The 62,747-nt window shown below is 42.8% G+C and overlaps 2 protein-coding genes and 1 long non-coding RNA gene across 3 annotated transcripts in view; 1 reads left to right on the forward strand and 2 right to left on the reverse strand.

Moving 5' to 3' along the window:
* Positions 1 to 18,319, reverse strand: part of LOC121571010 (sodium/hydrogen exchanger 9B2-like) — a 148,332-nt gene extending 130,013 nt beyond the window's left edge. The window contains exons 1-3 of the mRNA XM_045221716.1: positions 18,257 to 18,319; positions 8,901 to 9,043; positions 7,904 to 8,031 (exon numbers count right to left, since the gene is read on the reverse strand). Coding sequence (XP_045077651.1) covers positions 7,904 to 8,031; positions 8,901 to 9,041 — 269 coding nt within the window. The 5' untranslated portion in view covers positions 9,042 to 9,043; positions 18,257 to 18,319. The remainder of the gene's footprint in view (positions 1 to 7,903; positions 8,032 to 8,900; positions 9,044 to 18,256) is intronic.
* Positions 18,320 to 44,128: 25,809 nt separating this feature from the next.
* LOC121572690 lies at positions 44,129 to 44,753 on the forward strand. Its single transcript, XR_006661341.1, has 3 exons — positions 44,129 to 44,150; positions 44,503 to 44,694; positions 44,727 to 44,753. It is a non-coding gene; the product is annotated as an uncharacterized LOC121572690 (long non-coding RNA).
* Positions 44,754 to 49,125: 4,372 nt separating this feature from the next.
* On the reverse strand, positions 49,126 to 60,491 carry LOC121572691 (neuromedin-K receptor-like). The gene is made up of 7 exons (XM_045222309.1): positions 60,106 to 60,491; positions 55,538 to 55,726; positions 55,169 to 55,319; positions 54,939 to 55,058; positions 51,421 to 51,497; positions 49,426 to 49,599; positions 49,126 to 49,283 (listed from the first exon to the last, which is right to left on the reverse strand). Exons 1-7 carry the CDS (start codon positions 60,489 to 60,491, stop codon positions 49,196 to 49,198), a joined length of 1,185 nt encoding a protein of 394 aa, XP_045078244.1. The 3' UTR covers positions 49,126 to 49,195.
* Between the last annotated feature and the right edge of the window lie 2,256 nt (positions 60,492 to 62,747).

Below are 62,747 nucleotides of genomic sequence, written 5' to 3' on the forward strand. Positions count from 1 at the left end.
TGTATATATAGTCTAGTGAGTGTGTATATAGTGTGTATATATAGTCTAGTGAGTGTGTATATAGTGTGTATATATAGTCTAGTGAGTGTGTATATATAGTCTAGTGAGTGTGTATATAGTGTGTATATATAATCTAGTGAGTGTGTATATAGTGTGTATATATAGTCTAGTGAGTGTGTATATAGTGTGTATATATAGTCTAGTGAGTGTGTATATAGTGTATATATAGTCTAGTGAGTGTGTATATATAGTCTAGTGAGTGTGTATATATAGTCTAGTGAGTGTGTATATAGTGTGTATATACAGTCTAGTGAGTGTGTATATAGTGTGTATATAAAGTCTAGTGAGTGTTTATATATAATCTAGTGAGTGTGTATATATAGTCTAGTGAGTGTGTATATAGTGTGTATATACAGTGGGGAAAAAAAGTATTTAGTCAGCCACCAATTGTGCAAGTTCTCCCACTTAAAAAGATGAGAGAGGCCTGTAATTTTCATCATAGGTACACGTCAACTATGACAGACAAATTGAGAAAAAAAATCCAGAAAATCACATTGTAGGATTTTTAATGAATTTATTTGCAAATTATGGTGGAAAATAAGTATTTGGTCACCTACAAACAAGCAAGATTTCTGGCTCTCACAGACCTGTAACTTCTTCTTTAAGAGGCTCCTCTGTCCTCCACTCGTTACCTGTATTAATGGCACCTGTTTGAACTTGTTATCAGTATAAAAGACACCTGTCCACTACCTCAAACAGTCACACTCCAAACCCCACTATGGCCAAGACCAAAGAGCTGTCAAAGGACACCAGAAACAAAATTGTAGACCTGCACCAGGCTGGGAAGACTGAATCTGCAATAGGTAAGCAGCTTGGTTTGAAGAAATCAACTGTGGGAGCAATTATTAGAAAATGGAAGACATACAAGACCACTGATAATCTCCCTCGATCTGGGGCTCCACGCAAGATCTCACCCGTGGGGTCAAAATGATCACAAGAATGGTGAGCAAAAATCCCAGAACCACACGGGGGACCTAGTGAATGACCTGCAGAGAGCTGGGACCAAAGTAACAAAGCCTACCATCAGTAACACACTACACCGCCAGGGACTCAAATCCTGCAGTGCGAGACGTGTCCCCCTGCTTAAGCCAGTACATGTCCAGGCCCGTCTGAAGTTTGCTAAAGTGCATTTGGATTATCCAGAAGAGGATTGGGAGAATGTCATATGGTCAGATGGAACCAAAATATAACTTTTGGTAAAAACTCAACTCGTCGTGTTTGGAGGACAAAGAATGCTGAGTTGCATCCAAAGAACACCATACCTACTGTGAAGCATGGGGGTGGAAACATCATGCTTTGGGTCTGTTTTTCTGCAAAGGGACCAGGACGACTGATCCATGTAAAGGAAAGACTGAATGGGGCCATGTATCGTGAGATTTTGAGTGAAAACCTCCTTCCATCAGCAAGGGCATTGAAGATGAAACGTGGCTGGGTCTTTCAGCATGACAATGATCCCAAACACACCGCCCGGGCAACGAAGGAGTGGCTTCGTAAGAAGCATTTCAAGGTCCTGGAGTGGCCTAGCCAGTCTCCAGATCTCAACCCCATAGAAAATCTTTGGAGGGAGTTGAAAGTCCGTGTTGCCCAGCGACAGCCCCAAAACGTCACTGCTCTAGAGGAGATCTGCATGGAGGAATGGGCCAAAATACCAGCAACAGTGTGTGAAAACCTTGTGAAGACTTACAGAAAACGTTTGACCTGTGTCATTGCCAACAAAGGGTATATAACAAAGTATTGAGAAACTTTTGTTATTGACCAAATACTTATTTTTCACCATAATTAGCAAATAAATTCATTAAAAATCCTACAATGTGATTTTCTGGATATTTTTTTCTCATTTTGTCTGTCATAGTTGACGAGTACCTATGATGAAAATTACAGGCCTCTCTCATCTTTTAAAGTGGGAGAACTTGCACAATTGGTGGCTGACTAAATACTTTTTTCCCCCACTGTATAGTCTAGTGAGTGTGTATATATAGTCTAGTTAGTGTGTATATATAGTGTGTATATATAGTCTAGTGAGTGTGTATATAGTGTGTAAATATAGTCTAGTGAGTGTGTATATAGTGTGTATATATAGTCTAGTGAGTGTGTATATAGTGTGTATATATAGTCTAGTGAGTGTGTATATAGTGTGTATATATAGTCTAGTGAGTGTGTATATATAGTCTAGTGAGTGTGTATATAGTGTGTATATATAATCTAGTGAGTGTGTATATAGTGTGTATATATAGTCTAGTGAGTGTGTATATAGTGTGTATATATAGTCTAGTGAGTGTGTATATAGTGTGTATATATAGTCTAGTGAGTGTGTATATAGTGTGTATATAGTCTAGTGAGTGTGTGTATAGTGTGTATATATAGTTTAGTGAGTGTTTATATAGTGTGTATATAGTGTGTATATATAGTCTAGTGAGTGTGTATATAGTGTGTATATATAGTCTAGTGAGTGTGTATATAGTGTGTATATATAGTCTAGTGAGTGTGTATATAGTGGGTATATATAGTCTAGTGAGTGTGTATATAGTGTGTATATATAGTCTAGTGAGTGTGTATATAGTGTGTATATATAGTCTAGTGAGTGTGTATATAGTGTGTATATATAGTTTAGTGAGTGTTTATATAGTGTGTATATAGTGTGTATATATAGTCTAGTGAGTGTGTATATAGTGTGTATATATAGTCTAGTGAGTGTGTATATAGTGTGTATATATAGTCTAGTGAGTGTGTATATAGTGTGTATATATAGTCTAGTGAGTGTGTATATAGTGTGTATATATAGTCTAGTGAGTGTGTATATAGTGTGTATATAGTCTAGTGATTGTGTATATAGTGTGTATATATTGTCTAGTGAGTGTGTATATAGTGTGTATATATAGTCTAGTGAGTGTGTATATATAGTCTAGTGAGTGTGTATATAGTGTGTATATATAGTCTAGTGAGTGTGTATATAGTGTGTGTATATATAGTCTAGTGAGTGTGTATATAGTGTGTATATATAGTCTAGTGAGTGTGTATATAGTGTGTATATAGTCTAGTGAGTGTGTATATAGTGTGTATATATAGTCTAGTGAGTGTGTATATAGTGTGTATATATAGTCTAGTGAGTGTGTATATATAGTCTAGTGAGTGTGTATATAGTGTGTATATATAGTCTAGTGAGTGTGTATATAGTGTGTATATATAGTTTAGTGAGTGTTTATATAGTGTGTATATAGTGTGTATATATAGTCTAGTGAGTGTGTATATAGTGTGTATATATAGTCTAGTGAGTGTGTATATAGTGTGTATATATAGTATAGTGAGTGTGTATATATAGTGTGTATATATAGTCTAGTGAGTGTGTATATAGTGTGTATATATAGTCTAGTGAGTGTGTATATAGTGTTTATATATAGTTTAGTGAGTGTTTATATAGTGTGTTTATAGTGTGTATATATAGTCTAGTGAGTGTGTATATAGTGTGTATATATAGTCTAGTGAGTGTGTATATAGTGTGTATATATAGTCTAGTGAGTGTGTATATAGTGTGTATATAGTGTGTATATATAGTCTAGTGAGTGTGTATATAGTGTGTATATATAGTCTAGTGAGTGTGTATATAGTGTGTATATAGTGTGTATATATAGTCTAGTGAGTGTGTATATAGTGTGTATATATAGTCTAGTGAGTGTGTATATATAGTCTAGTGAGTGTGTATATATAGTCTAGTGAGTGTGTATATAGTGTGTATATATAGTCTAGTGAGTGTGTATATAGTGTGTATATATAGTCTAGTGAGTGTGTATATATAGTCTAGTGAGTGTGTATATAGTGTGTATATATAGTCTAGTGAGTGTGTATATAGTGTGTATATATAGTATAGTGAGTGTGTATATATAGTGTGTATATATAGTCTAGTGAGTGTGTATATAGTGTGTATATATAGTCTAGTGAGTGTGTATATAGTGTGTATATATAGTTTAGTGAGTGTTTATATAGTGTGTTTATAGTGTGTATATATAGTCTAGTGAGTGTGTATATAGTGTGTATATATAGTCTAGTGAGTGTGTATATAGTGTGTATATATAGTCTAGTGAGTGTGTATATAGTGTGTATATAGTGTGTATATATAGTCTAGTGAGTGTGTATATAGTGTGTATATATAGTCTAGTGAGTGTGTATATAGTGTGTATATAGTGTGTATATATAGTCTAGTGAGTGTGTATATAGTGTGTATATATAGTCTAGTGAGTGTGTATATATAGTCTAGTGAGTGTGTATATATAGTCTAGTGAGTGTGTATATAGTGTGTATATATAGTCTAGTGAGTGTGTATATAGTGTGTGTATATATAGTCTAGTGAGTGTGTATATATAGTCTAGTGAGTGTGTATATAGTGTGTATATATAGTCTAGTGAGTGTGTATATAGTGTGTATATAGTGTGTATATAGTCTAGTGAGTGTGTATATAGTGTGTATATATAGTCTAGTGAGTGTGTATATATAGTCTAGTGAGTGTGTATATAGTGTGTATATATAGTCTAGTGAGTGTGTATATAGTGTGTATATATAGTTTAGTGAGTGTTTATATATTATCTAGTGAGTGTGTATATATAGTCTGTGTAATCTGAGGGAAATATGTGACAGAATTAAAATTTAAATGAGAAAGAAACGCTACAACGACCAAAAGCCAACAGGTAGGCTACTATTTAGGATCTGAATGTAGTTGTTATGTTACTGTAGGATGGTGAGTAGCAGTAGCCCTATCGCTAGCCTCCATTAGCCTAGCTAGCTAGCTAGCTTCTCTCAGTTTGATAGAGTCAAGACAGGTACTATGTAATCAGATGGGATGATAACTGACTATAAACACACACACGCACACACGCACACACGCACACACACACACACACACACAGTATGGTCTCTGCTCCAGCTGCACACACTGTGCCCCTCTCCCCCTCTCCCCCTCTCCCCCTTTCACCCGTAGGGACAGCCAGTGGAACGACCAACCAGAACAGTAACACCTACAGAGAGATGAACCCGGAGAAGAGTCCCCTAAGCAAGCCGGTCCTGAGGCTCTGTTCACAAACACAAACAGACCCCACAGAGCCCCAGGACCAGTGGCGGCTCCTGAAAAAATTCTCAGGAGGGGCAATTTTTCTGATGATTTAGGTGACCTACACACATTTAAAAAAAAGATATGTCCAGCAACAACATGAAGACAGGGGCAGCATATAAGTCAATACCAGAAGCATTTATTGACTGATCTCAAAAGTGTTGGCTTACCAGGGTTGGTGGAGCCCTCAGTTTCATCTTTGCCTCGCAAAGCTAACTCAAACACTCCGCAAAACTTCACACACTGGATTAGCCGGCTGAGGATGTGGCGGTTCTTGCTAATGTCGTAGTAAATATATTTGTTATAGTGAATATGGAATATGATATGTTGAGTAAAATGTTGTGCTAAGATCTATTTAGGTCAGGAGCTGGTTATAAGTTCTGTTCCTATCCAATAACAATGGACAAAAGGGTCCTATCTTGTCAGCCTTGTCAGCAGGTGGCCAAGGACAACACCCACGCCATAGGCCTCTCAGTTCTTCCAACTCACGAGTTCTTGCTCTGAGGACACACACACACACAAACACACACACACACACACACATCATCACTGTTAAACACACACACACACACACACACACATCATCACTGTTAAACACACACACACACACACACACACAAAAATCCCTCTCTTAGGCTGAAATTTGAAGACAGAGAACCCGACTCAGAGCCAATGCAACAGTGACAGTAGCCTGGAGGTGACCTCGCCCAACTCATCAGGACCAATCAGAAGATCAGAACTACTAGATTGAACCTACTTCATTTATTGCATAAAATGTCTGCACACAATGTTTCGGGGCTCTCTTCAGATAATAATAATAATAATAATAATAATGCCATTTAGCAGACGCTTTTATCCAAAGCGACTTACAGTCATGCGTGCATACATTTTTGTGTATGGGTGGTCCCGGGGATCGAACCCACTACCTTGGCGTTACAAGCACCATGCTCTACCAGCTGAGCTACAGAAAGTGGATACTCATGGATGCGCATTGCAATTGTAAAATGTCAACACAATTGGAGACACCACGTCATTTTTGGAGACATGTTATTGACAGTAAACTATTGTAGATGCGACTGCTAACTAAATAAAACATTTTAGCTGGCTAGCTAATCATCTTAGCTAAATGTGGGGCAAACAATTCAGTTATTTACCGTTAATTTGAGGGATTGGGGTGAAATAAATCGAGTTACATAGTGATACTTTACGATATACTGTATTGACAATATCGCAATATTTTAGCGCTAGTTGGCTGTACCTGCACCAAAACACCATTATTGTTCCTTCATAGCTTGTTCTCAATCTTTTCACATTGGGAGCCAATTAGTTTTCAGCACTTTTATTTCCATGACTGATCAAAACTCGTTCTCATGGCTTTCTGATCCCTCTGCAACAGACATATGGTGCGCAATAAAATCACAGTATCGAATCGCAATACGTATAGAATCATGAGACTCGCAATGCTGATGCATATATCTTATCGTGAGGTTCCTGGCAATTCCCAGCCCAAGTTCATTTGCCACAACAAATCTCTTCGCTAGCAAACGCTAATATTTTGGTAAGTGATGCAAATAGTGAACTATGTAGGGCCAGGATGTAAAATATATGTAGCTGCAGCAATTTCTCTTATCTGATATGGTAAGTAATGGGGCTTAATTTATAGCTCCCTAAGAGTTTGATGAACGGGTCCGTGAACGCGATTCCAGATATATTTACCTCTGAATAAACTGCCTTTATTACACCATATCCACATCCAGTAAACTTGTGATTATCAACACTAACCTCATCGTTGTGGCGGCGGACAGCTAGCCTGTATCCCTCGTCATCCAGTTGAGTGAGTGGCAATGTCTTTTTTCGTTCAGTACCAATTTTTGGAAAATCCTCGGGTGTAGGACTTTCCGCCTTTAGTAGAAACCTGTTGAATTATTAAATTTGGTCTGGGAGGTCCTAATTGTTTCGTTGCCGATTTATCTTCATTTGTTCGCCGACAAAAGGAACTTCTTTCAAAGACACAATCGAGTTGGACTGAAGCCTAGCCATTTTGATAGTAGTAGTGAATTGATTGAGGCTGCTACCTGGTCTTTTCTTAGTTACGTTCATTCGTGGTTACGTTATGTATGACGAAAGCGCGTAAGTGCAAGCCCACAGACACCCATAGAGAATGTATTGAAAGCTTTGAAATGTGAAACAAATAGATTTTACATGACAGGCTACGAGAGACTTCTGGGCGATTTTCAACCTGACTGAAATCGCCCAAAAAACGGGCGGGGCCATTTGAAGCACGACTTTAGCCTGATTTGACATTTAGTGGCTGTCAGATCAGACGTGAACACTGATAACTGCTGTTGCCGTGATATAATTTTTTATAAATTTATAATTTTTTAAAATAATTATTTATTTTTTTATTTTTTTATAATTGATTAGAAAAAAAATCCCTTCCTTTTCCCGTTTGGCAGTGCGTCGCCCATATCGCCCTATTGAACAAGCCGTCCCTGCCCAGGACAGCAACAAAAAAACAGAGCAAACTAGAATGCTTTTTGGCTCTAAACAGAGAGTACACAGTGGCAGAAAACCTGACCACCGTGACTGACCCAAAATTAAGGAAAGCTTTGACTATGTACAGACTCAGTGAGCATAGCCTTGCTATTGAGAAAGGCCGCCGTAGGCAGACCTGGCTCTCAAGAGAAGACAGGCTATGTGCACACTGCCCACAAAAATGAGGTGTGTTAATGTGTTTGTGTTTACCCCAGTATGAATCCCCAGACCCAGGGCAGGCCCATCAGGAAGTGAGACATCACAGCGACTGTCGAGGCCTCCACTGTACACGGTCCTACTGCCAGACGCACACACACCGCCTTGAGCCTGCGGAGAGCCTGGTGAGAACACACACACACCTTTAGCTATGCAACTCCATAGAGAAAACACACACACACCTTTAGCTATGCAACTCCATAGAGAAAACACACACACACCTTTAGCTATGCAACTCCATAGAGAAAACACACACACACCTTTAGCTATGCAACTCCATAGAGAAAACACACACACACACCTTTAGCTATGCAACTCCCTCTCTCTCTCTCTCTCTCTCTCTCTCTCTCTCTGTCTCTGTCTCTGTCTCTCTCTCTCTCTGTCTCTCTCTCTCTCTCTCTCTCAATTTCAATTTAAGGGCTTTATTGGCATGGAAAACGTGTGTTAACATTGCCAAAGCAAGTGAAGTAGATAATAAACAAAAGTGAAATAAACAATAAATATTAACAGTAAACATTACACTCAGAAGTTTCAAAAGAATAAAGACATTTCAAATGTCATATTATGTCTATATACAGTGTTGTAATGATGTGCAAATAGTTAAAGTACAAATGGGAAAATAAATAAACATAAATATGGGTTGTATTTACAGTGGTGTTTGTTCTTCACTGGTTGCCCTTTTCTTGTGGCAACAGGTCACAAATCTTGCTGCTGTGATGGCACGCTGTGGTATTTCACCCAGTAGATATGGGAGTTTATCAAAATTGGGTTTGTTTTCGAATTCTTTGTGGATCGCTGTAATCTGAGGGAAATATGTGTCTCTAATATGGTCATACATTTGGCAGGAGGTTCTCTCTCAGGAGAGGTTCTCTCTCTCTCTCTCTCTCTCTCTCTCTCTCTCTCTCTCTCTCTCTCTCTCTCTCTCTCTCTCTCTCTCTCTCTCTCTCTCTCTCTCTCTCTCTCTCTCTCCCTCCCTCCCTCCCTCCTGTACCGAAGGGTCGAGGCCCAGTCCAGCACGGGTCAGTATGATGGCCAGAGCGATGTTCCTCAGAGCTGCTGACCAGGCCTGCTCAATGTGGACCGCCTCCGTTACATACGGGACGTTACGCAGCACCAGACCAGCCAGCAACATACCTGTATACACACACACAAACACACACACACACACACACACACACACACACACACACACACACACACACACACACACACACACACTCACACACACTCACACACACTCACACACACACTCACACACACACACACACACACACACACACACACACACACACACACACACACACACACACACACACACACACACACACACACACACACACAGCATCAGTTACATACGTGACGTTACACAGCAGTAGACCAGCTAGTAACATGCCTAAGAGACACATAAGTTTAGTACATAAGTTTAGTCGTCCTGTGTGGCTGAGTTGGCAAGAGTATAGCGTTACAAATGCCAGGATACTGTGTTCCATTCCTACTGGGGCCATAATAATAATAATCTGTGTTCCATTCCTACTGGGGCCATAATAATAATAATCTGTGTTCCATTCCTGCTGGGGCCATAATAATAATAATCTGTGTTCCATTCCTACTGGGGCCATAATAATAATAATCTGTGTTCCATTCCTGCTGGGGCCATAATAATAATAATCTGTGTTCCATTCCTGCTGGGGCCATAATAATAATAATCTGTGTTCCATTCCTACTGGGGCCATAATAATAATAATCTGTGTTCCATTCCTACTGGGGCCATAATAATAATAATCTGTGTTCCATTCCTACTGGGGCCATAATAATAATCTGTGTTCCATTCCTGCTGGGGCCATAATAATAATGATCTGTGTTCCATTCCTACTGGGGCCATTATAATAATAATCTGTGTTCCATTCCTACTGGGGCCATTATAATAATAATCTGTGTTCCATTCCTACTGGGGCCATAATAATAATAATCTGTGTTCCATTCCTGCTGGGGCCATAATAATAATAATCTGTGTTCCATTCCTGCTGGGGCCATAATAATAATAATCTGTGTTCCATTCCTACTGGGGCCATAATAATAATAATCTGTGTTCCATTCCTACTGGGGCCATAATAATAATAATCTGTGTTCCATTCCTACTGGGGCCATAATAATAATAATCTGTGTTCCATTCCTACTGGGGCCATAATAATAATAATCTGTGTTCTGTCATCTGTATCTGGCTGTGGTCGGGAGAGGTTGTGTTTTCTCTAGCAGGAGGTAAGCTTGGCTTCTTATATGGTGTTGAGTAAAGCTTAAACCATGTATTTAGATCGTAGGTAGGTAGTTGTAGTTAGGTATTGTAGGTAGTTTATTTAGGTAGTTATTTAGGTAGTTATTGTAGGTTTCCGTAGGTAATTATTGTAGCTAAGTATTGTTTACGGCGGAGCCCGGCGAAGCACGAGGCTAGCTAGCTAGCGGGTAGCTACTGGTAACGTTTAGCAACGGTGGAGAGTTGTTTCCAATGTTATTTCACGCTTAAGAGTACCTGTAATTAAGCCAGCTAGCTACCTACCATTCAGCCGTTTTTTCTAACCTCATTATATGAGCCATCAACGTTAGGTAGTTAGTAGCTACTGTACTTAATTACACCTACTGATTGCAGAAGACAAATGTTAGCTGGCGTCGGGTAAGTTTGGCGTTATACATAGCTTGGGCTTTGTCGAGTAAGGCTTAATCATGTATTTAGATTGTAGTTAGGTATTGTAGATAGGCCCGCAGCACGAAGCTAGCTAGCTAGCCGTTTTTTCAAACAAAGTCAACACAGTAGCCATTGCTAGCTAGCCAACACGACCAGCTAACTGTACTGCAGTAGCTAAATACAATATATTTGTGCTAGCTAGCCAACGTTTAATTTTTGCTGCGTTATGAAAGGAACTAGACACGGACACGAATTATCTGTTTAGTGTGTTAACACACTATTGGTAGTTTGTTGTAACCAAGTATTGGTGCTAAACTGTGTGTTATTGGATGCTAGCATGCTAGTTAGCTATGGCGTCATAGTTAGGCATCGTGGGCTGTTGTGGGTAGTTATTGTAGGTTAGCATTGTTTTCGGCGGTGCCGGGTGTAGCACGAAGCTAGCTAGCTAGCCGTTTTTCAAACAAAGTCAACACAGTAGCCATTGCTAGCTAGCCAACACGACCAGCTAACTGTACTGTAGTAGCTAAATACAATATACTTGTGCTAGCTAGCCAACGTTTAATTATTGCTGCGTTATGAAAGGAACTAGACACGGACACGAATTATCTGTTTAGTGTGTTAACACACTATTGGTAGTTTGTTGTAACCAAGTATTGGTGCTAAACTGTGTGTTATTGGATGCTAGCATGCTAGTTAGCTATGGTGTCATAGTTAGGCATCGTGGGCTGTTGTGGGTAGTTATTGTAGGTTAGCTTTGTTTTCGGCGGTGCCGGTGTAGCACGAAGCTAGCTAGCTAGCCGTTTTTTCGAACAGAGTCAACACAGTAGCCATTGTGTGCTGTACTGTGGCAGCTAAATACAATTTATTTGCGCTAGCTAGCCAACGTTTAATTATTGCTGCGTTATGAAAGGAACTAGACACGGACACGAATTATCTGTTTAGTGTGTTAACACACTATTGGTGGTTTGTTGTGACCAAGTGTTGGTGCTAAACTGTGTGTTATTGGATGCTAGCATGTTAGTTAGCTATGGTGTCATAGTTAGCTAGCTGAATAAAGTGGGTTGAGTCTATTCCTTGAAACATTGAACCGCTGTGGTTCACAACAATTCTGATTTCTAAAGGTGGAAGTTGGGAGAGTTTTTGTTCGGGTGGTTCAGTGAAACAATTATAGTTTCTGAGGTAGAAGTTTTGGTGAGGGAGGCCCTGCTCTCTCCTCTCCCAGATGTTTAGTTCATTTCATTCCGATCTCCTCTGCATTATTGTAGCCATTTGCTACAGCCTGTCAACTATGCCTCTGCCTATCCCTGTTCTCTCCTCTCTGCACAGGCTACACAAACGCCTCACACCGCGTGGCTGTTGCCTCTCTAACCTGGTGGTCCCTGCACGCACCCCACACCTGGAGTTCCAGGTCTCAGGCAGCCTCTGGAACTGCCGTTCTGCTGCCAACAAAGCTGACTTCATCCCAGCCTATGCTAACCTCCAGTCCCTCGACTTCCTGGCGCTGACGGAAACATGGATTACCACTGAAAACACTGCTACTCCTACTGATCTCTCCTCGTCTGACCATGTGTTCTCGCATACCCCGAGAGCATCTGGTCAGAGGGGTGGTGGCACAGGAATCCTCATCTCTCCCAAGTGGACATTCTAAATTTTTCCCCTAACCCATCTGTCTATCTCCTCATTTGAATTCCATGCTGTCACAGTCACTAGCCCATTTAAGCTTAATATCCTTGTCATCTATCGCCCTCCAGGTTCCCTTGGAGAGTTCATCAATGAGCTTGACGCCTTGATAAGTTCCTTTCCTGAGGATGGCTCACCCCTCACAGTTTTGGGGGATTTCAACCTCCCTACGTCCACATTTGACTCATTTCTCTCTGCCTCCTTCTTTCCACTCCTCTCCTCTTTTGACCTCACCCTCTCACCGTCCCCCTACTCACAAGGCAGGCAATACGCTTGACCTCATCTTTACTAGATGCTGCTCTTCTACTAATCTCACTGCAACTCCCCTCCAAGTCTCCGACCACTACTTTGTTTCCTTTTCTCTCTCGCTCTCCTCCAACACTACTCACTCTGCCCCTACACAGATGGTAATGCGCCGCCGCAACCTTCGCTCTCTCTCTCCCACTACTCTCTCCTCTTCCATCCTATCATCTCTTCCCTCTGCTCAATCCTTCTCCCTCCAATCTCCTGATTCTGCCTCCTCAACCCTCCTCTCCTCCTTTCTGCATCCTTTGACTCTCTGTGTCCCCTATCCTCCCGGCCGGCTCGGTCCTCCCCTCCAGCTCCGTGGCTTGATGACTCATTGCGAGCTCACAGAACAGAGCTCCGGGCAGCGGAGCGGAAATGGAAGAAAACTAAACTCCCTGCCGACCTGGCATCTTTTCACTCCCTCCTCTCTACATTTTCTTCATCTGTTTCTGCTGCTAAGGCCACTTTCTACCACTTTAAATTCCAAGCATCTGCCTCTAACCCTAGGAAGCTCTTTGCCACATTTTCCTCCCTGCTGAATCCTCCCCCCCTCCTCTCTCTCTGTGGATGACTCTCGCCAACCACTTTGAAAAGAAGGTTGACGACATCCGATCCTCGTTTGTTAAGTCTAATGACACTGCTGGTCCTACTCACACTGCCCTACCCTATGCTTTGACTTCTTTCTCCCTCTCTCTCCAGATAAAATCCTGCGACTTGTGACTGCAGGCCGCCCAACAACCTGCCCGCTTGACCCCATCCCCTCCCTCTTCTCCAGACCATCTCCGGTGACCTTCTCCCCTACCTCACCTCGCTGATCAACTCATCCTTGACCGCTGGCCATGTCCCTTCCGTCTTCAAGAGAGCGAGAGTTGCACCCCTTCTCAAAAAACCAACACTCGATCCCACTGATGTCAACAACTACAGACCAGTATCCCTTCTTTTCTTTTCTTTCCAAAACTATTGAGCGTGCCGTCTTTAGCCAACTCTCTTGCTATCTCTCTCAGAATGACCTTCTTGATCCAAACCAGTCAGGTTTCAGGACTGGTCATTCAACTGAGACTGCTCTTCTCTGTGTCACGGAGGCTCTCCGCACTGCTAAAGCTAACTCTCTCTCTCTCTGCTCTTGTCCTTCTAGACCTGTCTGCTGCCTTTGATACTGTGAACCATCAGATCCTCCTCTCCACCCTCTCCGAGCTGGGCATCTCCGGCGCGGCTCACTCCTGGATTGCGTCCACCTGACCGGTCGCTCCTACCAAGTGGCGTGGCGAGAAGCTGTCTCCGCACCACGTGCTCTCACCACTGGTGTCCCCCAGGGCTCAGTTCTAGGCCCTCTCCTATTCTCCCTATACACCAAGTCACTTGGCTCTGTCATATCCTCACATGGCCTCTCCTATCATTGCTACGCTGACGATACACAACTAATCTTCTCCTTTCCCCCTTCTGATAACCAGGTGGCGAATCGCATCTCTGCATGTCTGGCCGACATATCAGTATGGATGACGGATCACCACCTCAAGCTGAACCCTGGCAAGAGGGAGCTGCTCTTCCTCCCGGGGAAGGACTGCACGTTCCATGATCTCGCCATCACGGTTGACAACTCCGTTGTGTCCTCCTCCCAGAGTGCGAAGAGCCTTGGCGTGACCCTGGACAACACCCTGTCGTTCTCCGCTAACATCAAGGCGGTGACCCGATCCTGCAGGTTCATGCTCTACAACATTCGGAGAGTACGACCCTGCCTTACACAGGAAGCGGCACAGGTCCTAATCCAGGCACTTGTCATCTCCCCGTCTGGATTACTGCAACTCGCTGTTGGCTGGCCTCCCTGCCTGTGCCATTAAACCCCCTACAACTCATCCAGAATGCCGCAGCCCGTCTGGTGTTCAACCTTCCCAAGTTCTCTCACGTCACCCCCTCCTCCGCACACTCCACTGGCTTCCAGTTGAAGCTTCGCATCCGTTACAAGACCATGGTGCTTGCCTATGGAGCAGTGAGGGGAACGGCACCTCCGTACCTTCGGGCTCTGATCAGTCCCTACACCCAAACGAGGGCATTGCGTTCATCCACCTCTGGCCTGCTGGCTCCCTTCCTCTGCGGAAGCATAGTTCCCGCTCAGCCCAGTCAAAACTGTTCGCTGCTCTGGCACCCCAATGGTGGAACAAGCTCCCTCACGACGCCAGGACAGCGGAGTCACTCACCACCTTCCGGAGACATTTGAAACCCCACCTCTTTAAGGAATACCTGGAATAGGATAAAGTAATCTTTCTACCCCCCCAAAAAAAAAAAAAAAAAAAAAAAGTGTAAAGTGGTTTTCCCACTGGCTATAGGGTGAATGCACCAATTTGTAAGTCGCTCTGGATAAGAGCGTCTGCTAAATGACGTAAATGTGCCCTTGAGCAAGGCACTTAACCCTAATTGCTCCTGTAAATCGCTCTGGATAAGAGCGTCTGCTAAATGACTAAAATGTAAATGTAAAATGTGTTCCATTCCTGCTGGGGCCATAATAATAATAATCTGTGTTCCATTCCTACTGGGGCCATAATAATAATAATCTGTGTTCCATTCCTACTGGGGCCATAATAATAATAATCTGTGTTCCATTCCTACTGGGGCCATTATAATAATAATCTGTGTTCCATTCCTACTGGGGCCATAATAATAATAATCTGTGTTCCATTCCTACTGGGGCCATAATAATAATAATCTGTGTTCCATTCCTGCTGGGGCCATAATAATAATAATTTGTGTTCCATTCCTACTGGGGCCATTATAATAATAATCTGTGTTCCATTCCTACTGGGGCCATTATAATAATAATCTGTGTTCCATTCCTACTGGGGCCATAATAATAATAATCTGTGTTCCATTCCTGCTGGGGCCATAATAATAATAATCTGTGTTCCATTCCTACTGGGGCCATTATAATAATAATCTGTGTTCCATTCCTACTGGGGCCATAATAATAATAATCTGTGTTCCATTCCTGCTGGGGCCATAATAATAATAATCTGTGTTCCATTCCTACTGGGGCCATAATAATAATAATCTGTGTTCCATTCCTACTGGGGCCATAATAATAATAATCTGTGTTCCATTCCTACTGGGGCCATAATAATAATAATCTGTGTTCCATTCCTACTGGGGCCATAATAATAATAATCTGTGTTCCATTCCTACTGGGGCCATAATAATAATAATCTGTGTTCCATTCCTACTGGGGCCATAATAATAATAATCTGTGTTCCATTCCTACTGGGGCCATAATAATAATAATCTGTGTTCCATTCCTGCTGGGGCCATAATAATAATAATCTGTGTTCCATTCCTGCTGGGGCCATTATAATAATAATCTGTGTTCCATTTCTACTGGGGCCATAATAATAATAATCTGTGTTCCATTCCTGCTGGGGCCATAATCCTTTGAGGAAATAGCAAGCATTTTTTAAAATGTTGTTTGAGATACAAGTTTGAGGTACGAAGTGTTTTTATCAAATGGCATCATTTGCTAAATCTCCTAAATGGCTGTATATTCCATATTCTATGTATACTGTATATTCCATATTCTATATATACTGTATATTATTCCATATTCTATATATACTGTATATTCCATATTATATATATACTGTATATTCCATATTCTATATATACTGTATATTCCATATTCTATATATACTGTATATTCCATATTCTATATATACTGTATATTATTCCATATTCTATATATACTGTATATTATTCCATATTCTATATATACTGTATATTATTCCATATTCTATATATACTGTATATTCCATATTCTATATATACTGTATATTCCATATTCTATATATACTGTATATTATTCCATATTCTATATATACTGTATATTCCATATTCTATATATACTGTATATTCCATATTCTATATATACTGTATATTCCATATTCTATATATACTGTATATTCCATATTCTATATATACTGTATATTCCATATTCTATATATACTGTATATTCCATATTCTATATATACTGTATATTCCATATTCCTTATATACTGTGCATTCGGAAAGTATTCAGACCCCTTCCCTTTTTCCACATTTTGTTATGTTACAGCCTTATTCTAAAATTGATTAAATAAAACATTTCCTCCTCAGTCTACACACGATACCCCATAATGACAGTGAAAACAAAGCAAATGTATTAAAAATAAAAAACAGAAATACTTATATACATAAGTATTCAGACCCTTTGCTAGGAGACTCGAAATTGAGCCCAGGTGCATCCTGTTTCCATTGATCATCCTTGAGATGTTTCTACAACTTGATTGGAGTCCACCTGTGGTAAATTCAAATGATTGGACATGATTTGGAAAGGCACACACCTGTCTATATAAGGTTCCACAGTTGACAGTGCATGTCAGAGCAAAAAACCAAGCCATGAGGTTGAAGGAATTGTCCGTAGAGCTCCGAGACAGGATTGTGTTGAGGCACAGATCTGGGGAAAGGTACCAAAACATTTCTGCAGCATTGAAGGTCCCCAAGAGCACAGTGGCCTCCATCATTCTTAAATGGAAGAAGTTTTTAATCAACAAGACTAGAGCTGGCCGCCCGGCCAAACTGAGCAATCGGGGGAGAAGGGCCTTGGTCAGGGAGGTGACCAAGAACCCGATGGTCACTCTGACAGAGCAGAGTTCCTCTGTGGAGATGGGAGAACCTTCCAGAAGGACAACCATCTCCGCAGCTCTCCACCAATCAAGCCTTTATGGTAGATTGACCAGACGGAAGCCACTCCTCAGTAAAAGGCACATGACAACCCGCTTGGAGTTTGCCAAAAGGCACCTAAAGACTCTCAGACCATGACAAGATTCTCTGGTCTGAAGAAACCAAGATTGAACTCTTTGGCCTGAATGCCAAGCGTCACGCTTGGAGGAAACCTGGCACCATCCCTACGGTGAAGCATGGTGGTGGCAGCATCATGATGTGGGGATGTTTTTCAGCAGCAGTCACTGGGAGACTAGTCAGAATCAAGGGAAAGATGAACGGAGCAAAGTACAGAGAGATCCTTGATGAAAAATTGCTCCAGAGCTCTCAGGACCTCAGACTGGGGTGAAGGTTCACCATCCAACAGGACACGACCCTAAGCACACAGCCAAGACAACGCAGGAGTGGCTTCAGGACAAGTTTCTGAATGTCCTTGAGTGGCCCAGCAAGAGTCTGGACTTGAACCCGATCGAACATCTCTGGAGAGACCTGAAAATAGCTGTGCAGCGACGCTCCCCATCCAACCTGACAGAGCTTGAGAGGATCGGCAGAGAAGAATGGGAGAAACTCCCCAAATACAGGTGTGCCAAGCTTGTAGCGTCAAACCCAAGAAGACTCGAGGCTGTAATCGCTGCCAAAGGTGCTTCAACAAAGTACTAAGTAAACGGTCTGAATACTTATGTAAATGTAATATTTCCGTTTTTTTTGTTGCTAAAATGTCAAAAAAACTGTTTTTGCTTTGTCATTATGGGGTATTGTGTGCAGATTGATGAGGGGGAAAAAAAAAATTTAATCAATTTTAGGATAAGGCTGTAACATAACAAAATGTGGAAAAAGTCAAGCGGTCTGAATACTTTCCGAATGCACTGCACATATCATTAAGAAAAACTTGAGTCAAAACAGTGCCATTCTTCATGTTCATGTATGTCAGAGGAGGTTGAAACATATACAGCACCTACCAAGTAAAGGAGGGAAGGGGGGGAGTGTGGGGAGTTGGATCAGTCCGACCAGTTTGCCTCCACACACAGCACAGAGAAACAAGATGATGATGCCGAACAGATTCCCCCCTGGATAACACTCCTTCTCAGTGATGGACCAGACAACCCCGAACAACAACGCTCCTAGACACACTAGGTAGAGGGAGGGAGACACACAAAGGGTTAACACACACACACACACACACACACACACACACACACACACACATTTCAGATCTGTGATGGTCATATCTTCACCATCATCATCTTCTTCATCATCGACAATAGTAATGAGATATCCCAGTAGTCCTGATGGAGCATTTAAACAGTGACATTACCTGTAGTGATGAGATATGCCAGTAGTCCAGATGGAGCCTTTAAACAGTGACATTACCTGTAGTGATGAGATATGCCAGTAGTCCTGATGGAGCATTTAAACAGTGACATTACCTGTAGTGATGAGATATGCCAGTAGTCCAGATGGAGCCTTTAAACAGTGACATTACCTGTAGTGATGAGATATATCAGTAGTCCAGATGGAGCCTTTAAACAGTGACATTACCTGTAGTGATGAGATATGCCAGTAGTCCAGATGGAGCATTTAAACAGTGACATTACCTGTAGTGATGAGATATGCCAGTAGTCCAGATGGAGCCTTTAAACAGTGACATTACCTGTAGTGATGAGATATGCCAGTAGTCCAGATGGAGCCTTTAAACAGTGACATTACCTGTAGTGATGAGATATGCCAGTAGTCCAGATGGAGCATTTAAACAGTGACATTACCTGTAGTGATGAGATATGCCAGTAGTCCAGATGGAGCATTTAAACAGTGACATTACCTGTAGTGATGAGATATGCCAGTAGTCCAGATGGAGCATTTAAACAGTGACATTACCTGTAGTGATGAGATATGCCAGTAGTCCAGATGGAGCATTTAAACAGTGACATTACCTGTAGTGATGAGATATGCCAGTAGTCCAGATGGAGCATTTAAACAGTGACATTACCTGTAGTGATGAGATATGCCAGTAGTCCAGATGGAGCATTTAAACAGTGACATTACCTGTAGTGATGAGATATGCCAGTAGTCCAGATGGAGCATTTAAACAGTGACATTACCTGTAGTGATGAGATATGCCAGTAGTCCAGATGGAGCCTTTAAACAGTGACATTACCTGTAGTGATGAGATATGCCAGTAGTCCAGATGGAGCCTTTAAACAGTGACATTACCTGTAGTGATGAGATATGCCAGTAGTCCAGATGGAGCCTTTAAACAGTGACATTACCTGTAGTGATGAGATATGCCAGTAGTCCAGATGGAGCCTTTAAACAGTGACATTACCTGTAGTGATGAGATATGCCAGTAGTCCTGACAGAGCATTTAAACAGTGACATTACCTGTAGTGATGAGATATGCCAGTAGTCCAGATGGAGCCTTTAAACAGTGACATTACCTGTAGTGATGAGATATGCCAGTAGTCCAGATGGAGCCTTTAAACAGTGACATTACCTGTAGTGATGAGATATGCCAGTAGTCCAGATGGAGCCTTTAAACAGTGACATTACCTGTAGTGATGAGATATGCCAGTAGTCCAGATGGAGCCTTTAAACAGTGACATTACCTGTAGTGATGAGATATGCCAGTAGTCCAGATGGAGCCTTTAAACAGTGACATTACCTGTAGTGATGAGATATGCCAGTAGTCCAGATGGAGCCTTTAAACAGTGACATTACCTGTAGTGATGAGATATGCCAGTAGTCCAGATGGAGCCTTTAAACAGTGTTTCAGTGGGGCGATCCGGAAGGGGGTGGAGTTTGAAACTATCCCTGTGATGTCATTAGACTGCGTCTCCTCTCCCATGGTGCACTGGGCATCCACCACGACCACAGCCTAGGGGTGTCAGAGAGTTCATCGTTTTTGTGTGTTCCAAATGGCATCCTATTTCCTTTATAGTGACTAGGTAGTGCACTATGAAGGGAGGGTCTAGTGACTAGGTAGTGCACTATGAAGGGCCTAGTGACTAGGTAGTGCACTATGAAGGGAGGGCCTAGTGACTAGGTAGTGCACTATGAAGGGAGGGCCTAGTGACTAGGTAGTGCACTATGAAGGGAGGGTCTAGTGACTAGGTAGTGCACTATGAAGGGAGGGCCTAGTGACTAGGTAGTGCACTATGAAGGGAGGGCCTAGTGACTAGGTAGTGCACTATGAAGGGAGGGCCTAGTGACTAGGTAGTGCACTATGAAGGGAGGGGCCTAGTGACTAGGTAGTGCACTATGAAGGGAGGGCCTAGTGACTAGGTAGTGCACTATGAAGGGGCCTAGTGACTAGGTAGTGCACTATGAAGGGAGGGCCTAGTGACTAGGTAGTGCACTATGAAGGGAGGGCCCTAGTGACTAGGTAGTGCACTATGAAGGGAGGGCCTAGTGACTAGGTAGTGCACTATGAAGGGAGGGCCTAGTGACTAGGTAGTGCGCTATGAAGGGAGGGCCTAGTGACTAGGTAGTGCACTATGAAGGGAGGGCCTAGTGACTAGGTAGTGCACTATGAAGGGAGGGCCTAGTGACTAGGTAGTGCACTATGAAGGGAGGGCCTAGTGACTAGGTAGTGCACTATGAAGGGAGGGCCTAGTGACTAGGGTAGTGCACTATGAAGGGAGGGCCTAGTGACTAGGTAGTGCACTATGAAGGGAGGGCCTAGTGACTAGGTAGTGCACTATGAAGGGAGGGCCTAGTGACTAGGTAGTGCACTATGAAGGGAGGGCCTAGTGACTAGGTAGTGCACTATGAAGGGAGGGCCTAGTGACTAGGTAGTGCACTATGAAGGGAGGGCCTAGTGACTAGGTAGTGCACTATGAAGGGCCTAGTGACTAGGTAGTGCACTATGAAGGGAGGGCCTAGTGACTAGGTAGTGCACTATGAAGGGGAGGGCCTAGTGACTAGGTAGTGCACTATGAAGGGAGGGCCTAGTGACTAGGTAGTGCACTATGAAGGGAGGGCCCTAGTGACTAGGTAGTGCACTATGAAGGGAGGGCCTAGTGACTAGGTAGTGCACTATGAAGGGAGGGCCTAGTGACTAGGTAGTGCACTATGAAGGGGAGGGCCTAGTGACTAGGTAGTGCACTATGAAGGGAGGGCCTAGTGACTAGGTAGTGCACTATGAAGGGAGGGCCTAGTGACTAGGTAGTGCACTATGAAGGGAGGGCCTAGTGACTAGGTAGTGCACTATGAAGGGAGGGCCTAGTGACTAGGTAGTGCACTATGAAGGGAGGGCCTAGTGACTAGGTAGTGCACTATGAAGGGAGGGCCTAGTGACTAGGTAGTGCACTATGAAGGGAGGGCCTAGTGACTAGGTAGTGCGCTATGAAGGGAGGGCCTAGTGACTAGGTAGTGCACTATGAAGGGAGGGCCTAGTGACTAGGTAGTGCACTATGAAGGGAGGGCCTAGTGACTAGGTAGTGCGTTATGAAGGGAGGGCCTAGTGACTAGGTAGTGCACTATGAAGGGAGGGCCTAGTGACTAGGTAGTGCACTATGAAGGGAGGGCCTAGTGACTAGGTAGTGCACTATGAAGGGAGGGCCTAGTGACTAGGTAGTGCGCTATGAAGGGAGGGCCTAGTGACTAGGTAGTGCACTATGAAGGAAGGGCCTAGTGACTAGGTAGTGCACTATGAAGGGAGGGCCTAGTGACTAGGTAGTGCACTATGAAGGGAGGGCCTAGTGACTAGGTAGTGCACTATGAAGGGAGGGCCTAGTGACTAGGTAGTGCACTATGAAGGGAGGGCCTAGTGACTAGGTAGTGCACTATGAAGGGAGGGCCTAGTGACTAGGTAGTGCACTATGAAGGGAGGGCCTAGTGACTAGGTAGTGCACTATGAAGGGCCTAGTGACTAGGTAGTGCACTATGAAGGGAGGGCCTAGTGACTAGGTAGTGCACTATGAAGGGAGGGCCTAGTGACTAGGTAGTGCACTATGAAGGGAGGGCCTAGTGACTAGGTAGTGCACTATGAAGGGAGGGCCTAGTGACTAGGTAGTGCACTATGAAGGGAGTAGGGTGCCATTTGGGATGTACGTTTAGACACTGTTTTAAGGTCAGTTTGGTAAACAGTTCTACACCTGGTGCTGCTCAGTATTATAATGCATCTGTATGGTTCTGAACATTTGATTCTGGTTCTGAACAGATTCTGAACAGTTGGTTCTGGTAAATGAACAGGTTCTGAACAATTGGTTCTGGTACTCCCTGAATATGACTGAAGAATACATTAAAGTTAAACGTGTTACATAACTGAACCAGAGCTGAGTAACTCCATGTATATGACTGAAGAATACTTTAAAGCAAAACCTGTTACATAACTAGATCTGACCTAAGTATCTCCCTGTATATGACTGAAGAATACTTTAAACCTGTTAATTAAAATTGATTTTTGGGGGGTTTGTATCATTTGATTTACACAACATGCCTACCACTTTGAAGATGCAACATATTTTTTATTGGGAAACAAACAAGAAATAAGACAAAAAAACCTGAAAACTTGAGCGTGCATAACTATTCACCCCCCCCCCAAAGTCAATACTTTGTAGAGCCACCCTTTGCAGCAATTACAGCTGCAAGTCTCTTGGGGTATGTCTCTATAAGCTTGGCACATCTAGCCACTGGGATTTTTGCCCATTCTTCAAGGCAAAACTGCTCCAGCTCCTTCAAGTTGGATGGGTTCCACTGGTGTACAGCAATCTTTAAGTCATACCACAGATTCTCAATTGGATTGCGGTCTGGGCTTTGACTAGGCCATTCAAATACATTTTTATGTTTCCCCTTAAACCACTCGAGTGTTGCTTTAGCAGTATGCTTAGGGTCATTGTCCTGCTGGAAGGTGAACCTCCGTCTCAGTCTCAAATCTCTGGAAGACTGAAACAGGTTCCCCTCAAGAATTTCCCTGTATTTAGCAGCATCCATCATTCCTTCAATTCTGACCAGTTTCCCAGTCCCTGCTGATGAACAACATCCCCACAGCATGATGCTGCCACCACCATGCTTCACTGTGGGGATGGTGTTCTCGGGGTGATGAGAGGTGTTGGGTTTGCGCCAGACATAGCGTTTTCCTTGATGGGCAAAAAGCTCAATTTTGGTCTCATCTGACCAGAGTACCTTCTTCCATATGTTTGGGGAGTCTCCCACATGCCTTTTGGCGAACACCAAATGTGTTTGCTTATTTTTTTCTTTAAGCAATGTCTTTTTTCTGGCCATTCTTCCGTAAATCCCAGCTCTGTGGAGTGTTTGGCTTAAAGTGGTCCTATGGACAGATACTCCAATCTCCGCTGTGGAGCTTTGCAGCTCCTTCAGGGTTATCTTTGGTCTCTTTGTTGCCTCTCTGATTAATGCCCTCCTTGCCTGGTCCGTGAGTTTTGGTGGGCGGCCCTCTCTTGGCAGGTTTGTCATGGTGTTTTAATAATGGATTTAATGGTGCTCCGTGGGATGTTCAAAGTTTCGGATATTTCTTTATAACCCAACCCTGATCTGTACTTCTCCACAACTTTGTCCCTGACCTGTTTGGAGAGCTCCTTGGTCTTCATGGTGCCGCTTGCTTGGTGGTGCCCCTTGCTTAGTGGTGTTGCAGACTCTGGGGCCTTTCAGAACAGGTGCATATATACTGAGATCATGTGACAGATCATGTGACACTTAGATTGCACACAGGTGGACTTAATTTAACTAATTATGTGACTGCTGAAGGTAATTGGTCGCACCAGATCTTATTTAGGGGATTCATAGCAAAGGGGGTGAATACATATGCACGCACCACTTTTCAGTTATTTCGAGTTTTTTGAAATAAGTTATTTTAATTTGGACTCTTTTGTGTATGTCCATTACATGAAATAAAAATCAAAATCAATTTCAAATTACAGGTTGTAATGCAACAAAATTGGAAAAACGCCAAGGGGGATGATTACATTTGCAAGGCACTGTATATGACTGAAGATCACTTCAAACCTGTTATATAACTGAACAGTAGCTGAGTAACTCCCTGTACATGACTGAAGAATACTTTAAATCTGTTACATAACTGAACCAGGGCTGAGTAACTCCCTGTACAAGACTGTGTAGGCTAGGTCCTCTGGTCCAGAGCTGAGTAACTCCAGGTTTATGACTGAAGATTACTTCCTGCACCTTCGTCGCTGGGGGTGCCTGTGTCTGCGGCCACAGTGCCTACTACTATGATTTCGAAGTCGAAGTCGGCAACCTTCCGTCCCTGCTCTGGATCGAACGGGGCTTCTCTATTTGTCGGAGGCCTGCATCCTGTGAAGCGTGGGAGTGGGCGAATTTCCTCATCCTTCTCGCCAGCCGTGATTTTGGGCAGCTCCATGGTAAGAAATGTGACCGTTCCTGGTGCAACAACAATTTCATATCCCGGAGCTCGAGTAAATGACATTACTAAGCTGCTCCCGAATGTACTACGTCAGGACATGGAAATGGATTCTATCGTAGTCCATGTGGGTTTTAATGACATTATGAAGGGCAGCTCTGAACAGCTGAAACTGGATTTTAAATAACTGATTGACTCTCTGCTAGACACTAACAAAAGACCCATCATATCTGGTCCTGTGCCCTCTCTGAATCGTGGCATTGAACGCTTTAGCAGGATTCTTGCTCTTCACAACTGGCTACGTGATTATTGCAGCTCAATGGGTATAACTTTTGTTGACAATTTCAATACCTTTTGGAAAGAAAACACGTTTTATAAGGAGGATGGGATCCACCCAAATCATTTGGGTTCCTGGATCCTTTCACAGCATTATAAGGCTGCGTTGAGACAATGACTTAGCAATGACCCAAGCCCAGCTCAGCTAATCCCTACCATTGTGACGCAGAGTTGTCAAAATGCTTCAGCAAATGTACATTGCAACAGGGGCGTCGGTAGACACAATATAAGTAACCTAATTTATGTCCCTCTAACTGCCCTGAATGCCTCTGCTGATCCTACAGCTATTGTATGCAGTAATCATGTGCCTATGAACCAAAGTAATACTGTTAGCACTGAGGTGGTGTGCCCGAGGAGGAAGGCCACTGTGTGCAGCTCACCCTGCACTAACATAAATAACATGAGAATATCTACTGCCGCTAAGCTTCCTAGTAAAGCAATAAAAACAAGTAAGCATCCCAGAAGAAAACTGCTCAAAATAGCCCACGTTAACATATGTAGCTTAAGAAACAAGGTTCATGAAATCAATAATTTGCTAGTAACAGATGACATTCATATTCTGACAATCTCTGAAACTCACTGAGATAATACCTTTGAGGATACAGTGGAAGCAATACAAGGTTATAACATTTACAGAAAATATAGAAATGCCAATGGTGGAGGTGTTGCTGTTTATTTACAGAATCACATTCCTGTGAAGATTAGAGAGGATCCCATGTTAAATACTGTTGAAGTGATATGGCTACAGGTTCATCTGCCTCACCTAAAGCCCATTCTGGTGGGAAGCTGCTATAGACCACCAAGTGCTAACAGTCAGTATCTGGATAATATGTGTGAAATGCTTGATAATGTATGTGATATCAATAGAGAGGCATACTTTCTGGGTGATTTAAATATTGACTGGCTTTCATCAGGCTGCCCACTCAAGTGAAAGCTTCAAACTGTAACCAGTGCATGCAACCTGGTTCAGGTTATCAGTCAACCTACCAGGGTAGTTACAAACAGTACAGGAATTAAATGTATTGATCATATCTTTACTAATGCTGCAGAGATTTGTTTGAAAGCAGTATCCAAATCCATTGGATGTAGTGATGTCACGATCGTCGTAATGAGTGGACCAAGGCGCAGCGTGAAATGCGTACATCTTTTATTGAGTACTATTAACAATAACAAAACAACGAAACGTGAAGTCCTCGGTCATAAACACAAACCTACACGGAACAAGATCCCACAAAAGACAAGTGCACAACAGGCTGCCTAAGTATGGTTCCCAATCAGAGACAACGATCCACAGCTGTCTCTAATTGGGAACCACCCCGGCCAACATAGAAACACATAAACTAGAACAAGAACATAGAAAACGAAACATAGAACCTAACACCCAGAAACTAACACATAGAAACTAACACCCTGGCTCAACATATAAAAGTCCCCAGAGCCAGGGTGTGACAGTACCCCACCCAAAGGCGCGCGGACTGCGACCGCGCCAACTAAACCCAACAGGGGAGGGGCCGGGTGGGCATTCCGCCTCGGAGGCAGATCCGGCTCCGGGCGTGACCACCACCCTCTAACTAACCCCCCGTAGCGCCCCTGGTCTGGTCCCGCTGGCTGGAGCTGGACTGGACATCGGTGGAGCGGATTGCTTAGGCTCCGGTGTGGAGCAGCTGACCGGTACCTGACCAGGCACCGGTGACCCAGGCACGGGCTGTGCCGGACTGACGACGCACACCACAGGCTTGGTGCGGGGAGCAGGAATGGGCCGGACCGGGCTGACGACGCGCACCACTGGCTTGGTGCGGGGAGCAGGAACGGGCCGGACCGGGCTGACGACACGCACCACTGGCTTGGTGCAGGGAGCAGGAACAGGCCGGGCCGGGCTGGCGACGCGCACCACAGCCTTGGTGCAAGGGGCAGGAACAGGCCGGGCCGGGCTGGCGACGCGCACCACAGGCTTGGTGAGAGGGGCAGGAACAGGCCGGTCCGGGCTGGCGACGCGCATCACAGGCTTGGTGCGAGGGACAGGAACAGGCCGGACCGGACTGGTAACACACCCCAGTACCTCTCGCCGTGCCTCTACACTCTCCTTCCCTCTAATGACCAATGGCCCCCGTAACCTGGTGGCCTTCTCTCCTTGTCCACAAACTTGCCCTTTATCTGCCTCCAGCAGCCCCGTCGTCCATGCCGTGTGCCCCCCCGAAAAAAAATTATTGGGGGTGCCTCTCGCCTGTCCGACGACGACCCGGTTGGTGCCGCTTCTCCTCTCCTGCCTGGGTCTCCCCATTCATCGCCCTCCGGTAACGGACGGCCTCCTCCTCCGTGATCTGCCCCCAACCGAGGAGGACATCTACCAACGTTACCTCCGGCGTTTGCTCCTGGACACGCTGCTTGGTCCTGTATTGGTGGGATCTTCTGTCACGATCGTCGTAATGAGTGGACCAAGGCGCAGCGTGAAATGCGTACATATTTTATTGAGTACTACTAACAATAACAAAACAACAAAACGAAAAGTGAAGTCCTCGGTCATAAACACAAACCTACACGGAACAAGATCCCACAAAGGACAAGTGCACAACAGGCTGTCTAAGTATGGTTCCCAATCAGAGACAACGAGCCACAGCTGTCTCTAATTGGGAACCACCCCGGCCAACATAGAAACACATAAACTAGAACAAGAACATAGAAAACGAAACATAGAACCTAACACCCAGAAACTAACACATAGAAACTAACACCCTGGCTCAACATATAAAAGTCCCCAGAGCCAGGGCGTGACAAGTGATCACAATATAGTAGCCATATCTAGGAAAACGTTCAACGTTCAAAAGTTCCAAAGGCTGGACCTAATATTGTGTATAAGAGGTCATACAATACGTTTTGTAGTGATTCCTATGTTGTTGATGTAAATAATATTTGTTGGTCCGTGGTGTGTAATGAGGGGCAAATAGACACTGCACTTGACACATTTATGAAATTGCTTATTCCAGTTACTAATAAACATGCACCCATTAAGAAAATAACTGTAAAAACTGTTAAATCCCCTTGGATTGATACTGTAAGGAATTGAAAAATTGTATGGTTGAGAGGGATGAGGCAAAAGGAATGGCAAATAAGTCTGGCTGCACAACCGATTGGCAAACGTACTGCAATTTGAGAAATCATGTGACTAAACTGAATAAAAAGAAGAAGAAACTACCCTATGAAACAAAGATAAATGACATAAAGAATGGTAGTAAAAAGCTTTGGAGCACCTTAAATGACATTTTGGGAAAAAGGCAAACTCAGCTCCATCATTCATTGAATCAGATGGCTCATTCATCACAAAACCAACTGATATTGCCAACTACTTTAATAATTTTTTCATTGGCAAAATTAGCAAACTTAGGCATGACATGCCAGCAACAAATGCTGACACTACACATCCAAGTATATCTGACCAAATTATGAAAGACATGCATTGTAATTTTGAATTCCGTAAAGTGAGTGTGGAAGAGGTGAAAAAAGTATTGTTGTCTATTAACAATGACAAGCCACCAGGGTCTGATAACTTGGATGGAAAATTGCTGAGGATAATAGCGAATGATATTGCCACTCCTATTTGCCATATTTTCAATTTAAGCCTACTAGAAAGTGTGTGCCCCAAGGCTTGGAGGGAAGCAAAAGTCATTCCCCTACCTAAGAATAGTAAAGCCCCCTTTACTGGCTCAAATAGCCGACCAATTAGCCTGTTACCAACCCTTACAGTAAACAAATTGACAACAAACTTTCAGCATGCTTATAGGGAAGGACATTCAACAAGCACAGCACTTACACAAATGACTGATGATTGGTTGAGAGAAATTGACGATAAAAAGATTGTGGGGGCTGTTTTGTTAGACTTCAGTGAGGCTTTTGACGTGATCAATCATAGTCTGCTGATGGAAAAACATATGTGTTATGGCTTTACACCCCCTGCTATAATGTGGATAAAGAGTTACTTGTCTAACAGAACACAGAGGATGTTATTTAATGAAAACCTCTCCAACATAATCCAGGTAGAATCAGGAATTCCCCAGGGCAGCTGTCTAGGCCCATTTCTTTTTTCAATCTTTACTAACGACATGCCACTGGCTTTGAGTAAAGCCAGTGTGTCTATGTATGTGGATGACTCAACACTATACACGTCAGCTACTACAGAGAGTGAAATCACACCAACACTTAACAAAGAACTGCAGTTAGTTTCAGAGTGGGTGGCAAGGAATAAGTTAGTCCTAAATATTTCCAAAACTAAAAGCATTGTATTTGGGTCAAATCATTCACTAAACTCTAAACCTCAACTACATCTCGTAATGAATAATGTGGAAATTGAGCAAGTTGAGGAGACTAAACTGCTTGGGGTAACCCTGGATTGTAAACTGTCATGGTCAAAGCATATTGGTACAACAGTAGCTAAGATGTGGAGAAATATGTCCATAATTAAGCGCCTTCTTAACAACACTATCAACAAAGCAGGTCCTACAGGCCCTAGTTTTGTTGCACCTAGACTACTGTTCAGTCGTGTGGTCAGGTGCCACAAGAAGGGACTTGGGAAAATTACAGTTGTCTCAGAACAGGGCACGGCTGGCTCTTAAAAGTATACGGAGAGCTAACATTAATGACATGCATGTAAATCTCTCCTGGCTCAAAATGGAGGAGAGGCAAACACACAGGCACACACACAGCATTTGCAAACACATGCTAACACACGCACTCTACACACACACATTTTAATATTGTTATTTTGCTGTATTATTGATGTTGTATTGTAAATATGTTATGGTAGAGTAGTGTCTAATAAGGTGTTGTGTTATGGATTGTTTTATTGTATGTAAATTGTGTTTGGACCCCAGGAAGAGTAGCTGCTGCCTTGGCAACCTAATGGGGATCCGTAATAAACCCCAGGAAGAGTAGCTGCTGCCTTGGCAACCTAATGGGGATCCGTAATAAATACAAATACTTTAAAGCTGTTACATAACTGAACCAGAGCTGAGTAACTCCCTGTACATGACTGAATAATACTTTAAACCTGTTACATAACTGAACCAGAGCTGGATAACTGAACCAGAGCTGGATAACTGAACCAGAGCTGGATAACTGAACCAGAGCTGGATAACTGAACCAGAGCTGGATAACTCCCTGTATAAGACTGTGTAGGCTAGGTCCTCTGGTACAGTGGTTTTTAAACCTCTCATCAGGGAATGTAACATGTATGTGGAGTAAAAGGTATTTAACAGGTTGTAAACCTCTTCTCAGGGACCCCCAGACGTTTCATAATTTTGTTTTACGCCTGAAGTCAGGCGTAGCTCAACTGACATATATTATTACTGATACAATTGATAATCTATATTATTATTAGCTGACAAGTTGAATCATGTTTGCTAGCTGTGCACTAATTCAAAAACACATGGTCTTGTACACAGACAGACAGACAGACAGACAGACAGACAGACAGACAGACAGACAATTGGATGGATGAATAGACAGACAGACAGACAATTGGATGGACAGACAGACAGACAGACAGACAATTGGACAGACAATTGGACAGACAGACAGACAATTGGACAGACAATTGGACAGACAGACAGACAATTGGACAGACAGACAGACAATTGGACGGACAGACAGACAATTGGATGGACAGACAGACAGACAGACAGACAGACAGACAGACAGACAGACAGACAGATAGACAGATAGACAGATAGATAGATAGATAGATAGATAGATAGATATTTAGATAGATAGATAGATAGATAGATATTTAGTTATATATATAGATATATAGACATGTTCAGTACCTCAGTGTCTGTATGTTGTTCTCCATCCTCCTCCATCCGAGAGTAGCGCTTACTCTCAAATTCCATCTCTGATGCACACACAGGTGTGATAACACAGACACACTGACTGTTTGATCAAAAATACACACTCACACACAACGACTGATCTGAGAGAGACTATGGAACAACAACAGCAGACTGTGCCTGCTCATGCACTCACATGAGAGTGACTGTGTGTGTGTGTGTGTGTGTGTGTGTGTGTGTGTGTGTGTGTGTGTGTGTGTGTTAGCCAGTCAGCCACATGTCGTCCATGTCATTTAGGTTCAACCAGGTGACCAAAACAATACTGACAATAACACTGTTATTACACTGTAGAGCCTTGTAACAGTATAATCATCTAATCAGGTGCACACACACACACACACACACACACACACACACACACACACACACACACACACACACACACACACACAGAGAGGGAGAAAGACATTTATTTATTTTTTATTTAACCTTTATTTAACCAGGTAAGCCAGTTGAGAACAAGTTCTCATTTACAACTGCGACCTGGCCAAGATAAAGCAAAGCAGTGCGATAAAAACAACAACACAGAGTTACATATGGGGTAAAACAAAACAAAGTCAAAAATACAACAGAAATAAATATATATACAGTGTGTGCAAATGTAGCAAAATAAATAACAATATGGGGATGAGGTAGTTGTGTGGGCTAATTTCAGATGGGCTGTGTACAGGTGCAGTGATCGGTAAGCTGCTCTGACAACTGATGCTTAAAGTTAGTGAGGGAGATAAGAGTCTCCAGCTTCAGAGATTTTTGCAGTTCGTTCCAGTCATTGGCAGCAGAGAACTGGAAGGAATGGTGGCCAAAGGAGGTGTTGGCTTTGGGGATGACCAGTGAGATATACCTGCTGGAGCGCAGACTACGGGTGGGTGTTGCTATGGTGGCCAATGAGCTAAGATAAGGCAGGGATTTGCCTAGCAGTGATTTATAGATGACCTGGAGCCAGTGGGTTTGGCGATGAATATGTAGTGAGGGCCAGCCAACGACAGTGTACAGGTCACAATGGTGGGTAGTATATGGGGCTTTGGTGACAAAACGGATGGCACTGTGATAGACTACATCCAATTTGCTGAGTAGAGTGTTGGAGGCTATTTTGTAAATGACATCGCCGAAGTCAAGGATCGGTAGGATTGTCAGTTTTACGAGGGCATGTTTGGCAGCATGAGTGAAGGAGGCTTTGTTGCGAAATAGGAAGCCGATTCTAGATTTAACTTTGGATTGGAGATGCTTAATGTGAGTCTGGAAGGAGAGGTTACGGTCTAACCAGACACCTAGGTATTTGTAGTTGTCCACATACTCTAGGTCAGACCCATCGAGAGTAGTGATTCTAGTCGGTTGGGCGGGTGCAAGCAGCGTTCGATTGAAGAGCATGCATTTAGTTTTACTAGCGTTTAAGAGCAGTTGGAGGCTACGGAAGGAGTGTTGTATGGCATTGAAGCTCGTTTGGAGGTTTGTTAACACAGTGTCCAATGAAGGGCCAGATGTATACAAAATGGTGTCGTCCGCATAGAGGTGGATCCGAGCTTCACCAGCAGCAAGAGCGACATCATTGATATACACAGAGAATAGAGTCGGCCCGAGAATTGAACCCTGTGGCACCCCCATAGAGACGGCCAGAGGTCCAGACAACAGGCCCTCCGATTTGACACATTGAACTCTATCTGAGAAGTAGTTGGTGAACCAGGCGAGGCAGTCATTAGAGAAACCAAGGCTATTTAGTCTGCCGATAAGAATACGGTGGTTGACAGAGTTGAAAACCTTGGCCAGGTCGATGAAGACGGCTGCGCAGTACTGTCTATTATCGATTGCGGTTATAATATCGTTTAGGACCTTGAGCGTGGCTGAGGTGCACCCATGACCAGCTCGGAAACCGGATTGCATAGCGGAGAAGGTACGGTGGGATTGCATAGCGGAGAAGGTACGGTGGGATTGCATAGCGGAGAAGGTACGGTGGGATTGCATAGCGGAGAAGGTACGGTGGGATTGCATAGCGGAGAAGGTACGGTGGGATTGCATAGCGGAGAAGGTACGGTGGGATTGCATAGCGGAGAAGGTACGGTGGGATTGCATAGCGGAGAAGGTACGGTGGGATTCGAAATGGTTGGTGAAAGAAGATAAAGAGAGGGGAGAGAAAAGGAGGAGTTATGTAGCAGGTATGTAGCAGGTATGTAGCAGGTATGTAACAGGTATGTAGCAGGTATGTAACAGGTATGTAGCAGGTATGTAGCAGGTATGTAGCAGGTATGTAGCAGGTATGTAACAGGTATGTAGCAGGTATGTAGCAGGTATGTAACAGGTATGTAGCAGGTATGCAACAGGTATGTAACAGGTATGTAGCAGGTATGTAGCAGGTATGTAACAGGTATGTAACAGGTATGTAACAGGTATGTAACATGTATGCAACATGTATGTAACAGTTATGGAACATGTATGTAACAGTTATGTAACATGTATGTAACAGGTATGTAACATGTATGTAACATGTATGTGTAGTTATGTAACAGGTATGTAACAGGTATGTTGAGTTATGTAACAGGTATGAAGAGACATGTAACAGGTATGTAACAGGTATGTGGTGTTATTTAACAGGTATGTAACAGTTGTGTGGAGTTATGTAACAGGTATGTAATAGGTATGTAACAGGTATGTGGAGTTATGTAACAGGTATGTAACATGTATATAACAGATATGTAACATGTATGTGCAGTTATGTAACAGTTATGTGGAGTTAAGTAACATGTATGTAACAGGTCTGTAACAGGTATGTGGAGTTATGTAACAGGTATGTAACATGTATATAACAGATATGTAACATGTATGTGCAGTTATGTAACAGTTATGTGGAGTGAAGTACCATGTATGTAACAGGTCTGTAACAGGTATGTGGAGTTTTGTAACAGGTATGTAATATGTATGTGCAGTTATGTAACAGGTATGTAACATGTATGTGAAGTTATGTAACAGGTTTGTAACATATATGTGCAGTTATGTAACAGGTACGTAACAGGTATGTAATTGGTATGTGGAGGTATGTAACATGTATGTAACAGGTATGTAACAGGTATGTGGACTTATATAGCAGGTATGTAACATGTATGTGGAGTTATGTAACAGGTATGTAACAGGTATGTAACAGTTATATAACAGTTATGTAACAGGTATGTAACAGGTATGTGGAGTCATGTAACAGGTATGTAACAGGTATGTAACAGGTATGTAACAGGTATGTGGAGTCATGTGCGTGTGTGTAGCAGCTTGTGAACTCAATGACATTCTAAATAATGAGTTCCAGTCAGTATCAGAATTGGTGATTGATAATTAACTGATCTTAAATATATCTAATACTAAAAAGCATTGTATTTGGTTCAAAACATTCTCTAAGACCTCAGCGTCAACTGGAGTTGTGCATAAAGGCTGTGACCACTGAAAAGTTGAGGAAGCTAAACTCCCAGGAGTAACACTAGATGGTCAGTTATCATGGTCAAGTCATATTGACTAAGTTGTTGTGAAGATGGGGAGAGGTTTGTTTTTTTATAAAAAGATGTTCTGATATTTCTAAACAAAGATCAACTGTACTAGTTGTTCAGACTCTGGTCGTGTCCCGTCTTGATTACTGTCCGGTAATACGGTCAGGTGCAGCAAAGAAAGACCTAGAAAAGCAGCAGATCAACAACATGCCAGTCAGCACGCCTTGCCCTTATCTGAACATCAACAACATGCCAGTCAGCACGCCTTGCCCTTATCTGAACATCAACAACATGCCAGTCCTTCCTGGTTGAGGGTTGACCAGAGATTAAGTGCTTCTCTTCTAGTTTTTATGAGAAATATTACTGTGATTTAAAATAATCAAATAACATTCAGCTCAGACACCAATACATACTAGGACTGGGACCTCACGATACTATATGTTTTGCGATTCAATACTGTGATTTTATTGTGATTCGATGTTCCAAACATATTGCTCACCGTATGTCTGCTGCAGAGAGACAAGAGAGAGCCATGAGAAAACGAGTTTTGATCAGTCATGGAAATAAGTGCTTAAAACAATTTGGCTTCCTATTTCCTATTTAAAAAGATGGAGAACAAGCTATGAAGGAGAAATACTGGAGTTTTGTACAGCCAACTAGCGCAAAAATAATATTGCGACATTGTGAAAATGAATTCATGGCAACGTACAGTATTTTATACAGAGCCATGACCTCATGGAACTCTAATTACTCAAACAGCACCTTCAAAAAAACAAACAGATTAAACAACATCTCATGGATGTCACGATCGTCGTAGGAGTGGACCAAGGCGCAGCGTGTGAAACAAACATGACTTTAATTAGTTAAAGTATACCAAACAAAACACGACTCGTGAAGTCCACGGTAAACAAATACCGACACGGAACAAAAACCCACCAACCCAAAGTGAAACACAGACAGTTAAATATGGCTCCCAATCAGAGACAACCAGCAAACAGCTGACACTCGTTGCCTCTGATTGGGAGTCACTCAGACCAACCTAGAAATAAACACATAGAATGAACACACCCTGGCTCCACATAATGAGTCCCAGAGCCAGGGTGTGACAATGGAACGGCAGGGACCGTATTTGTATTTATGAAGGATCCCCATTAGTTCCTGCCAAGGCAGCAGCTACTCTCCCTGGGGTCCAGCAAAATTAAGGAAGTTATACCATTTTAAAAACAATACAATACATTCACACCAGATTTCCCAACACACTGTGTGCCCTCAGGCCCCTACTCCACTACCACATATCTACAACACTAAATCCATGTGTACGTGTGTGTATAGTGCGTATGTTATCGTGTGTGTGTCTGCATGTGTCCGTGCCTATGTTTGTGTTGCTTCACAGTCCCCGCTGTTCCATAAGGTGTATTTTTATCTGTTTTTTAAATCTGATTCTACTGCTTGCATCAGTTACCTGATGTGGAATAGAGTTCCATGTAGTCATGGCTCTATGTAGTACTGTGCACCTCCCATAGTCTGTTCTGGACTTGGGGACTGTGAAGAGACCTCTGGTGGCATGTCTTGTGGGGTATGCATGGGTGTCCGAGCTGTGCGCCAGTAGTTCAAACAGACAGCTCGGTGCATTCAACATGTCGATACCTCTCACAAATACAAGTAGTGATGAAGTCAATCTCTCCTCCACTTTGGGCCAGGAGAGATTGACATGCATATTATTAATTTTGTTCTGTTCTGGGCCAATTGCAATTTTCCTAAGTCCCTCTTTGTGGCACCTGACCACACAACTGAACAGTTGTCCAGGTGTGACAAAACTAGAGCCTGTAGGACCTGCCTTGTTGATAGTGCTGTTAAGAAGGTAGAGCAGCTCTTTATTATGGACAGACTTCTCCACATCTTAGCTACTGTTGTATCAATATGTTTTGACCATGACAGTTTACAATCTAGAGTTACTCCAAGCAGTTCAGTCACCTCAACGTGCTCAATTTCCACATTATTTATTACAAGATTTAGTTGAGGTTTAGTGAATGATTTGTCCCAAATACAATGCTTTAAATTGTAGAAATATTTAGGACTAACTTATTCCTTGCCACCCATTCTGAAACTAACTGCAGCTCTTTGTTAAGTGTTGCAGTCATTTCAGTCGCTGTAGTAGCTGACGTGTATAGTGTTGAGTCATCCGCATACATAGACACACTGGCTTTACTCAAAGCCAGTGGCATGTCGTTAGTAAAGATTTAATAAAGTAAGGGGCCTAGACAGCTGCCCTGGGGAATTCCTGATTCTACCTGGATTATGTTGGAGAGGCTTCCATTAAAGAACACCCTCTGTGTTCTGTTAGACAGGTAACTCTGTATCCACAATATAGCACGGGGTGTAAAGCCATAACACATAGGTTTTTCCAGCAGCAGACTATGATCGATAATGTCAAAAGTCGCACTGAAGTCTAACAAAACAGCCCCCACAATCTTTTCATCATCAATTTCTCTCAGCCAATCATCAGTCATTTGTGTAAGTGCTGTGCTTGTTGAATGTCCTTCCCTATAAGCGTGCTGAAAGTCTGTTGTCAATTTGTTTACTGTAAAATAGCATTGTATCTGGTCAAACATTTTTTTATTTTAAAGTTTACTGAGGGTTTGTAACAGGCTGATTGGTCGGCTATTTGAGCCAGTAAAGGGGACTTTATTTTCTTGGGTAGCGGAATTTATTTTGCTTCCCTCCAGGCCACTTTCTAGTGGGCTTAAATTGAATATATGAGGCCTCCCGAGTGGCGCAGCGGTCTAAGGCAGTGCTTGAGGCGTCACTACAGCCCCGGGTTCGATCCCAGGCTGTGTCACAGTCAGCTCTGACCGGGAGACCCATAAGGCGGAGCACAATTGGCCCAGCGTCGTCCGGGTTAGGGGACAGCTACCAATTGGATATCATGAAAAAGGGGTTAAAGAAATACAATTTGAAGATGTGCCAATATCGTCCGCTATTATCCTGAGTAATTTTCCATCCAAGTTGTCAGACCCCGGCAAAATAGACAAAAAAATAATTTCACCTCTTCCACATTCACTTTACGGAATTCAAAATTACAAACGTTGTCTTTCATAGTTTGGTCAGATATACTTGGATGTGTAGTGTCAGTGTTTGATGCTGGCACGTTGTGCATACATTTGCTAATCTTGCCAATTAAATGATACATAATTAAAGTAGTTGGCAATATCATTTGGTTTTGTGATGAATGAGCCATCTGATTCAATGAATGATGTAACTGACTTTGTCTTTTTGCCCAAAATGTCATTTAAGGTGCTCCAAAGCTTTTTACTATCATTCTTTATGTCATTTATCTTTGTTTCATAGTGGAGTTTCTTCTTCTTTTTATTCAGTTTGATTTAGTCACATGATTTCTGTGAGGACACACACACAAACATAATTTGTTAGTTGTATTGTTTGTAGTATGTTTTAGTTGCATTTTACATGTTTAATTTGTATGATTGCCCTTGTGAATCAGTGTTTTGTTACTGGTGTATTGACTCGCTAGGTGTGGCTGGTAAGGTTAGGGTTAGGCATCGAGGTGGAACGATGACAGAAGTCCAACACACAGGGGGCACAGCTTAAACCAGGCTAGGCTGGCATATTTATTCAAAATAAAAGGTTCATAAAGCTGGTTCTCAAACATTAACTGAAAACAAAACACTCTCCCACTCCACTTAACTGAACTTAGAGTTATCCTTAACTCTAAAGAAAACAGGCTGGGCCCCTACATAGCTTCACTTGTAGTCCGGTCACTTCTTCCTGTGGAGAATACAATGTCCAGGGCTTCAAACAAATGTCTGTGGAGCTCAGCCTCCGGTGTCTAGCCAGGAGCTCCCCTGTGCTGAACTAAAGCAGCCCCTTACATTTCCCCAGGTGCCCTGCAGTCTAACGAGGCTGAGTGGCCTCAGGTCTGGGAGCAGCCCTGCAGCCTAACGAGGCCGAGTGGTCTCAGGTCTGGGAGCAGCCCTGCAGTCTAACGAGGCTGGTTGTGGGGCGACTGACACTCCGAACAGTGGCTTTCCCCGGCCACCGGGGGTGCCAGACTTGTCATATTTTGTGTTTTTTTGTAAACCCCTGGAAGAGCAGCTGCTGCTTCTGCAAAAGCTAATGGGGATCCCTAATAAACAAATGCATGTGTGTATTTACTCTGTGTGAGGGGTTGAGAATAATTCTTACTGTGTGTGTATGTGTTTCTGTGTGTGTGTGTGTGTGTGTGTGTCTGTGTGTGTGTGTGTGTGTGTATGTGTGTGTGTGTATGTGTGTGTGTGTGTGTGTGTGTGTGTGTCTGTGTGTGTGTATGTATGTGTGTGTGTGTGTGTGTGTATCTGTGTGTGTGTGTGTGTGTGTGTGTGTGTGTGTGTGTGTGTATGTATGTGTGTGTGTGTGTGTGTGTGTCTGTGTGTGTCTGTGTGTGTGTGTGTATGTGTGCCTACATGTGGGTGTGTATCAGAGAGGAAACAGTACTTCCTTCAGACAAGAGGAAATCAAATTAAAATAACTTTTATTTAAAGATCATCAGTTAAAAACTTAGCATCACAAATGACTCAACATTACTTGACAGTTCTTTTTCCATCTTAAGCAATTTCCTGTGGCACTAAATGAGTCAGTTAACATCTAAAGGACCGGAGGTTGGGAAACACTGGTGTCCATGTTAGGAACTCTGTCCTAAATGGTTCCTTCTATGGTGTCAATGTTAGGAACTCTGTCCTAAATGGTTCCCAATACGGTGTCAATGTTAGGAACTCTGTCCCAAATGGTTCCCAATACGGTGTCAATGTTAGGAACTCTGTCCCAAATGGATCCTTCTATGGTGTCAATGTTAGGAACTCTGTCCTAAATGGTTCCTTCTATGGTGTCTATGTTAGGAACTCTGTCCCAAATGGTTCCCAATACGGTGTCAATGTTAGGAACTCTGTCCCAAATGGTATTCTGTTGCCTATAAGGTGTCAATGTTAGGAACTCTGTCCCAAATGGTTCCTTCTATGGTGTCTATGTTAGGAACTCTGTCCCAAATGGTTCCCTATATGGTGTCAATGTTAGGAACTCTGTCCTAAATGGTTCCCTATATGGTGTCAATGTTAGGAACTCTGTCCTAAATGGTTCCCTATATGGTGTCTATGTTAGGAACTCTGTCCCAAATGGTTCCCTATATGGTGTCAATGTTAGGAACTCTGTCCCAAATGGTTCCTTCTATGGTGTCAATGTTAGGAACTCTGTCCCAAATGGATCCCTATATGGTGTCAATGTTAGGAACTCTGTCCCAAATGGTTCCCTATATGGTGTCAATGTTAGGAACTCTGTCCCAAATGGTTCCTTCTATGGTGTCAATGTTAGGAACTCTGTCCTAAATGGTTCCCAATACGGTGTCAATGTTAGGAACTCTGTCCTAAATGGTTCCCAATATGGTGTCAATGTTAGGAACTCTGTCCCAAATGGTTCCCAATACGGTGTCAATGTTAGGAACTCTGTCCTAAATTGTTCCCTATAAAGGTGTCAATGTTAGGAACTCTGTCCCAAATGGATCCCTATATGGTGTCAATGTTAGGAACTCTGTCCTAAATGGTTCCCTATATGGTGTCAATGTTAGGAACTCTGTCCCAAATGGATCCCTATATGGTGTCAATGTTAGGAACTCTGTCCTAAATGGTTCCCTATATGGTGTCAATGTTAGGAACTCTGTCCCAAATGGCTCCCTAGATGGTGTCAATGTTAGGAACTCTGTCCCAAATGGCTCCCTAGATGGTGTCAATGTTAGGAACTCTGTCCCAAATGGATCCTTCTATGGTGTCAATGTTAGGAACTCTGTCCCAAATGGTTCTCTGTTCCCTATATGGTGTCAATGTTAGGAACTCTGTCCCAAATGGCTCCCAATATGGTGCACTACTTTAACCAGGGCCTGTCTTGTTCATTCTCCCAGAGCTCAAGTTTGTTCTAAGTTCTCTCTCTCTCTCTTTCTCTCTCAATTTCAAGTTAAGGGCTTTATTGGCATGGAAACATATGTTAACATTGCCAAAGCAAGTGAAATAGATAATAAACAAATTAACCATTGAACAATAACAATATAGAGGACATGTGCAGGTTGGTTGGTCTGTCAGACACTGTCCCTCATCTTATGGCAGGCAGCAATGTAGTGCTCTGCCAACCCACAGCTCTCTGCGTCCTCCCCCAACAGGACGGGTAGCATATTCTCATCAGAGAGCTCTTTGAAACCTTGAAAAATGGCAGTCATTTACACCTCTGAATTGTGGAGACTAACACCAGGGGCTGAGGATTTTCTAGAGAAGTGGCCAATTTGTTGATGTAAATATTGAAGAGTGCAGGGCTCAGATTGCAACCCTGGCGAAGGCCCCGCCCCTGGTCAAACAATTCTGCTATTTTTTGCCAATTTTGATGCTGCACGTATTGCCAGTATCCATTGATTTAATTATGTCATATGTTTTACCCCCAACACCACTTTCAATAACTTTGTAGAACAGTCCTGTATGCCAAATAGAATCAAATGCTTTTTGGAAGTCGATAAAGCAAGAGGACATTTTGGTATTATTTTGGTGGCCATGTTTATCTATCAGGGTGTGTAGGGTGTAAATATGATCGGTCGTGCGATATTTTGGTATAAATCCAATTAGTCTCTCTCTCTCTCTCACTCTCTCACTCTCTCATTCTCACCCCCCAGCAGTGTAGCTACAGTGATGAAATGTTTATTAATGTTAGTGAATGTGGATGCAGAGACAAAGTGTTTAAATAATTAGGTAAATACCGCTACCCTCTCTCTGTGCCTGTCTGGTCGTCTGTTTATAGCTGTGTGTCTGTGTGTGTGTGTGTCTGTGTGTGTGTGTGTCTGTGTGTGTGTCTGTGTGTGAGTGAGTGAGTGTGTCAGGTCTGTTCAGTGTCTTGTTGACTGGTTTTAGTTTAGTACCAGTGTGTTTACAGTTAAACAACCTAACATGGCAGAAGTGCCCACAAAGTGTGTGTGAGTGTGCCCATTGAGGTGTAGACTGGGTTTAAAGAATTCCGAGGAGAGGAAGGAGAGATGGAGAAGACAAGTCTAACACACACTGTCCTGTGGCTAATGGCAGGGTACGTGACGGCTATTATCTTCCCCTGTTTGTTTCCATTGGCATAGTGCAACATTCTGGGGAAGAATTGATGGGTGCACCACCATCCAAGGGAGCAACAAACAGACAGATGAGAGGCGTGGAAGAGAAAGAGGGAAACAGAGAGAGTCAGAGAGAGAGAGAGACAGAGAGAGAGGGGGACAGAGAGAGAGACAGAGAGAGAGCGAGCGAGAGAGGGACAGAGTGAGAGAGAGAGAGAGAGAGAGAGAGAGAGAGAGAGAGAGAGAGAGAGAGAGAGAGAGAGAGAGAGAGAGAGAGGGAGAGAGACAGATCATACAATACATATGATTTTATTTGGTGATATATCGAGAGACAGGACTTACTGGTCTTGACTATTGAACTGATACACACCAGTACTCACATTTACTAGTTACATACTAAACATAACTATAATAATAAAAATATAGTAATCCTGTTTGCTAAAAGCAAATACACCATTACAATCAGCTTTTTACAAACATACTAAAATAATATACTAAAAGACAATGAGTAACAACTGACTAAATAACTGACAAACAGAAGGTTTAACTGACTAAATAACTGACAAACAGAAGGTTTAACTGACTAAATAACTGACAAACAGAAGGTTTAACTGACTAAATAACTGACAAACAGAAGGTTTAACTGACTAAATAACTGACAAACAGAAGGTTTAACTGACTAAGAAGCTGACAAACAGAAGGTTTAACTGACTAAATAACTGACAAACAGAAGGTTTAACTGACTAAATAACTGACAAACAGAAGGTTTAACTGACTAAATAACTGACAAACAGAAGGTTTAACTGACTAAATAACTGACAAACAGACGGTTTAACTGACTAAATAACTGACAAACAGAAGGTTTAACTGACTAAGAAGCTGACAAACAGACGGTTTAACTGACTAAGAAGCTGACAAACAGACGGTTTAACTGACTAAATAACTGACAAACAGAAGGTTTAACTGACTAAGAAGCTGACAAACAGAAGGTTTAACTGACTAAATAACTGACAAACAGAAGGTTTAACTGACTAAATAACTGACAAACAGAAGGTTTAACTGACTAAATAACTGACAAACAGAAGGTTTAACTGACTAAGAAGCTGACAAACAGACGGTTTAACTGACTAAATAACTGACAAACAGAAGGTTTAACTGACTAAGAAGCTGACAAACAGAAGGTTTAACTGACTAAATAACTGACAAAACAGAAGGTTTAACTGACTAAATAACTGACAAACAGAAGGTTTAACTGACTAAATAACTGACAAACAGAAGGTTTAACTGACTAAGAAGCTGACAAACAGACGGTTTAACTGACTAAATAACTGACAAACAGAAGGTTTAACTGACTAAATAACTGACAAACAGAAGGTTTAACTGACTAAATAACTGACAAACAGAAGGTTTAACTGACTAAATAACTGACAAACAGAAGGTTTAACTGACTAAATAACTGACAAACAGAAGGTTTAACTGACTAAATAACTGACAAACAGAAGGTTTAACTGACTAAGAAGCTGACAAACAGAAGGTTTAACTGACTAAATAACTGACAAACAGCCGGTTTAACTGACTAAATAACTGACAAACAGAAGGTCTAACTGACTAAGAAGATGACAAACAGAAGGTTTAACTGACTAAATAACTGACAAACAGAAGGTTTAACTGACTAAGAAGATGACAAACAGAAGGTTTAACTGACTAAATAACTGACAAACAGAAGGTTTAACTGACTAAATAACTGACAAACAGAAGGTTTAACTGACTAAATAACTGACAAACAGAAGGTTTAACTGACTAAATAACTGACAAACAGAAGGTTTAACTGACTAAATAACTGACAAACAGACGGATTAACTGACTAAATAACTGACAAACAGAAGGTTTAACTGACTAAGAAGATGACAAACAGAAGGTTTAACTGACTAAGAAGCTGACAAACAGAAGGTTTAACTGACTAAGAAGCTGACAAACAGACGGTTTAACTGACTAAATAACTGACAAACAGACGGTTTAACTGACTAAGAAGCTGACAAACAGATGGTTTAACTGACTAAATAACTGACAAACAGAAGGTTTAACTGACTAAGAAGCTGACAAACAGACGGTTTAACTGACTAAATAACTGACAAACAGAAGGTTTAACTGACTAAATAACTGACAAACAGAAGGTTTAACTGACTAAATAACTGACAAACAGAAGGTTTAACTGACTAAATAACTGACAAACAGACGGATTAACTGACTAAATAACTGACAAACAGAAGGTTTAACTGACTAAGAAGATGACAAACAGAAGGTTTAACTGACTAAATAACTGACAAACAGAAGGTTTAACTGACTAAATAACTGACAAACAGAAGGTTTAACTGACTAAATAACTGACAAACAGACGGATTAACTGACTAAATAACTGACAAACAGAAGGTTTAACTGACTAAATAACTGACAAACAGAAGGTTTAACTGACTAAATAACTGACAAACAGAAGGTTTAACTGACTAAGAAGCTGACAAACAGAAGGTTTATATGACTAAGAAGCTGACAAACAGACGGTTTAACTGACTAAATAACTGACAAACAGAAGGTTTAACTGACTAAATAACTGACAAACAGAAGGTTTAACTGACTAAATAACTGACAAACAGAAGGTTTAACTGACTAAATAACTGACAAACAGAATGTTTAACTGACTAAGAAGCTGACAAACAGAAGGTTTAACTGACTAAGAAGCTGACAAACAGAAGGTTTAACTGACTAAGAAGCTGACAAACAGAAGGTTTAACTGACTAAATAACTGACAAACAGAAGGTTTAACTGACTAAATAACTGACAAACAGAAGGTTTAACTGACTAAATAACTGATAAACAGAAGTTTTAACTGACTAAATAACTGACAAACAGAAGGTTTAACTGACTAAATAACTGACAAACAGAAGGTTTAACTGACTAAATAACTGACAAACAGAAGGTTTAACTGACTAAGAAGCTGACAAACAGAAGGTTTAACTGACTAAATAACTGACAAACAGAAGGTTTAACTGACTAAATAACTGATAAACAGAAGGTTTAACTGACTAAATAACTGACAAACAGAAGGTTTAACTGACTAAATAACTGACAAACAGAAGGTTTAACTGACTAAGAAGATGACAAACAGAAGGTTTAACTGACTAAATAACTGACAAACAGAAGGTTTAACTGACTAAATAACTGACAAACAGAAGGTTTAACTGACTAAGAAGCTGACAAACAGAAGGTTTAACTGACTAAGAAGATGACAAACAGAAGGTTTAACTGACTAAATAACTGACAAACAGAAGGTTTAACTGACTAAATAACTGACAAACAGAAGGTTTAACTGACTAAATAACTGACAAACAGAAGGTTTAACTGACTAAATAACTGACAAACAGAAGGTTTAACTGACTAAATAACTGATAAACAGAAGTTTTAACTGACTAAATAACTGACAAACAGAAGGTTTAACTGACTAAATAACTGACAAACAGAAGGTTTAACTGACTAAGAAGCTGACAAACAGACGGTTTAACTGACTAAATAACTGACAAACAGAAGGTTTAACTGACTAAATAACTGACAAACAGAAGGTTTAACTGACTAAATAACTGACAAACAGAAGGTTTAACTGACTAAATAACTGACAAACAGAATGTTTAACTGACTAAGAAGCTGACAAACAGAAGGTTTAACTGACTAAGAAGCTGACAAACAGAAGGTTTAACTGACTAAGAAGCTGACAAACAGAAGGTTTAACTGACTAAATAACTGACAAACAGAAGGTTTAACTGACTAAATAACTGACAAACAGAAGGTTTAACTGACTAAATAACTGACAAACAGAAGGTTTAACTGACTAAATAACTGATAAACAGAAGTTTTAACTGACTAAATAACTGACAAACAGAAGGTTTAACTGACTAAATAACTGACAAACAGAAGGTTTAACTGACTAAATAACTGACAAACAGAAGGTTTAACTGACTAAGAAGCTGACAAACAGAAGGTTTAACTGACTAAATAACTGACAAACAGAAGGTTTAACTGACTAAATAACTGATAAACAGAAGGTTTAACTGACTAAATAACTGACAAACAGAAGGTTTAACTGACTAAATAACTGACAAACAGAAGGTTTAACTGACTAAGAAGATGACAAACAGAAGGTTTAACTGACTAAATAACTGACAAACAGAAGGTTTAACTGACTAAATAACTGACAAACAGAAGGTTTAACTGACTAAGAAGCTGACAAACAGAAGGTTTAACTGACTAAGAAGCTGACAAACAGAAGTTTTAACTGACTAAATAACTGACAAACAGAAGGTTTAACTGACTAAATAACTGACAAACAGAAGGTTTAACTGACTAAATAACTGACAAACAGAAGGTTTAACTGACTAAGAAGCTGACAAACAGAAGGTTTAACTGACTAAATAACTGACAAACAGACGGTTTAACTGACTAAGAAGCTGACAAACAGAAGGTTTAACTGACTAAATAACTGACAAACAGACGGTTTAACTGACTAAGAAGCTGACAAACAGAAGGTTTAACCGACTAAATAACTGACAGACGGTTTAACTGACTAAATAACTGACAAACAGAAGGTTTAACTGACTAAATAACTGACAGACGGTTTAACTGACTAAATAACTGACAAACAGAAGGTTTAACTGACTAAATAACTGACAGACGGTTTAACTGACTAAATAACTGACAAACAGAAGGTTTAACTGACTAAATAACTGACAAACAGAAGGTTTAACTGACTAAATAACTGACAAACAGAAGGTTTAACTGACTAAATAACTGACAGACGGTTTAACTGACTAAATAACTGACAAACAGAAGGTTTAACTGACTAAATAACTGACAAACAGAAGGTTTAACTGACTAAATAACTGACAAACAGACGGTTTAACTGACTAAATAACTGACAAACAGAAGGTTTAACTGACTAAGAAGCTGACAAACAGAAGGATTAACTGACTAAATAACTGACAAACAGAAGGTTTAACTGACTAAATAACTGACAAACAGAAGGATTAACTGACTAAGAAGCTGACAGAACATATATATGACCGTGTTTGTTCAATGTTGCTATAGAGACAGACTTTCACATTGATTGTAAATACTTTAGCATTCATATGTAGTGTGTGTCTATTGAAAAGACACTATCTACAGCCAGATAGTAGCCGTACACAGTGGAACCACAGCAGTGTTCATGGTGTGTCCATGTACAATACAAGGCAGTGTGTATATAACACTGAATCATTTATATCTACTATACACTGCAGATACAGAAGACCACGGTTAGCATCTAGCTAGCAAGTCTCCCGAGTGGCGCAGTGGTCTAAGGCTGTGCCACTAGAGATCCTGGTTCGAATCCAGGGTAGGGGAGGGAATGGCCGGCAGGGATGTAGCTCAGTTGGTAGAGCATGGCGTTTGCAACGCCAGGGTTGTGGGTTCGATTCCCACGGGGGGCCAGTATGATACACACACATGCATGGTTACAAGTTACTTATTGGTTTAGAATAGAAATAGGGATTCCTATATGTTATGGAATTCAGGTGTGTGTGTGTGTTTCAACAGGTGTGTGTGTGTGTTTCAATAGAGATGTGTGTTTCAATAGAGATGTGTGTTTCAATAGGGATGTGTGTTTCAATAGAGATGTGTGTTTCAATAGGGATGTGTGTTTCAATAGGGATGTGTGTGTGTTTCAATAGGGATGTGTGTTTCAATAGGGATGTGTGTTTCAATAGGGATGTGTGTGTGTTTCAATAGGGATGTGTGTTTCAATAGGGATGTGTGTGTTTCAATAGGGATGTGTGTTTCAATAGGGATGTGTGTTTCAATAGGGATGTGTGTGTGTTTCAATAGGGATGTGTGTTTCAATAGGGATGTGTGTTTCAATAGGGATGTGTGTTTCAATAGGGATGTGTGTTTCAATAGGGATGTGTGTGTTTCAATAGGGATGTGTGTTTCAATAGGGATGTGTGTTTCAATAGGGATGTGTGTGTTTCAATAGGGATGTGTGTGTTTCAATAGGGATGTGTGTTTCAATAGGGATGTGTGTTTCAATAGGGATGTGTGTTTCAATAGGGATGTGTGTTTCAATAGGGATGTGTGTTTCAATAGGGATGTGTGTTTCAATAGGGATGTGTGTTTCAATAGGGATGTGTGTGTTTCAATAGGGATGTGTGTTTCAATAGGGATGTGTGTTTCAATAGGGATGTGTGTTTCAATAGGGATGTGTGTTTCAATAGGGATGTGTGTCTCAACAGGGATGTGTGTTTCAATAGGGATGTGTGTTTCCAATAGGGATGTGTGTTTCAATAGGATGTGTTTCAATAGGGATGTGTGTTTTCAACAGGGATGTGTGTTTCAATAGGGATGTGTGTTTCAATAGGGATGTGTGTTTCAATAGGGATGTGTGTTTCAATAGAGATGTGTGTTTCAATAGGGATGTGTGTGTTTCAATAGGGATGTGTGTGTTTCAATAGGGATGTGTGTTTCAATAGGGATGTGTGTTTCAATAGGGATGTGTGTTTCAATAGAGATGTGTGTTTCAATAGGGATGTGTGTTTCAATAGGGATGTGTGTGTGTTTCAATAGGGATGTGTGTTTCAATAGGGATGTGTGTTTCAATAGAGATGTGTGTTTCAATAGGGATGTGTGTTTCAATAGGGATGTGTGTGTTTCAATAGGGATGTGTGTTTCAATAGGGATGTGTGTGTGTTTCAATAGGGATGTGTGTGTTTCAATAGGGATGTGTGTTTCAATAGGGATGTGTGTTTCAATAGGGATGTGTGTTTCAATAGAGATGTGTGTTTCAATAGGGATGTGTGTTTCAATAGGGATGTGTGTTTCAATAGGGATGTGTGTGTGTTTCAATAGGGATGTGTGTGTTTCAATAGGGATGTGTGTTTCAATAGGGATGTGTGTTTCAATAGGGATGTGTGTGTTTCAATAGGGATGTGTGTTTCAATAGGGATGTGTGTTTCAATGGGGATGTGTGTTTCAATAGGGATGTGTGTTTCAATAGGGATGTGTGTGTGTTTCAATAGGGATGTGTGTTTCAATAGGGATGTGTGTTTCAATAGGGATGTGTGTTTCAATAGGGATGTGTGTGTGTTTCAATAGGGATGTGTGTTTCAATAGGGATGTGTGTTTCAATAGAGATGTGTGTTTCAATAGGGATGTGTGTTTCAATAGGGATGTGTGTTTCAATAGGGATGTGTGTTTCAACAGGGATGTGTGTGTGTTTCAATAGGGATGTGTGTTTCAATAGGGATGTGTGTGTGTTTCAATAGGGATGTGTGTTTCAATAGGGATGTGTGTTTCAATAGGGATGTGTGTGTTTCAATAGGGATGTGTGTTTCAATAGGGATGTGTGTTTCAATAGGGATGTGTGTTTCAATAGGGATGTGTGTTTCAATAGGGATGTGTGTGTGTTTCAATAGGGATGTGTGTTTCAATAGGGATGTGTGTTTCAATAGGGATGTGTGTTTCAATAGGGATGTGTGTTTCAATAGGGATGTGTGTTTCAACAGGGATGTGTGTTTCAATAGGGATGTGTGTTTCAACAGGGATGTGTGTTTCAATAGGGATGTGTGTTTCAATAGAGATGTGTGTTTCAATAGGGATGTGTGTGTGTTTCAGTAAGTGTGTGTGTGTTCGCTTCGTCTCAGGTGAGCGCCGTGGCGGAGGTGGACCCTTGGCGGTTGCCGTGGTAACTAGCGTGTTAGGAGTGTATGTCGGGTTCCGTGACGATTCAGCCCGTTGTGTGCGATGCTACCATGATGACCACCCTGACTCCTCCTCCTGATGAAGAAGAAGAAGAAGAAGAAATGCATTATGGTCCATTTTTGAGGTCAGAGATCACTTAAAACATGACACAGAACCTACACACAAACATACACATACACACACACGCAAAAACACACACACACACACTCTGTGCTACCTGTCGCTGCGGTCGTTGTGTGTGTCCGCAGAGCAGGACTCGAAGCGGGTCAAGGTGTAGATGCTGCTCTGTCTGTTGGCATGGAAACGGGCGCTATGCAGCTCCATCTGATCGTAATGAGACAGACGGACGAACGGACAGCAGCGCATCGCACGCTTAAACCCTGCACGGAACCTGCACATAAACACATCGCACGCTTAAACCCTGCACGGAACCTGCACATAAACACATCGCACCGCTTAAACCCTGCACGGAACCTGCACATAAACACATCGCACCGCTTAAACCCTGCACGGAACCTGCACATAAACACATCGCACGCTTAAACCCTGCACGGAACCTACACATAAACACATCGCACCACTTAAACCCTGCACGGAACCTACACATAAACACATCGCACCGCTTAAACCCTGCACGGAACCTGCACATAAACACATCGCACCGATTAAACCCTGCACGGAACCTGCACATAAACACATCGCACCGATTAAACCCTGCACGGAACCTGCACATAAACACATCGCACGCTTAAACCCTGCACGGAACCTGCACATAAACACATCGCACCGCTTAAACCCTGCACGGAACCTACACATAAACACATCACACCGCTTAAACCCTGCACGGAACCTGCACATAAACACATCGCACCGATTAAACCCTGCACGGAACCTGCACATAAACACATCGCACCGATTAAACCCTGCACGGAACCTGCACATAAACACATCGCACCGCTTAAACCCTGCACGGAACCTGCACATAAACACATCGCACCGCTTAAACCCTGCACGGAACCTGCACATAAACACATCGCACCGCTTAAACCCTGCACGGAACCTGCACATAAACACATCGCACCGCTTAAACCCTGCACGGAACCTGCACATAAACACATCGCACCGATTAAACCCTGCACGGAACCTGCACATAAACACATCGCACCGCTTAAACCCTGCACGGAACCTACACATAAACACATCGCACCGCTTAAACCCTGCACGGAACCTACACATAAACACATCGCACGCTTAAACCCTGCACGGAACCTGCACATAAACACATCGCACGCTTAAACCCTGCACGGAACCTGCACATAAACACATCGCACCGCTTAAACCCTGCACGGAACCTGCACATAAACACATCGCACCGCTTAAACCCTGCACGGAACCTGCACATAAACACATCGCACCGCTTAAACCCTGCACGGAACCTGCACATAAACACATCGCACCGCTTAAACCCTGCACGGAACCTGCACATAAACACATCGCACCGCTTAAACCCTGCACGGAACCTACACATAAACACATCGCACCGCTTAAACCCTGCACGGAACCTACACATAAGCACATCGCACCGCTTAAACCCTGCACGGAACCTACACATAAACACATCGCACCGCTTAAACCCTGCACGGAACCTGCACATAAACACATCGCACCGCTTAAACCCTGCACGGAACCTGCACATAAACACATCGCACCGCTTAAACCCTGCACGGAACCTGCACATAAACACATCGCACCGCTTAAACCCTGCACGGAACCTGCACATAAACACATCGCACCGCTTAAACCCTGCACGGAACCTACACATAAATAAGAAGGCATGCACGGGAACACGTATATACACAAGCACACAGAGTTAGTGATACTGTGTATGCGGCCCATGTGTGTGTGTGTATGCGGCCTGTGTGTGTGTGTGTATGCGGCCTGTGTGTGTGTGTGTATGCGGCCTGTGTGTGTGTGTGTATGCGGCCTGTGTGTGTGTGTGTATGCAGGTCTGTATGTGTCTGTGTGTATGTTATTGAGACAGCAGTAGATGATAGGGTTGTACATGGTGTGTGTGTTCCTAGCCCCTACCTGTTATTGAGACAGCAGTAGATGATAGGGTTGTACATGGTGTGTGTGTTCCTAGCCCCTACCTGTTATTGAGACAGCAGTAGATGATAGGGTTGTACATGGTGTGTGTGTTCCTAGCCCCTACCTGTTATTGAGACAGCAGTAGATGATAGGGTTGTACATGGTCGAGCTCATAGCCAGCCACAACACTGATAGATACACCTGTTGGATGAGAATCATTTATATAATAATAATAATAGTAACGACGATATATAATCAGTGCTTGAATTGGGCCGGAACACAACGGTACTGAGTACCGGCATGTCAAATGTTCTATTGCTTGAGTTAAATCAAATGTTATTTGTCACACAGGTGTAGACTAACAGTGAAATACTTAGTTACAGGCCTTTCCCAACAACGCAGAGAGATAACTTGGCTATATACACGGGGTACCAGTACCGAGTCCATGTGCAGGGCTACGAGGTGATAACTTGGCTATATACACGGGGTACCAGTACCGAGTCCATGTGCAGGGCTACGAGGTGATAACTTGGCTATATACACGGGGTACCAGTACCGAGTCCATGTGCAGGGCTACGAGGTGATAACTTGGCTATATACACGGGGTACCAGTACCGAGTCCATGTGCAGGGCTACGAGGTGATAACTTGGCTATATACACGGGGTACCAGTACCGAGTCCATGTGCAGGGCTACGAGGTGATAACTTGGCTATATACACGGGGTACCAGTACCGAGTCCATGTGCAGCGTATGTGATGAGTCAAAAGAGTTAGGGCAAAAAAGGTTCAATGCAGATGGTCCGGGTAGCTGTTTGGTTAACTATTAAACTAACTATTTAGCAGTCTTATGGCTTGGGGGTAGAAGCTGTTAAGGGTCCTGTTGGTTCCAGACTTGGTGCATCAGTACTGCTTGCCGTGAGGTAGCAGAGAGAACAGACTTGGGTGGCTGGAGTCTTTTACAATTTTTAGGGCCTTCCTCTGACACCGCCTGGTATAGAGGTCCTGGATGGCAGGGAGCTCGGCCACAGTGATGTACTGGGCCGTACGCACTACCCTTTTTAGCACCTTGCAGCCAGATGCCAAGCAATTGCCATACCAAGCGGTGATGCAGCCAAGTCAACATGCTCTCATAGGTGCAGCTGTATAACTTTTTGAGGATCTGCGGGCCCATGCCAAATATTTTCAGCCTCCTAAAAAGGGAAGAGGCGTTTGTCATGCCTTCTTCATGACTGTGTTGGAGTGTGTGGACCATGTTAATTCCTTAGTGATGTGGACACCGAGGAACTTGAAGCTCTCGGCCCGCTCCACTACAGCCCCGTCGATTCGGATGGGGGCGTGCTCAGCCCACCATTTCCTGTAGTCCACAATCATCTCCTTTGTCTTGCTGACGTTGAGGGAAAGGTTGTTATAATATAATAATAATAATATGCCATTTAGCAGACGCTTTTATCCAAAGCGACTTACAGTCATGTGTGCATACATTTTTACATATGGGTGGTCCCGGGGATCGAACCCACTACCCTGGCGTTACAAGCGCCGTGCTCTACCAATTGAGCTACAGAGGACCACCTGGCACCACACTGCCAGGTCTCTGACCTCCTCCCTATAGGCTGTCTCATCGTAGTTAATGATCAGGTCTATCACTGTCGTGTCGTCAGCAAACTTAATGATGGTGTTAGAGTGTGTGAACAGGGAGTACAGGAGGGGACTGAGCACGCACCCCTGAGGGGCCCCCGTGTTGAGGATCAGCGTAGCAGATGTGTTGTTGCCTACCCTCACCACCTGGAGGCGGCCCGTCAGGAAGTCCAGGATCCAGTTGCAGAGGGAGGTGTTCAGTCCCAGGGTCCTGAGCTTAGTGATGAGCTTTGTAGGGCACTATGGTGTTGAACGATGAGCTGTAGTCAATGAACAGCATTCTCACTTAGGTGTTACTTTTGTCCAGGTGGGAAAGGGCGGTGTGGAGTGCAATAGAGATTGCGTCATCTGTGGCTCTGTTGGGGAGGTATGCGAATTGGAGTGGGTCCAGGGTGTCTCGGATGATGGTGTTGATTTGAGTCATGACCAGCCTTTCAAAGCATTTCGTAGCTTCAGATTTGAGTGCTAAGGGGTGATAGTCATTTAGACAGGTTATCGTGGTGTTCTTGGGCACAGGGACTATGGTGATCTACTTGAAACATGTAGGGTCAGGAAGAGGTTGAAAATGTCAGTGAAGACACTTGCCAGCTCTGAGTACACGTCCTGGTAATCCATCTGGCCCTGCGGCCTTGTGAATGTTAACCTGTTTAAAGGTCTTACTCACATCGGCTCCAGAGAGCGTGATCACACAGTCTTCCGGAACAGCTGGTCCGGATTAGTGTCCCGGTCCTTGAAAGCGGAAGCTCTAGACTTTAGCTTAATGCAGATGTTGCCTGTAATCCATGGCTTCTGGTTGGGATATGAACGTACGATCACTGTGGTACAACGTCGTCGATGCATGTATTCATGAAGCAGGTGACTGATGTGGTAAATTCCTTAAAGCAATCTGTAACAGTCCTGCATCTTAGCATCCACTTCATCAGACCACTTCTGTATTGAGCGGGTCACTAGTACTTCCTATTTGAGTTTTTGCTTGTAAGCAGGAATCAGGAGGATAGAGCTATGGTCAGACTTGCTAAAGGGAGGGCGAGGGAGAGCCTTGTATGCGTCTCTTTGTGTGGAGTAAAGGTGATCTAGAGTTTTGTATGTGTCTCTGTCTGGAGTAAAGGTGATCTAGAGCTTTGTATGCGTCTCTTTGTGTGGAGTAAAGGTGATCTAGAGATTTTTCACCTCTAGTTGCACAGGTGGCATGTTGGTAAAAATGAGGTAAAATGGATTTCAGTTTCCCTGTATTGAAATCACCGGCCACTAGGAGTGCCGCCTCTGGACGAGCATTTTCTTGTTTGCTTATGGCCCTTATACAGCTCGTTAAGTCTGGTCTTACTGCCAGCATCGGTTTGTGGTGGTAAATAGACGGCTACGAAAAATATAGATGAAAACTCTCTTGGTAGATAGTGTGGTCTACAGCTTATCATGAGATACTCTACCTCAGGCGAGCAAAAACCTCGAGACTTCTTTAATATTAGATTTCACGCACCAGCTGTTATTGACAAAGAGACACACCCCTCCTCTCTTAGTCTTACCCGAGGCTGCCGTCTGGTCTAGACGATGCATGGGGAAATCTGGGGAAATCTACGAGATATAAACTGAGTGTACGAAACATTAAGAACACCTGCTCTTTCCATGACACCTCAATATTAGGAAGGTGTTTCTAACGTTTGTTATACTCAGTGTATATCATCCACGTCCTCGTTCAGCTACGACTCTGAGAAACATAGGATATTGTAGTTCTTCAGGTCTGGTTGATAGGAACGAAGTTCATCCAGTTTGTTCTCCAGTGACTGCACATTCGCCAACAGAACAGAGTCTATTTTGTTCGCCGAGGTCAGGAGGCTGCTTCGCCTTGTTATTATACCTGTTGACTTGACTCTGTTGAACAGTCTGTTGGACGGACAGACGGACAAACGCCTGTCTGTCTGACAGCTATAAAAGAGTCAAGTGTCTAAAACGGGTCTAATAATAATCATCATCCACATTTATATAATACAGACAGACAGACAGACAGACCTGTTGTATTGACTTGATTCTGTTCAGTTGTCTGTTGAGTCCTGTTATCAGGAAGTAGAGATGGTAGGGGAACCAGCACACTGCAAACGTTATCACCACAATGATCATCATCTTCACCACCTAGACAACAGGAAAATTAGTAAGGACAACGTGTGCGTGTGTGTGTGTGTGTCTGCGTGTCTCCATCCGTGTTTGCGTGTGCGTGTGTTTGCCCGTCCATGTCTGTGTACCTTCCTCTTAGCTTGTATCTGTAGGTGGTAGTTATCTTTAGAGTCACCAGGTATCTCTCCGCCCCACAGTGTCCTCCCCACCAGACTGTAGGTACCAGCCATCACCACTAGAGGCAGCACATACACAAACGCTGCTACTATTATATGGTACCTAGAGAGAGAGAGAGAGAGAGAATGGGAGAGGGAGAGGGAGAGAGAGAGAGAGAATGGGAGAAAATGGGAGAGGGAGAGAGAGAGGGGGGGGGAGAGAGCGGGAGGGAGAAGAGAAAGCCAAATAAATGAATGAATGAAGGAAGGAATAAGGCAGAAAAACAACAAGTAAACAGACACATATTAACATGAATGCGTCCTGTGCAGTGAGTTACTAACATGAATGCGTCCTGTGCAGTGCGGGGCCAGTAGACGTAACACAGTGTTCTCTGTCCAATCTGTCTGGTGGTTGAGTAGTAACACAACGGGAATGCTAGTGCCACCGCCATGCCCCAGATACAGCCTATCACAGACCTGGTTACCGTTGCTGAGAGGCGGGGCTTGAGTGGGTGGGTAATGGCCATGTACCTAGGTAACAAGAAGTCACATAAGGAGAGGTCAGGGGGTTAGAGGTCAGAGGTCAACTCTGGGTACAGGTCCTACCTAATACTGTTAGATCAAGAGCGTAGTGTTTATGATTGGACACCTCTTCTCCAGAAGAGCACTAGTTTACTCCCCCTCATGCATTTAAAAGCATTGGATTGGTGCAAGAACAGCTGGAGGGAGTTTCCACCATATTCCTCACACCAGTCCATTCCTTTTGAATCCATGAGAGGGCAGACTTCAGGAGAAGGGTAGAGAATCTGCGTCCAAAGTTATCCACAAAGCTAAAGCATTACCAGAACTGATTCAACTAATCAGAGTCTTCTGTCAAGCTGATGATCTTCTGAAGCTAAGCAGGGTTTGGTCAGTCCCTGGATGGGAGACCAGCCAGATGGAAGTTATTGGTAGGACCTCATCCTTGTCTATCCTTGTTATATGTCCCCTTTTACTTGTTCCTGTCCTCAACATAAGGCCCACAAGGGTGAGCCCCTTCCTGTACTCCCTGTTCACCCATGACTGCGTAGCCAATCACGCCTCCAACTCAATCATCAAGTTTGCAGACGACACAACAGTAGTAGGCTTGATTACCAACAATGACGAGACCGCCTACAGGGAGGAGGTGAGGGCTCTGGGAGTGTGGTGCCAGGAAAATAACCTCTCACTCAACATCAACAAAACAAAGGAGATGATCGTGGACTTCAGGAAACAGCAGAGGGTGCACCCCCCTATCCACATCGACGGGACCGCAGTGGAGAAGGTGGAAAGCTTCAAGTTCCTTGGCGTACACATCACTGACAAACTGAAATGGTCTACTCACACAGACAGTGTGGTGAAGAAGGCGCAACAGAGCCTCTTCAACCTCAGGAGGCTGAAGAAATTTGGCCTGTCACCTAAAACCCTCACACACTTTTACAGAGGCACAATTGAGAGCATCCTGTCGGGCTGTATCACCGCCTGGTACGGCAACTGCACCGCCCGCAACCACAGGGCTCTCAACAGCCATCACTAGCACAGAGAGGCTGCTGCCTACATACAGACTTGAAAATCACTGGCCACTTTAATAAATGGAACACTAGTCACTTTAATAATGCCACTTTAATAATGTTTCCATATCTTGCATTACCCATCTCATATGTATATACTGTATTCTATACTATCTTAATAATGTTTACATATCTTGCATTACTCATCTCATATGTATATACTGTATTCTATACTATCTTAATAACGTTTACATGTCTTGCATTACTCATCTCATATGTATATACTGTATTCTATACTATCTTAATAATGTTTACATATCTTGCATTACCCATCTCATATGTATATACTGTATTCTATACTATCTTAATAATGTTTACATATCTTGCATTACCCATCTCATATGTATATACTGTATTCTATACTATCTTAATAATGTTTACATATCTTGCATTACTCATCTCATATGTATATACTGTATTCTATACTATCTTAATAATGTTTACATATCTTGCATTACCCATCTCATATGTATATACTGTATTCTATACTATCTTAATAATGTTTACATATCTTGCATTACTCATCTCATATGTATATACTGTATTCTATACTATCTTAATAACGTTTCCATATCTTGCATTACCCATCTCATATGTATATACTGTATTCTATACTATCTTAATAACGTTTCCATATCTTGCATTACCCATCTCATCTGTATATACTGTATTCTATACTATCTATTGCATCTTAGCCTATGCTGCTCTGATAATGACATTACTCATCCATATATTTATATATTCTTATTCCATTCCTTTACTTAGATTTGTGTGTATTAGGTTTTTGTTGTGTATCTGTTAGATATTACTTGCTAGATATTACTGCACTGTCGGAACTAGAAGCACAAGCATTTCACTACACTCGCAATTTTTTTATTTATTTTTTTATTTCACCTTTATTTAACCAGGTAAGCCAGTTGAGAACAGGTTCTCATTTACAACTGCGACCTGGCCAAGATAAAGCAAAGCAGTGCGATAAAAACAACACAGAGTTACATATGGGGTAAAAAAAAACATAAAGTCAGAAATACAACAGAAAATATATATACAGTGTGTGCAAATGTAGCAAGTTATGGAGGTAAGGCAATAAATAGGCTATAGTGCAGAATAATTACAATAGTATTAACACTGGAATGCTAGATGTGCAAGAGATTATGTGCAAATAGAGATACTGGGGTGCAAAAGAGCAAATTAAATAACAATATAGGGATGAGGTAGTTGGGTGGGCTAATTTCAGATGGGCTGTGTACAGGTGCAGTGATCGGTAAGGTGCTCTGACAACTGATGCTTAAAGTTATTGGGGGAGATAAGAGTCTCCAGCTTCAGAGATTTTTGCAATTCGTTCCAGTCATTGGCAGCAGAGAACTGGAAGGAATGGCGGCCAAAGGAGGTGTTGGCTTTGGGAATGACCAGTGAGATATACCTGCTGGAGCGCAGACTGCGGGTGGGTGCTGCTATGGTGACCAATGAGCTAAGATAAGGCGGGGATTTGCCTAGCAGTGATTTATAGATGGCCTGGAGCCAGTGGGTTTGACGACGAACATGTAGTGAGGACCAGCCAACAAGAGCGTACAGGTCACAGTGGTGGGTAGTGTATGGGGCTTTGGTGACAAAACGGATGGCACTGTGATAAACTACATCCAATTTGCTGAGTAGAGTGTTGGAGGCTATTTTGTAAATGACATCGCCGAAGTCAAGGATCGGTAGGATAGTCAGTTTTACGAGGGCATGTTTGGCAGCATGAGTGAAGGAGGCTTTGTTGCGAAATAGGAAGCCGATTCTAGATTTAACTTTGGATTGGAGATTCTTTATGTGAGTCTGGAAGTTGAGTTTACAGTCTAACCAGACACCTAGATATTTGTAGTTGTCCACATACTCTAGGTCAGACCCGTCGAGAGTGGTGATTCTAGTCGGGTGGGCGGGTGCTAGCAGCATTTAGTTTTACTAGTGTTTAAGAGCAGTTGAAGGCTACTGAAGGATTGTTGTATGGCATTGAAGCTCGTTTGGAGGTTTGTTAACACAGTGTCCAATGAAGGGCCAGATGTATACAAAATGGTGTCGTCTGCGTAGAGGTGGATCTGAGAGTCACCAGCAGCAAGAGCGACATCATTGATATACACGGAGAAAAGTGTCGGCCCAAGAATTGAACCCTGTGGCACCCCCATAGAGACTGCCATAGGTCCAGACAACAGGCCCTCCGATTTGACACACTGAACTCTATCTGAGAAGTAGTTGGTGAACCAGGCGAGGCAGTCATTTGAGAAACCAAGGAGAAACCAAGGCAATAACATCTGCTAACCATGTCTATGTGACCATAAATTTGATTTGATTTGATTCCTTCCCCTCTCGCTCTCTCTCCCTCTCCATCTCTCTCCCTCTCATCTCTCCATCTCCATCTCTCTCCATCTCCATCTCTCTCCGCTCCTTCCTCTCTCTGTCCTATTTCCATCCTCTTTCTCTCTCTCCTTCTCTCTCCATCCTCTTTCTCTCTCTCCTTCTCTCTCCATCCTCTTTCTCTCTCTCCTTCTCTCTCCATCCTCTTTCTCTCTGGATCTTGACCTCTACGCAGCTGATCTCCCTTTTAGGTTACCCCTTCTGTTGACCCCTTCTGTTGACCCCTTCTGTTGACACACACAGCAGATTGGCAGACAAGATGCCTTGGAGGAATTGTCATCAGCATCCTATCTGCCTTGGGGTCCGGGGTTGATGTCATCTTATCACACACAGGCTGTGCTGGACTATATTCTGATATCCTGTAGCAGACTAAACTCCACTCCATGGTGAAATACATTTCTGATGAACGGAGTGGAGCAGAGACCAGGCTTTGTGGAATCTAGCTCATTGATTCACCCAAGGTCAAAGGTCATTCAAAACATTTTAATGATGAAACCTTGTACCTATGTTTGTCCTCTGTAGTCGAGTGCCTTTCATTGATTGCTGAAATCCATATTTTTTCAATAAACTTTAATCAAATACCACCAACGACTTGTTACCTTGTTGAGATTCAAATGTGCATCTTAGAGCAACAGCAAACCTGTGTTCAAGGTGGGCATTTCATAATTACATTTTGTTGAAGTATTGACCGAATCGATGTAGTCCATAAAGCCTGGTCTCTGCTCCACTCCGTGTGTGAGTCATCAGAAACGTCCTTTCCCCTGGAGTGGAGTTTTGTCCATTAGATACCCTCGAACATTAATGCGTTAAGTGATTCAACCGCTTTTTTCTCCATGGAGATGCCAAAACCACCTGTTCATTTTCTGTCTATGTGATGTGATGTACAAAAACAAAACAACATAACAGAATAACTCCAATCTTTCTCACCGGTCCACGGCGATGGCCACCATGGAGTAGATGCTGGCGAACACCGCAGTCACCGGAAGGAAGTTGTGGAACTTGCAGTAGGCGAACCCGAAGTACCAGTCGCCGTGCGCGGCGTACACGAAGTTCACGAGCGTGTTGAAGGCCGCCATGGATGTGTCTGCGAGGGCCAGGTTCAACAGGAAGTAGTTTGTCACGGTCCGCATCCGTTTGTGCGCGAGGATGATCCAGATAACGATCACGTTCCCGCTCACCGAGACCAACAGCACAAGACTGTAGGCGACCGACCAGAGAGCGAGCTGCCATGCCGGCTGGACAAACTGGTTAGTGATGTTGGTAAAGTTCCCGCTACCAACCGGGATGGTGGAGACGTTACTAGGCTCGCTCATAACGGAGCAATGATGAAGAGAGAGAGGGAGACTGAGAGACGAGAGAGAGGGAGACTGAGAGACGAGAGAGAGGGAGACTGAGAGACGAGAGAGAGGGAGACTGAGAGACGAGAGAGAGGGAGACTGAGAGACGAGAGAGAGGGAGACTGAGAGACGAGAGAGGGAGACTGAGAGACGAGAGAGAGGGAGACGGAGAGACGAGAGAGAGGGAGACTGAGAGACGAGAGAGAGGGAGACGGAGAGACGAGAGAGAGGGAGACTGAGAGACGAGAGAGAGGGAGACTGAGAGACGAGAGAGAGACTATCGTTACTTATTCTATCCAGTGTGAGCGGTCTGGTCTAGCTCGTGCCATACTAACGGTGAGCGATCTCCCCAGTTAACAGCTTGTAAGGGAATGTCTTCATAGGTCTGTTAACAGTCTGGTCTCCTGGGAGATGAAGTGTGGTGGCCCTTAACATAAACAGCGACTGGTATATCTTATTTTCCCTTCACTGGAGTGAGATATCTATCTCTGTCTCTCTGTCTGTCTCTGTCTCTCTCTCTCTCTCTGTCTCTCTCTGTCTGTCTCTCTCTCTCTCTCTCTCTCTCTCAGTAAACATTACACTCAGAAGTTCCAAAAGAATAAAGACATTTCAAATGTCATATTATGTCTATATACAGTGTTGTAACGATGTGCAAATAGTTAAAGTACAAATGGGAAAATAAATCAACATAAATATGGGTTGTATTTACAATGGTGTTTGTTCTTCACTGGTTGCCCTTTTCTTGTGGCAACAGGTCACACATCTTGCTGCTGTGATGGCACACTGTGGTATTTCACCCAGTAGATAAGGGAGTTTATCAAAATTGGGTTTGTTTTCTAATTCTTTGTGGATCGCTGTAATCTGAGGGAAATATGTGTCTTTAATATGGGCATACAGGTTAGGAAGTGGTGTGTGTGTGTGTATGTTTATGGTGTGTGTGTTTACATATGTTTGTGTTAGAAATGAAAAACCTCACAGAGATCAGGTGTGTATTGGGTGACAGTGTTTAATAGTGAGACAGAGGATAGAAAGCCATATATATGGGGCCCTTCCCAAATAGCACCCTATTCACTATAGTGGACTACTTAGCATGGGTGCCATTACTTAGCATGTAGTGCACTATATAGGGAATAGGGTGCCATTACTTAGCATGTAGTGCACTATATAGGGAATAGGGTGCCATTTGGGAACAACCTTACTCTTTACACACAGACACGAGTCAGACGTCTTTAAACATGATCTATGATATATATAGCTACAGCATTATCCATCATATATATAGCTACAGCATTATCCATGGACAGTAACTATGTCCTATAGTATACATTATCACTGTGTATTGACAGGGAAGGAGTTAGAACGTCTCTCCAAGGGACCAAAACATGCTCACACACACACACACACACACACACACACACACACACACACAACACATACAAAAAGCAGTAGAAAAATACTCTTAGAAAATTACAAACAACTGGAATGTATCATATAGACCTTGAAAGCATAAACACGCGCGCACACACACGCACGCACAAGCACGCACAAGCACACACACACACACACACACACACACACACACACACACACACACACACACACACACACACACACACACACACACACACACACACACACACAGACACAGACACAGACACACACACACACACACAGCTTGTATTTAAACAGCAGGACCATTGCTGTCACTGTGGCTAATGTATTAAAGACATGTCATTATATCAGCATCTGAACGAACACACACACACGTTAAGAACACACATGTTCAGAGCTGTTCATACGTGTTGAGGGGGAGGGGCTGTTCATACGTGTTGAGGGGGAGGGGCTGTGCAGTGTAACAATAGAAAACATCTAAGACAGAGTGGCAATGATGACGTCATCGTATCCAACATTCTCCTCCCAGAACGCACTTCACTTCCTGTTTGGAATGTTGGGGATCACTAAACGTCTTTCTCCCCGGTGACGTCTTTCTCCCCGGTGACGTCTTTCTCACCCGGTGACGTCTTTCTCCCCGGTGACGTCTTTCTCACCGGTGACATCTTTCTCCCCAGTGACTTCTTTCTCTCAGTGTATCAGTGTTTCTCTCTGTGTGTGTGTGTTTCTGTGTGTGTGTGTGTTTCTGTGTGTGTGTGTGTGTGTGTGTGTATCTATCACAGGGATGGGCAACATTGATGGGGGTGGGGGAACAAAAAACTGGAACTCATCATGAGGGGG

The sequence above is a fragment of the Coregonus clupeaformis genome, chromosome 8 (assembly GCF_020615455.1).
Source record: "Coregonus clupeaformis isolate EN_2021a chromosome 8, ASM2061545v1, whole genome shotgun sequence".
Taxonomy (NCBI): Eukaryota; Metazoa; Chordata; class Actinopteri; order Salmoniformes; family Salmonidae; genus Coregonus; species Coregonus clupeaformis.

Bases quoted from the DNA above. Each gene is read 5' to 3' on its own strand.
- LOC121572691 (XM_045222309.1), bottom strand. From the start codon at position 60,491: ATGAGCGAGCCTAGTAACGTCTCCACCATCCCGGTTGGTAGCGGGAAC. The intron at 55,727-60,105 runs GTGAGAAAGATT...CTTGTTACCTAG, and splicing joins GTGGCCATCGCCGTGGACCG to GTACATGGCCATTACCCACC. The intron at 51,498-54,938 runs GTCTGTCTGTCT...CTCATCCAACAG, and splicing joins GAATCAAGTCAATACAACAG to GTGTATCTATCAGTGTTGTG.